Here is a 69,362-nt window from a genome sequence, read left to right on the forward strand (position 1 = left end):
AGTCGAATGCTATTTATCAACCTTAATATAATTATCAAATTGAAACACAAATTAACATATGATTTGCGAATCAATTACCAATCTACTTGGTTAATTTTCATCCCAATTTTCAAGTACATGAAAACTCAATTGATAAATATAACTACCCAATTTTCGAAATCATTTATGCTATGCCATTTATAATTACTATTAAAGTATAAACTGTATTTCTTTTGCAATCTAGTTTTACTTGAATCTTAAGTACAAGTGATCCCTACAAAGGTACAACCATCAAAAGGATAGATTTGGGGCTGCATTAATTTGTACATTTAAAACTTTATTGACTTTTGCAAGTTGGTATATGGCTATTTTAGTTTTAATAATTTAAATTAGGTAATCGGTAGCATCGAAAGACAAGAAATAGACTAATTGCACGAGAAATCGAGTGATCAACATCCTCGAATCATGCAATAGATATCTAAAATACTGTTTTTGGTACTCGACGTGATGGTTTCTTGAGTCTTTTGACATATCTAATTTAAATTTGATAATAATGGAAAAATAAAATAAAAGTAAATTATTGAACTTTCGACAAATTCTTATCTTGCACAACAATTTTAAAATCTGTATTATATTACACAATTATTATTTTTTCCTTCCCAGTTTCCTAGGTGGTGACACGACACTAATATGCTCGCTCGGTACAAATTCGCTCGTATATATGACATAAATAGGATTGCGTGGGAAAAATAGAACTGACGTCGTATTGTATAGTCGAATGAGAACAACACCATTTTAAGCACGAAGTTTGACCGAAAAATGAACGAGTATGCAAAATGAGAAAAAAAAAATTGATAGTTAAATAATTTTAATACAAATTATAAAGTTAGTGTGCAAAATAAGAATTTATTCAATTAACTTTAAAATAAATTTGGATTCTATTTTGATAACATTATCTCCAAAGATATATTATTAGTGACTCGTGCCCAAGATTATGCACACGACAATTTTTTTTTTTGGTTAGAAAATAACTTGTATTAAAAATAAATGGGGACCGACACCAGAGATGCCAAAGATCCCAAAAAAACACATACAGCCCTACAATTCACCAAACATAAGAAACGTCTGAAGCCCACAAAATCAGAAGAGGCCCGACGAGATCAAAAGACAGATAAGCTACATTTTCCAACTAAAACCATCTCCAAAGATCACGCAAGTTCGGCTACTGACAGAAGCCGCCATCCATCCCAACTTCTTAGGAAAATTCCTCCACCTTTCTATCTGTTTACCATCCCTCCTAAAATGAGATGCAGTCTGCCAACGGAAAATTCCTTGACCAATCTAGTATTATTGTAATAACGAGATATTATTATGCACACGATAATAAATAGGCTTAGATTTATAGACTAACGAGATATTATTATTACAAAAATGTGTGGACAATCTAGTATTATTGTAATTTTCCAAATGGGCCGGAAAAGGGCCCAGCCCGATCCAATAAATTTCCTGTCTAAATTAGGCTAATTCGAACTACTTTTGACAGATCTAAGTTTGGAGGTAAATGTTTAAAAATCTGGTCCGGGCCCAAATCAAGCTGATTCGATTTCGAAATTAAATAAAATAAAAGTTCGTGTATTTAAATGCTAGTATCTTTTTAATAGTTAAAAACTAACTACAAATTAAAATATGTGAAAAGAATTATTTATCTTTAAGCGTTAATTGAATTATTTAACTTTCATCCAATTCTGGTTTGATATGCACACTTAAAAAATTGGCACATTAATTTCAACTCTTGATTTAATTTGATTTTGACGTGGTAATTACTGACGTATTGATTTAATTAAATTCTGCTACTAAATAGGATTTTAGTCAAATAGTTAAATAATTGATGTCATTTCATAAAAATTGACGTTGTTTCTGTCAATCGAATACACACGAGAACTTCTCGACTATGCCAAGTCAATTATTCTACCAGTCATTTCATAAATAACTTTTAGCGTAATAATGATCATAATAAGTTATAGAGAGTTCCAGTATAGTAATTGAGACATTACTAATCAGTTTTTAAGCTTTGCATATCACTTGCTCGACGAATTGCTTGAGAGAATTTCTCTTTATCTTCAATCTTGCCACCCCAAATATCCCACCAAAAAATGCCTCAAACAATTGGATTCCATCTGCCATCAGTAAGTTCAATTTCCTTCATCTTCTATTTTTACTCTTTCATTGCGATTAATCTATACCTATATACTCCCTCCGCCCCCATTAATATACATAGTTGATCACCGCACTGACAGATTTTTAATAAAAAGTTATTTGAAGTATTGATGGTAAAGAAATGGTCATTGTTAAGTAGATAGGGTGTGTGAAAATATTTTCCAATATTTTCTTATCTTTTCATCTCTATAAACATAAGATAAGAAAATGAGGAAAAGATACTATTCTCGTATTTTTTTTATCCATCTTTTTCCAATAAAATTTTTACAATCAAAGTAATTTAAGTAAATGGAGCTATGAATAAAATTAGCCTTCATTGAATAGTTTATGAGCATTGGATATGGGCCATACTACGTGCATGTTCAGCAATCTTTATGGGCCCAAATATTAGTCCTAACAAATATCGGCCCAAATTGAACTCCAAGTAATCACATTATATGATCAAATGAGATTCTTTAAAATATTTTTTTTTCAATTTATTGGAAATGATGGGGTCACTCCATCAACAAATCTATCTAGTTCAAGAAAATTCAATGAGCTCTCCCTTTACAAAAAAGAATTCAATAAAAATATACACGTAACCACAAAATATGATTATTGAAACTCGTGTTCATAACCATTCAGTCACGAGGTCATTGGTGCGACCAAAATCAATTGTCATTGCATTTCGAAGGCAAGACCTTATACCTATTCCTATCTTGGCAATAGGAGTAGAACATATGCTTCCTCCTCGCCCACTCCATCGCGCCCGATTGCTGCCTCGATAGCCTCGAAAACGGCTCCCCGACGACCGGGTCCACGCTCGAGACGCCGCTTCTCGAGCACGACATCGCGTTTTTCGAATTAGCAACGCAACCCTCCATCTCGATCCCCCGCATCGTCGCGATGAAAGGTGCGTATTTGTAGTCGACCGCGTACTTCCCGCCGTGCGTGGCCCACTCCGAGCCGTCCCAGATAGTCGCGTAGACCGACATCGCCTTGGACGGGTAGGCCGACCCGATTGCGGCGGTGTGGGCCACTTGCCTCACTGGCACGTTGTCCACTAAAAACCTGCATTTTTTTAATATAAAAAAAATTATATTAGTGGCTGCGAATTTCTCTCGTCATTTTATAATTAAAAATAAAATAAAATAAATTGGGCATGCCTTTTTTTTATTTTATAAATTAACAGTATTTAGATAAAGAAATTTAAAGGTCGCGCCACAGTGGACTCGAACCCTAGACCTTTGGCCTCGAGCGTTAACCCCTTACAGTATGTGGTGATTGTTCCATAGAATGGAGTAGTCGTGGAAGTCTTGTGTTGGATCGAACCAAAGATAGAATTTCTCTTCTCTTCCGCTGCGAACGCTTCCATTGCCGTATATGTTCGTTTGCAAAACCCAATCCCTTCGTTTTTCATGTCCGAGCAGCTCGATGTCGATCTCGTCGTGGTTGTGTGGGAAAACATCTGCATTTGATAGCTGCAAAAATGTAAAGATTCCGTATTAGAATCTTCTAGAAGATTCTCAGTTCAGACCACTGGCGCCTGGCGGAGCCAGAATATTTTTGTATTTGGGGTACGATTAATAATTACATAAACATAAATATAAAGAGTATTTATCACTTCTATGTTCTACAAAAGAGATATAGATTAAAAAAAGAAAAAGAAAAAAAAAAGTAAAAGTAAATTTTTTATTTTTACATATAAAATGCCACCACAACTTAATTAGGTTTAGGTTTGTAATTAACATTATACTTACATAAAATGCCACCACAACTCCAGATGTAAAACCGGCAGGCAATTTCATTGCAGCATTGAAAAATCCGTAGTAGTATTTGTTTCTCGACACCAATCCTGATCCTACAAATAATAATAATATTTATTATTTTTATAATAAAATTGACAAATTTTAATCTTAATTGTTACCTGAGGATTTGTCCAAACTTAAAGCAGCGCTGGTCCCATTATTCGTGACATGAATATTGGAGGCTCCGAAGGCAAAATCGTAGCTTTTATTGACCGTCGATTGGCTGAATCGATCCGTTAGGCGCTCGACACTTGGCGGTTTGTAGACGGGCCCACGCGAGCACACGTCAACAATTACGCAGAAAAGGATGAGAGTTGAGAGGGAGAGCTTATCATGGAAAGTTGCCATGATTGTGAAAAAATGAAGCAGAATGGAATGAATGAAATGTTTTGGGGATTTTTAAGGTGTATTTATATGTGTTGGAGATTGAAAAATACTCACATTATGATTGGTTGTTTGAAGCTGGCTTGTATCTTCCAAGAATCCCATTTGATTGTTGATGTTAGATTTTCAGACACTAGTTAGATCAAACATGTGCAGTTGAGTATGACATGTTTTTGGAAAATTCCTCCTATTTCCAGCCTTTTTTCTTGATGGGACTTTGTTTTTGTACATTTTCTTCATCTTTATTATCTCGAGGATTTTTTTTGCGACGAAGCGTCTTGCAGTGACGGAGTCAAGATTTTGTATTTGGAGATGCGATAATTAATTACATAATCATAAAATATGGATGGTCGCGCCGAACAACGGACAACTCCGAGAAGATTGAAGTTTGAATAGAAGTAGAGGGCGTCTACTATGTAAAGAAGTAGAATGTTACTCTTTCCGTCTATCAAAAATAGTCGTCTATAAAAAATAATCCTAAAAAAGGACGATACAAATTTTAATAAAATGGTTGAGTGATATTGTGAATAGAGAAGGGTCCCACTTAAAAATTAGCGTGAATAGAGTAGAGGCCCCACCATATAATAGAAAGTTTCCAAAAATAAAAATGGACTAACTTTTTTTGGATGTCCCAAAATGACAAAAATGAACTATTTTTTGTGGACGAAGAGAGTATTAAATATTAATTCAATCTTATTTTTAATATTTTGACGTGATAATTATTGATTATTGATTATTGATTTAATCTGATTTTATTACCAATTACAATTCGACCAAACCTACTATTAACATGACTAGCCAAATAATTGATATTAAGTCACTACTAGTCATGCCATCAGTATATTTAACTAGAATTTTGATGGATAACAAAATCAGATTAAATTAATAATAGTATAGTTCATTAGTTACCAAGCCCTAAGAGCACCCATATTCATTGAGTACGGAGCTTACTCAATAGAGCAGGGAACCACCGACCACTTATGAGTAAACACCCCCACATTGGGGAGACTCATCCACTTAGCGCTTCCACTACGCTAGGTAGTAATGGGGTAGTTAAAAGGATAGTACCATAGTGGAGGTCTTCAAAAATGGGGTAGCAAAAAATTGAGGTAGCAATGTTGCTACCCGGTTCAAGTAAGCCTCAAGTAAGGAGGCACCCACATCGGCTTACTCATCGAGCGTGCTCTAAGCGACATTAATTAATTAATCAATCGTAAAACAGAAGGTGCCGTAAGCGACATTAATTAATTAATTTCCATTAATATCCATTCAAATCAACAGCTGTAGTTGGGCAATATTATGGGAGCAACTGTTTCCCAGCTCGAACAATTTGGTCCTAAAATTAGATGCAATTATTAATGTTGTTGTGCAATAATTCACATAAATTCACGCGGTTTCAGGCTAGCATTTCATCGAACACCTTATGTGCTATTTTCAGGTTAAGTTTGGCGTATGCTTCATAGTCATTGCATTATTAAGGCGTTCATTGAATGCAATGTAGAATGGTTGAATGTATTGATTTAGTGTAAGAAAGCCTTACCAAAATTTTATATTTGAGAGTGCGACAAATAATTACGTAAAGATGGACATGTCACTTCTCTAATATGCCAAAGTGATATAGAGAAGAAAAAATAGAGGTAATTCTTTAGTTTTTTTATATACACTAATAATTTTACTTGGTAATTGACCGTAAATATATGAAGTATATTTAAATTTTAAATTTTAATTAACATTAACTTTTTATTAATTAATACATCATTTTTTAATATTTTGAAAAAGGTAAATATTCAATTTTGTCCCATCGTATTAGCAGTTTAACAAAAATGTCTCAACTTAAGGATAAATGCATACAAGTACCCATCGTTTCACATTTTGATTATTTGTGTCCCGAAAACAAATTTTCGGCACCTGAATACTGACGTGGAGTGTCAGAATTCCACATCCGCAACTTACGTGACACATTCACGATGCCAATAAAATATGCCACGTAAGTTGAGAATGTGAAATTCCGGCATTCCACGTCAGTTTTCAGATGTCGGAATTTTTTCTCGGGACATAAATAACTAAACTCTGAAATGATGAGTACTTGTATGTAATTATTCTTAAGTTGAGACATTTTTGTTTAAATGCTAATACGATGAAACAAAATCGAATACTTATACATGTGTCAAATATTCTTGATTGATCCTTTGGGAAAAGGATTTGTGCGCGCCTCATTTTATAATGCATTTGGCAGATATTATTCTGACATATTGATTGAGGAATCATTAGATGATTTTAACATTAGAATTATCCTCTAAAATCTGCATGCAAATTGCAGACTACCTCAAATTATATAATGTTGATTAAAGTAACAATGTTCATGTGGAAATGTGGGGAACATGAGATATCCAAATAGTGATTCTTGTCTTTCATGTCTTGCTTAATTTTTCTCTATTTACCTTATAAAATTTGGTTGGTTGTCATTCAAATTATTCAATCATTATTCCAACTAGTAAACCACCCTATTTTTAATATCATGCCCTAGCTTTTTTTTAGATTAACACACATATATATAAGTGATTCGAACCTCAAACTATTAATTGGAGGAAAAATGTTTATCAACTGAACTGCGCTATCAGTTAGTCAACTACATAAGTACAGAAATAACACGAAACTATAAAATTAGTGATGCATCTAATATGCTATGATAATATATTTATGTGATAGTCGTAACAAAAGATGAGGTATGTTACATAGAGTTGTCAAAAATGGTTCGGCCCAACCCAATAGACCGACATGACTTTGGGCCTTGTTGGGCCACAAATTTTTTGGGCCCGAAGAATATTGTTCGGCCCTAGCCCGGATTTTTTGCGCCCAAAGAATATGGTTCGATTTTCATAAAAGGTAATCCATTTTTAAATTATTTAGAAATATATCTCTATTTAATTATTTGATTAAGTCTAGTATTAATGTATTGTCAAATAATAAATATGAGCATATTAAGAAGTTACTTGTATAATTTTCTTTTTCAATGATAATCTTAATCCTTGTGCAAAATTCAATCAGTCTATATAATTGGAACGAATGAAGTATTTTGAAAAAAGTTTGAGATGTATCAAAAGATAAAAGTTTAAAAAATTCTTTTGCTAATATGCATAAAAGAAGTTTTAGAAAATCTTTATTGCTCAGTAGAAACCTAAAATAAAAAATATATGGATATTTTGATGGACATTTTAACTAGCTAATAATGATTGTTGATAAAAAAATGTTGTTAATTGAGATATTGGTCATTGATTTGACTCACATACAACTATAAAAGGTCATCTTTGAAATAGTTAACTATCCAATTGCATAATCCTGGCAGAACAGAACAGAACAGAGTTCAAACATTCACACACTGACCATCAAAAGGTCACAACAACTAGAGGTTTTTTTTTATTGAAATAATACATAAAGACTTTGATACTATATACCTCATGGCGTGTACTTTTAATGGGATCCATGGGTGTTTGAAGTATTAATATCATGCCTTTTTTTAAATTAACACACACACAAGTGATTCGAACCCCAAACTATGGATGGGAGGGAAAATATTTATCAATTGAATTGCGCTATCAGTTAGTCACCTACATAAATATCGAAATAACACTAAATTATAAAGTTAGTGATGCATCTAATATGTTATATAATAAAAATGAGGTATCTTATGCAGAGTTGTCAAAATGATTCGACCGAACCTAACAGACCGACATGACTTTGGGCCTTGTCGGGCCTCATTTTTTTGGCTCGGAGAATACTATTCGGCCCTGGCCTGATTTTTTGTCCGCGAAAGTGTTTTGGACCGGCTTGGGCTAGCAAATTACAGTCTGAATTTTCAACTCGGCCCAGCCCGATTCGTTTGACAGCCCTGTTAAGATGTATATTAATTTTATACGTAGCCCCCATTTTACTCAGTATAGCCTCTCATTTAAAATAATAATAATAAATTTACATTTTTACCCTATAATTCAAACTTTCAAATAAAATACTAGAGTACTTTATAACCTCCGTAGCCCCAAATCTGTATGTATATGCCTTTTGCTCAACATCCATCCTTCATTAACTAATTCATCCTAAGAAATTGAGATTCATGAACAGATAGAAAAATTCAAGAATCCTTTTCCCACTTTCTCACTATTCTTTTCATTTCGTTTTTCCAGTTACGTTTCATTCAATTTCAATTTGAATTGTCTGAATAAATTTCCTAGCAATCAAATTAACCTTTGGTTTATAAATTTTAAATCCACCACTCACCCATCTTCTCATATAATTTTGCTCTGCAAGAGAAAGGAAAATGGCGATTCAAGCACAGAGAAGTCAAAGATTAGTGTTTGGCGGGTGTGAAGATTTGCTCACAAAGAATGCTTACGGATTAAACAATTTTTGTATCAATCAATCAATCCCAAATCCAAATTCAAAGACACAACATTACAAATTTATGCAGTGAACCGCCCCCAAAACCATGGACGAATGGCTCTGAAAACCTAATACAGATTCTCTGCTCCAGTTGCTAATGCAGTTATGATATCATACGCCCAAAGCCCATAAAGAAGAACATCAAAATTTTATATGACTGATAAAATTATACTTAATTTTTTTTAAAAGTTATTTAGAGTTATAAATTATAGAGTATTTAATTTGGGGCTATAGACTATAGGGTTAAATAGTAAATTTATATTATTATTTATTATTATTATTTTAGATAGGGGTTATATTGAGTAAAATAGGGGCTATGAATATAATTACCCTAACTATTATTGAGTTAAGCTATTGGGCCTCCCATGCAAAACCAACCAACTTGCATCTGGTGATAAAAAAATGGGCCTATAACTCATGAGCCCAAATAAATACTATATTTGGGCCTTCTCCCAACGACCCAATAGGCCCAATATCAATACAATCCAATACCATTGCCTTTCTTTCTCTCCCTAGCCCATAATAATATGTGAAATCAAGGTGGCTTAAATAAATAATTAATCATAAAAAAAGTCGCACTAATAATGAGTACAACTCTTTCTATGTTACTTCATTCTGTTGACTTGGGCCCATAATTGTTGTATTTAATTTAATTTAATTTCATGTTCATGTTATTGTAGAACTTTAAAATGGATCCACCTTATTCCATGCAAGCCAAGGGCTGTTAAAAAATAAAAAATAAATACACGTTGGTAACACGAACACAACACCTCTAATATAAAAACAATATTATGGTTAACACATAATTGGCTCCCTCTTTTTTAATAAAAAAAGCGAAGCAATTTTATTAGAACGTCATGATGGTGTTGATTAGATATTATATCACCTATTTTATTGTTAAACTCAGAATTTGGGTTGTTTGTATTTTACTATTTTACTATACCTGTTGTAAGCTTTGTGAACTATCATTATCATAATATCAATTTAATTAATAATAATTATACTGATAAATATGCGACACGAAACAAAAACACTTCTAATTTATAGTTAAAAATCCGCATAAAATTTCTATTTTACCACCTATTGTCATTGTTATTCAAGTTTTTTATTTTATTGTACCGACTGGTCGCGACTTATTTTTTTTTATACAGTATACGAATTATTAAATAGAAATAGAAAAGTAAATCTCTCATGTGATCTTTTCGCACGAGGAGTGTAACTCACATACTCTAATAAAAGTGTTAGAATGCGAGTAATTCATTATTCATCCCGCGCAGGCAATATACTTTCATTATTCATCCCGCGCAGGCAACTGTATATAAGAATTTGTAAAAATAGAGTATACATGTGAAATTGACGATAAATAGTTAGAAAAATGCAATTTGAAGTCAAATTAACATCTGAGCATAAAATAATTTACTCAAGAATCTTGGATTATTAAAAAAAGCCACACTCCAATAGTTAATAAACTTAACTAATGAAGAAAAATGATGCCTCCAATCAATAAATCGTACTCCCTCCGTCCCACTCCAATAGGCTCACTTCATTTGGGCACGGAGATTAAGAAAATTTACTTTTTAGTAGAAAAGTGGTAGTAAAGTGGTGTGGTCCACACCAATTAAGTACAATTTTTTTACCTAAAAAGAAAACTGGGCCTATTGGAGTGGGACAATCCAAAAAGGAAACTGAGCCTATTGGAGTGGGACGGAGGGAGTACATATTAATGTCAAACAATGCATGTCGACTGCAAACACGAGCACCCCCCATAATACTCGCGCTACGTGTCAACTTTCTATTCGCCAAGATTACTTCCTCGAAGCTTCACCATTTTAAGATGCCATTGCTCCCATACTTCATCTCGCCACGTGTCTTCACAACAGCCCATGGATCATATCAACGCACCAGATGCCACCACGTGTCCCTTTGCCCACACTCAATTATATATACACCCAAGACACAAATATTCACATCAGTTTCGAACTTTTCTTCATCTCTTTCTTTTCTTTTTCATTTCGCAAACACAACACACAAGGCCTTAGAATTCACATAGATTTCATTTATTACCTATTTTTTCGTCAATGGTCCAAAATTCCGACGAATTCCGCCGCCGGATTCTGAGTTTTCCGGCGATTCGTCCCTGCGAATCCGTCTCCTTCCCAACCCTCCTCGCTTCTCTGATCAATCTCAGCCGCTCAATATGCAGCTTCAAATCGAAAACATTCTTCACAAACAAGCAAAACGCCGCGAATTCGATCCGCCTCATCGAAGCCCTCCTCGTCTTCCTCGAAGAGCTCCGAGATGACACGTGGCCGAGCTTCGAAGATTCCTCCACGGTTTCACTATGCCTCTCCGAACTCCACTTCATCTTCCAGAAGCTTCGGTTCCTTCTCCACGACTGCGCCAGAGACGACGCCAGGCTGTGGATGCTGCTCAAATCCGAGGAAGCCTCCTCGCATTTCCGCCTCCTCCTCAACTCCGTCGCGGTGGCTCTCGACGTCCTCCCGCCTCCTGAATCCGACGCCGAGGCGCGCGAGCTGCTGGAGCTCATGCGGAAGCAGGCGGCGGAGTCGAATCCCGAAGTGCGGAGAGAGGACCGGCGCGCGAAGAGGAGGGTCCTCCGCATCACGCGCCGTTTCGGGCGCGGGATCGCGCCCGAACCGGCCGACCTGAGACGGGTGCTCGAGGATTTGAGGATCGGGAGCTGGGGCGAATGCGGCGACGAGATCAAGTGTTTGGAGAGTGAGTTCGGACAAGAATGCGGTACTGCTGAGAAAAGGGCTGTCCCTTTTATCAGCAGTCTGATCGCATTCTTGGTCTATTGTAGATGCACGATTTTCTCGAGCATCGAGAGGCGAAAGAACCGGCCGGTTCTATGCGAAACTGACGATCGGTCGGTTAAGGTTTTGAACCCCGACGATTTTAGGTGCCCGATCACCATGGAGATCATGAGCGAACCGGTGACTTTGTCGACCGGTCACACGTACGACCGATCTTCGATTCTCAAATGGTTCAGTTCGGGCAATCACACTTGTCCTGTGACCGGTGAGAAGCTCATGAGCGTGGATTTAGTCCCGAATCTTGCACTGAAGCATCTCATTATCAAAAAATTTCAAGAAAATAGAATCCAATTCGATGAATCGAGACCGTCGTCAATGTCTGTTGATGCAGGAAGTGTAGCGGCGGAGCAGGCCATGGCTCTGCTCGCTAACTTCCTGGTCAGAAGGCTGGTGGTAGGGACGAATGAGGAACAGAATAAGGCCGCATTCGAGATACGTCTGCTTACCAAAACAAGCCCTTTTAACCGATCTTGTTTCGTCGAAGCAGACGCTATCCCGTCTCTACTAGGCCTGATTCGGTCAACCGATCAGGCATTGCAGCGTAACGCGATAGCCGCATTGGTTAACTTGTCAAAGCATCCCAGGAGCAAGAAGATCATAGTGGAAGATAAGGGATTGGAGTTCGTAGTCGAGATCTTGAACGACGGTCTGACTGGGGAAGCGCGCCAGCATGCAGCTAGTGCGCTATTCTATCTTTCCTCGGTTGAAGATAATCGGAGGAAGATAGGGCGGGCCCCAGGGGCCATCCAGGGCCTCATAGGTGTCCTCAGGGATGGGGAGGACCGTGGGAAGAAGTGTGCGCTGGCCGCAATCCTAGGCCTCCTCATGCACCCTGAGAACCACTGGAGGGTGCTAGCAGCAGGACTAGTCCCACTGCTAGCGAATCTTTTGAGATCTTTTGAAAATGAAGATCTCGTAGCAGATTCTCTGACTGTGTTGGCCGCACTCGCTACCCGAGTTGACGGAGCGGTGGCCATCGTCAGTGCCGAGATTCTGCCGATCACAGTGCAGATTCTCAACTCTTCCAACTCGAGAAGCGCCCGAGAATACAGCGTGTCGTTGCTGCTGTCTTTATGCAACAACGACGCGACAGACGTGGTTCCAATTTTAGTAAAGAACTCGTCGCTGATGGTGTCGCTCTACTCGTTGATCGCCGACGGCTCGCCGCGGTTGAGCAAGAAAGCGGCGTCGCTCATTAGGATTCTTCATGCTTTCAATGAGAAGAGCTCTACGTCGCTAGATCAAGAACAATTTGTTCGTGTGTGGTGATCGAATATTTTAGCATTGCCACACACTTGATTTCATTACAATTAAGCATCAATAATGTGTATATGATGCTTTATTTTATTTTATTTTTTTCTTGGATGGTGGCATGAGCTCGAGTTTTTGAAGAGCTTTTGTTACTAAGTTGCTTCTGGTTTTTTTTATGAAGCAACCGATTCTTTTTACTCTGTGGTTATTAATCTTATATTATCATTTCTCAGTACAAGATTAAAATGTGTCACATTTTATCAATTTCATGGATATACTACTTAATTTCCAAGTACAAAAAATTTGAAATTTTTTAGATGAGTTGAACAATTGTGAATTTAATTAGTAATAAAAAAAAAAATTAAAAACTCTGCTCACAATTATGAACCATTTTGATAATTAAAAAAAAATTACAAGTTTAATTAAACTTTTCTACACCGTACAAACATTGATCTATGAAGACCATGAAATTATTGCCATGTATCTTCACAAACATGTGCTTTTACTATATATGTTCATCTCTGTCTTTGATCAGATTCAAATTTATAATCTCTCTAGATCTAAACAGCAATTTGATCCCATGATTCTTATGTGAAGACCTCTGCATCGAGACAAATTGTTTTGAGTTTTGTAAAAACGGGTTCCGTTTCAGACATGTCAATCCGCTATATTCCAAGTCATGTCATTCTCAAAAATCCAATGGCACACTTCGATCTTCCCGGGTTCGGATCCTAAGGCGACGAAGGCTCCGTGATCCGGATCCCACGACGATGTATCCATGTGACAAATGGCAACGCCATGATTGATTTTGAATTTGGATTTCGGATCCAAAATATCCGCTTCGTAGACCCGGACTTTTGGAACCGAATGACAGTAGTATAGCAAGTAAGGGAAGAGGCTTTGATGACAAGAGACCGATTTGGTTATTTTCCCGCCATTGATCCCTTCAACCTTCCCCAACATGATATTACCATTTGATCCTCGGGTGTTCTCCGTGGTCCGGACCGTCACGTTACGGCCCAACACAGACACCGAGAAGTCAATCATGTCCTCGATCGAGCCCACACACCGCTTGGTCTCCCCAGAGCTCGGGGCCCGCTCACACTCGCTCAATGAATTGACCAGAATGCTCGCCATGCTGGACCCGTTGCCAGCATGGAAAATGTTCTCCAATCTACCGACCGCATGGGTCGAGAAGGGGAGCTTCGAGACGACCGCTCGGGGTAGAAACGATCTCCGGGGAAATTGGTCCCGGATGTCCGGCATCGGCATGACCCCTCCGCTCCTCAGCATTTCCTCCCTAAAAAACTTTCCCGGCTCAATCGCCGCAGGCTTATTTACCCTTTTGCCCTTCGACGCACGTAACGATGCCGCCACATCACCCTTACTTTCATTGGCGTATGTCGCAAATGCGACTCCCTCTTTATTATAAGTTTTGAAAGTCGTGTTTACACCATAGACTTTGAAGTTGGTTTTTTGCGACGACGCGTCTTTGCCGTAGCCGGCGAAGCTGGTGCTTCCGCCGGAGCGTCCGTAGAGCTTGAAATCGGCCTCGGCGGCGTTGGATTTCTTGCCGTAGGATCGGAAATCGTCGACCCCTACATTCGACTCGTTCCGGTAGCTCGTGAAGCTCTCGCCGCCGCCGTTCCCGCCGTTGCCGTAACTATTGAAATTATTTTCCGGCTGATTGCCGTCGTGGCCGTACGAGGCGAACTCGTCCCTCCCGCCGTTGCCGGTCCGGCCGTAATTCTCAAATTCCGACGCCATCACGTTTGCATTCTTGCCGTAATTGCGGAATTCATTAGCGGCGCCGTTGCCGTTTTTCCCGTAGCTGGTGAAACCCTCGCTGCCGGAGTTGGCATTTTTGCTGTATTCGGCGAATGCCTGCGCGCGGCCGTTGCCGCTGTCGGAATACGCCGTGAATCGGAGGCTCGGCATGTTGACGTCCGCCTGATAATTGGTGAATTTCCCTCCGCCGCCGGTGGCGCCGCCGCCGTAGCCGGCGAAGCTGTGATCCGGCCGGTTGACGTCGGTGCCGTAGCTGGCGAACGCCTCCGTGTGGGCGGCGGAGTCGCGGCCGTAACGGCGGAAGTTGTCGGTGGCGAGGTTCGTCTCGTCGGAGTAGCTCACGAAGGAGTCGGCGCTGCCGATTCTGTCGCCGCCGTAGTTGGTAAAGTTCATGCCGACGTAGGAGGTGAAGTTGACGTTGTCGGAGTATTTTTGCACCGACGGCGGCGGGGAATCGGGGAAGCAGAAGAGGTTTGCTCGGAGGCAGAAGTCCCGGAGGCGGGCGGAGAGGGAGATCGGGTCGCCGGCGAGCTTGGAGAAGGCGGCGAACTCCGCCGCGGTGAGCGGCGACGCCTTGTCGAGCAAGAAGGAGGGCTTCGGCAGGTCGTTGGAGATGTGGTTTTTCCAATAACGGATCACGTAGCTCTTCGGAGTGAACGGGTTTTCTCCGGCGGCAGCGGCGGCGGCGGTCGCCACCTGCATTTCGCGTAGTACACACAGTGGTTGAGCTTAATTTTACCACGTAATAATATGCATGAATGAAAATATGTGTGATAAAACTTAATTCTCGGGAATTAAAATTAAATTTTCCTAAGTACAAATAAAAATAAAAATAAATATTTTTTTAATCAATAAAAATAAACATTAAAAGTATTGGACTTCTTCCTTTTAAAATAGAATCAATAATAATTCTCTATTTTTCACTTGATGACTCGAATATCCAACCTATTGATTGGGAGTGCTAGTGTTACGTCTAGTCTAGTACTCCACCGTGCGTGTAAAGTGATTAATATCTCAGGATGAAAGGTCCCACATTCGATTCCTTCAGCGTATAATCTTCATAAATTTATTTATTTTTGACAAAAAAAAATAACGTGAATATGTAATGATAGCAATGAGATGTTTATTAGGGCTTACATTGAGAGGTGGAAGAGATTGAAGGAGGAGGAGGAGGCCGAGGCGGCAGAGAAGGGGAGGTGCGGCGGAGGAGTGCATATTTCTAGAGAGAGAGAGGGAGAGGAGTGAGAAAGTTAGGGGGTCGGTTTTTGGTTGGAAATGGTAGTTTTTTATAGTGGAAGAAGGGAAGTTTGGGCGATTTGGGTTAAGTTGTGTGATATTCCAAAAATAGTGAAAATAAAAGATAAAATCTTAATGATTATATATGGAGAGGGTTTAATACAAAAGTACTTTTCTTTTTTAAGGCGTTAGTTTTGGGTAATTTTAGTGGAAATGATATTAAATTTGTGTGATACCATTTTGATTTATGTCTGTGTGAATTAAGTGGAAAACTACTGATGCAGTCAAAAGGCTACCAGAGCTGGAAAATAGGATCCTTAATTTAAACCACAAATTATTTGTATACAAACTTACACGATTTATTTAATTTTTACAATCACGAGTCACACGGGATCTTCTATTATTTTTTATATTTCATCTATATATATAACATATATACGATTAAGTTCTATTCCAAATTTTATTTTTTTGTGAAAAATGAGAAAATGAACAAATCAATAAATTCTACTAATAAATCAATATAACTAATGAACAGATAGTATTTATTTAATATGTTGAAAATTTTCGTTCTTCAAGATTCGAACCCCATACCATTACCAACATTCTTATTCATAAAATTATTGATATTTTCACAATTATTTACTATTACTATTTCGTTAAACTAGATGGATATTTTGAGTTACATAGTAAAAATAAATAAAGAGAGAAAAACATAAAGATCAAAATATGATTTGCTCGATCCTCAATTCCAAATCTAACATCTAGCTTTCATTGAGGAGTAGTTGTTCAAGATTTAATTTATCTTCATCTTGCACTTACAAATCAATCCTATAATTAACACAAATTTTTGCATGTAAATATAAGAGCTGTAAGTATTTTTTAATTTTATCCGCAAACTTAATGATCTTCTAATTTTTTTCCACGAAATTCATTTTCCTCATATTTTTCAACTAGTTTCTGTCACAATTGGTTATGATTAAAATATCAATTCAAATTTTTATTATGTCGAGAAATTGAAAAACTTTATTGATTTCCATATGATATGTTTTAGAGAGAAATTCCATATTGATATCACATAAAGTCTATGATATGTTCCCATTAAGATCGGACATAAATCGTGGTATGTTTAATGAAGTGAAAATGTTGGCTTGTGAATCATAAAACGACTTGCCATAACTAGCAATAAATTAAATTAATACTGATCAATGTGAATCTGATTTTTGAGTTACGTTGTCGAGGTGTGATTATTGATAATTAATAAGTCGTCTTTTGCTGCTATTGATCAACTTTAAACTTATTCAATTTTTAACATGTTTTTCATTTTTTTCAAATTAAAGCTGACTTTGAATGCTTGAATCTTAATGTGGATAATTCGGCGCTAAGATACGGCGTTGTCATTTTTTGTTAGAGAAAAATAGCTCAAAATTTAAATATAAAATTGAACGATAAAAATTTGTCTATAAATTTCACAAATTTGAGAAAGTATATGTACATTGATTGTAATTTATAATTTTAGAAATAATTTAATTTTCAATTAGCTAGATAAGATTATTGAGTTAGTGTTTCTTAAAATAAACTGTAATATATAATATGATATTATTTTATAATAATTACATAAAATAATATTAATAATTTATTTTTAATATAAATATATAATTTGAAAGTTTAAAATATTAGAATTAAGAAAAAGGAAAATTAAAAAAGTTGAAATATGGGTCCTCATTTTAAGGAAAAGATCACTTCTTAAAATATAAATTTTTAATATGTTACTAAAATTTTAAATTATCACAACTTGCTAATTTTAAATTTATTTTTACATGTAGTATTATATATCAAATTAAAGGTCATTTCATGACCTTTAGTTCAAGATATATATTACATATTTTATTCAAAATATAATTTCATGAAAATGAGAAAGATATGCTTTATCATTTTAATGAGAAAAAAGAGAAGAAATGGAAAATTTAAACTTCATGACAATATTACAATTAAACGTGGCAGTTTTTTCACCAAAAAAAGGTTGGTAGTTTTTTTGGTTCTTTTTTGAATTGACATTTTTCGGTAGTTTTTTTTTTAGAATCATTTTTCGGTAGTTTTAAGTGGCATGTATTATGCAATTTTTTTTTCCAATTTCAATTATATCCTTGTACTTGAATAAAATTACATTTACTTTGTTCTTTATATATAAAGATAAAGATAAAGATGTTAGAGGCCTTTTGGTGATGGCCGTGTTCTTGGCGTCATTGATTTGCCTCAGTGCTTGGCTTGACTCTTTCCGCTTCATAATACTGCAAGAGAATCGTTGGCGCATAGTTGGTCTTGCGTTGTGGCAAATAGTTAGTCTTGCCCTCAACGCATCGGCCACCGACGCCAGCGTCGCTGCGGCGACTTTCCACGGCTGGCGCTTCCGTCGGCCTCCTCTCCAGGAGGCTGCATTCTTTTACATATTCTACGTCCTACATATACATATTTGAATTCATTTTTTTTATTCTTCAATTTTTATTTCATGCGTAATTTTGAAATAGCTATAATAAAAAATAATTTTAACTTATTGAGCTTAATATTGACAAAAAAGATTCACAATAAAAAAAATTGATATTATGAAAGACAAAAGAAAAATAAGAAAAATAAATAAAAAATAGATTTATTCAAAAAAAGCAGAGGGAAGCTAGTTTTTTAAATATATATAACTTATACATTTTAAATAAAATATTTACATCAAACATATCAAATTAAAGTTGTTATCGTGATCTTTAATTTGATATGTATATTAAATAGTTTATAATTAGTCGAATTTCATTATTTTAGAAAAAATAAAACAAAGAAATAAGAAGATATTGAAAAAAGAAAAATAAAGAAAAGTAAAATATGATTTACAAATAAACCTTCAATTTTATTATAACTACAAAATTACCTCAATTTAAAAATTGATTTCAAATTGAAAATTAGCTTTTTAATGTATTATACATTATAGATTATAGGTGTGCGAATACATGTTGAGCTGCTTGTATATGAATACATTCTTATCCATTATATATTATTCTTGACATTTTTTATTATTCGTTAGTTTTTTGTGCCTTTATATAAATACATTCTTATCCATTTTCAGCACGTCGACATGATTTATTGACAATATTTAAAATTCTTTGCTTTTTAGCCCCAAAGGAACATGCTTGATTTATTAAAATGGCTCTTTTTTAGGCCTCGAGTGCGCTCGGGCCTGGAGTCATGGTGGTCATGGTGGTGGCGCTCTATTTGGTTTCTCCGCGATGGTCGTTCTCTGCCATTGGCGTTGAGTTTTTTGATCGCCAACTGATCTGTCACTGTGGTGTTGGCGACGGGTGTTTCTGCCCTTCTTTGTTGCTGTTTTTTAGTTTGGCGTGCGCGTTGGTGTTTGTCGTCTTGGTTTTGTTTGGCACTTCGTCCCACATCTCCTTTGCAGTCCGTCATTTAATGATCTTTGTGACATATTTGTCTGGGAATGTTCCAGAGATGATGCTCTTAGCAAGATTATTCAACTAATCTTGCTTCCTTTCTTCGGTGGTGAAGTCGGCCTTGTCTTTGATCCTTTCTTCGTCGTAAGAATCTCTGATGGGATCAAGAGGAGTTCTCTTGACGGTTTCAGTGATAATGATTGGCCCTTTGGAGATGACTTCCCACATTCGGCAATGTTGAGCAACGAGGTAGCTCTCCAGCCGAAATCTCCATATGTCATATTTCTCAATGGTGAACATCGGGAGAGATGAAATCCTGTTGTGGTTAGTTTCCATGATTCAAAGAGAAGAGTAAAAGGAATTAATGAACGCAAGTAGCACTTAAGAAAAAAGGTAAAGATTTTAGGACTTAAAAACTTTTTGACAAACCTTCCTAAGAGGATCTAGTTCAGTAGAACTGGATCAAAACAAATTGTTCTTGCGAACAACCTACTTTGATACCAATTGTTGGGTCCCGGAAGGCCTAGGATAGGTGTATGGGGGGGAATACACCTATAGGCTATTTTCAAAAACAAAACTTCAATACAATCTTTCGACTGATAACTGATACTGGAACGACTGAAAGATAGATCAGTTATGGAAAGATTGAAGACTGATACTGAGACTAGTCAGTATAGATATTAGTTAAGTCAGAGACTTTAACTGATACACTCAAAGAGCTTCAGTCTTGGATTGATCAGAGAAGTGTTATGAATCTTACTGACTATCCGAAGATTTGTCAGTTAGACTAATAACACACGTAGCGGAAAACTTGTTCTTTTGAAAAAGCCTTTTAGAGCACTTTGTCAGTTAAAGTTTCACTTTGCAATTAATCAGTTTTCAGTTATGATCAGTTGAGCACAAGTAAGAAAGTAAAACTGAAAGCGATAAACGGCAAAGGGATTTTTACGTGGTTCGAAATCAATTCCTACATCCACGGTCAGTTGATCAGACTGACAAACACTCTGGGCTTGTGCTTACGGGTGCACAACAAAACTATGAATTGAAACAGCTCGCTTCAGCACTAACACACTGGCTTGGATTTCTCAAACACACTTAGCGCTCACTGGGCACTAAGATTCCCTTGGAGTCAGAACACTCGTTTGAACTCCACACAACTCAAACACTTTTTTCAGACAATTGAAAATGAGGTTCGAAGTATGAACTTGATTGCGAAGAACAGGCTCTTCAGTAATCTGAACTTAGGCTTAGGATAAAGCATGATATATGCCTAATTATTCTAAGAGAATGTAGGTAATCAGCAGACTGATTTTGGCTTAGTTGATTCTCTTCTTCGATTCAAATTGATGAATAGCTTGGATTGGCTGAGGTGCGATTTTGGCAGCGTTTCAGCTTGAGCTTTTGAATCGGTGAAGATTGAAGTGATCCTCGAGCGGTATTTATTAGAGAGGCCTTGAATAGATCCATTGGCGTAGATGGTCTTCAAGAATTCTTCCGTTGTGAGATTCAAATCTAGGCTGAGGCTTCAATCTTCGAGGTTCCTTGATTTAGTGAGAAAGGTCTTCTCAGATGCAGGAGGTAGAGTCCCTATAAAAAGTAATCACTGAAAAGGAAGGCTCTGCAGAGAAAGGACGATCCTCAAAATCTCTGCATTTAATGCGGCTGTACTTGGAGATGCGAAGCTTCCTTTATAACGTTGGAGGCTCAGTTCGAGAAAGAATGTTAGCTGATACTTGACTTCAGTATCAGCCCGCTAATTCCACGTAGCCAACTTTAGAGAAATCAGTCATAACTAATTCTCAGTTAAGTCAAACTTCGGTATTTGACTTCTGCCTTTAAATGCACATTCAGTGGGGTTCTTCAGTCTTCAATCTTTGATCCCCCGGTCTTCTGTCTTCAGTCTTCATAACACTAGAAAACTAGAAAACTAGAAAGCGAACTCTAACAGTTGAGTTCAAAAGATTCTAGTCTATTACAAAGAAACCTTAAGGATTTTGGTATCATCAAAACTAGGGATATGATATTTCATTAAGTTCCCAACAATTAGTCTAACTGATAAATATTCGGATAGTCAGTAAGATTCATAAGACTTCTCTGATCAATCCAAGACTGAAGCTCTTTGAGTGTATTAGTTAAAGTCTATGACTTAACTGATATCCATACTGACCAGTTTCAGTATCAGTCTTCAATATTTCATTAACTGATCCGTCTTTCAGTCGTTCCAGTATTGAAGTTTATTTTTGAAAAATAGCCTATAGGTGTATTCCCCCTCTCCCCTATACACCTATTCTAGACCTTTCGGGACCCGGCATCAACTTTCAAAGTTTGAATAAATTATTAGATTTTCAAATTGCCTCATAATCTATCGAAATACACCATGTTAATTGTTGTGTCATGCATATGACCACTCTCATGATATGCTAAAATCTTTAGACCTTTTTTCTAGTGACTCTGGAGATTGACACGTATAGTTATCCATGAATAAAAACAGGATTAGGTAAATATAATCCTACATTCAAAAGAGATTGTCTGTGACTCTTATTTATTGTCATAGCAAAACAAACACACACCGAGAATTGCCTTATCTAAAACCGGCCAAATAGAAAATTTAGTGAAACCCAATAGACTCATAATCATTCTAGCTATATGAAACTTCTTGCCCGCATTTTTTTTATGAAATGAATTTGTCTTTAATTACACGTTTCTCAAGTTGAGTTACTATCAACCTAGTGCCATTGTGAAGCTCATTAGATGGATCAATATTTCTGAGAAGCATAATTATGCATCACTCTTTCAATTTAATTTGATAACTCGACAATCTTGAACACTTGATCGTGTTGAGATATTTAACCGAGACTATTCGTTCATCAAGGTCCACTTATCAATCTTCTTTGTAAATATTGTCTGAACTTAGGTAAACCCTTTCTTTGTTAGACATTAGAGACATGACGTAATCATATTTCGTAATGTCTTGATTACTTTGATTTCTGGTTACAAATATGTGGTTGTTGCATCACTTCTATCATCAACTGCCATGGCTGCTATGTGGTTTATTTCAATTCTTGACCTGGCTTATTATTTTGTCTTTGCAGTCAGCCTAACATAAAATTTAATGGATTATTATGTTTTATGACTTTGCGTTGGTAGAGTGTTAATATATGTCAATGCAAGCTAATTGTTATATTTCTAATTCAAGCATTCTTGACTTGTGGGAAGAGGAAGGTAACTCTATGTGTGTGTACACGCATGAAATATACAATATTTTATAGAGTTCAAAATTTTTGTAGGCCACTAACTTAGGGCGCTTTGCAAAATTAGGCCATATTTTTTCGGGCTTGCAAATTTGGGCCATTTATTATTAATTTCGGCGTAAATGAGCCACATTTAGGCCCGGTCGGGCTATAATGTGGCTCACTTACGCCGAAATTAATAATAAATGGCCCAAATTTAAAAGCCCGAAAAAATGTGGTCTAGTTTTGCAAAGTGTCCTAACTTAGTGGCCTACAAAAAAATTTGAACTCAATTAAATTGGTGGCTAACATTTGATTTTCACTATATATTTCGCATAGTTCGCACCATTAACACATTTGAGAATGTGTATAATGAGAATAAGTGTAAATAAAAGAAATTTGAGAAAAAATCAAATAGTGATCACTATTTGTTATGTAGAAGAGAAAATTAATATTTTCCTATTATATAGTATAAGATGTCTTTTTATAAATATATAAATAATTATTGTTATCTTGAGGAACATATATATTTTTTACATGGTGCATTAGGATATCTTCAGGAACATATATATTCCTACAATTTAATTTCGATCCTCCTATGTGTCGTCGAGCAAAGGCAATATTTGTATATTTTAATGTATTTCAAAAATATTTTTTAATTCATTTTTTATTTATGTTTTTTTAATTATGATTATTTTTACATGTGTATAAATACCAAATAAAAGAATGAAATAAAATTCCACATCAACGTTCGGGCTCCAACTGTGAAGTCACGCACGTCTCACGTGCAAAGTAGCTCGATCGGGCCCAAATGTGGCTCATTTACACCAAAATTAATAATAAATGACCCAAATTTGCAAGCCCGAAAAAATATGGCCTAATTTTGCAAAGCGCCCTAAGTTAGTGGCCTACAAAAATTTTGCACTCATATTTTACATGATGATGCAAATGAGAACACTCATATTTCTAACCTCACAATTAAAGGTGTAGATAATCTTTTATTTAGAATCTACAATTAGTGAAGTCTTCCGCAAAAAAATTGAAAATCACATAATCTCTTAAAACAACTCTTAAAACATAAATCGAAATAAATTGAAGCTTCAAACGTTGGTTGCCGGATTGTTTTCTTCATTCTCCACAGCATCGTCAATGAGTGCGTCCTTCTCGGGGTGTTCGTTTCCCAAATCATGCCTATCCTGAGCACAACAACAGCAGAAACATTGCCAAATCCAAAGACCAGTCTTCATAATGCCAGTAACAAAGTCATGACAAGTCTCAGGTTCATGGTAGTGAATAATGCAGATAATTCCATAGAAGCAAAATGCTGCTCCCACCACCAGCATTCTACCATCGACTTCGTATTTCCTTAGCATCAATTGAAGCACGGCGACTCGGCGAGAAATGTGGCAATAGACCACACCGGGACCATAACCACCATCTGTTTTTCCCACCACGTCCAAGCCAGTCCGATGGTTTCCCGGTATCGGACGTTTTCTGCCCTCCAGATGCACACAACATAGATTATAGCACATACCTGAATGGCTATGAACTCGATATTGTTGGTTAGAATACCTTTGCCGGCCAAAAGTTCAAGGAAAATGTTCACCAGCGTGGTCGCTACAAATTGCATGATAAACAGTGTAAGTTTTCGTGTTTCCATGGGTGAGAGGTGAGAGATGAGAGCTGGCTGAGAGGGGTGGAGTAGAGTTGCCATGGGTGAGAGGAGATGAGTGGAAGGGGAGAGCAGTGAGAGGAGTGGAAGGGGAGAACAGAGAGCACGCAGGAGAGTGAGGCGCCCGGATTCTGTTTTATGAGAAGATTGTGTGTGTGTTTTGAGAGAGAGAAAGTGTGCATGCTCTAACCGACTTGTTTTATGTGAATTCCAGCACTCGGTTTTAATCCCTTTAATCCTTGAGGTGGAAAAATAATATTACAATATTATAATGGGCATATATTCATGAAATAAATATATAAATTTTACATATTCTATTATTTTAAAATTTGACCCATTGCATTTTTCAATGTCAAGGTAGAGCTGTCAAAATGGGCCAAAATGGGCCCATTTTGATAGCTCTAGACTGTTTAATTGTTAGATTAGAAATATGAGTGTTCCCATTTGCATCATCATAAATACAATATTGGCCCACGAAGTCGATGGTAAAATGCTGGTGGTGGGAGCATCATTTTGCTTCTATGGAATTATCTGCATTATTCACTACCATGAACCTGAGACTTGTCATGACTTTGTTACTGGCATTATGAAGACTGGTCTTTGGATTTGGCAATGTTTCTGCTGTTGCTGTGCTCAGGATAGGCATGATTTGGTAAACGAACACCCCGAGAAGGACGCACTCATTGACGATGCTGTGGAGAATGAAGAAAACAATCCGGCAACCAGCGTTTGAAGCTTCAATTTATTTCGATTTATGTTTTAAGAGTTGTTTTAAGAGATTATGTGATTTTCAATTTTTTTGCGGAAGACTTCACTAATTGTAGATTCTAAATAAAAGATTATCTACATACTAGTATAAAATAAAAATGCAACTCCTTGCCACTATGAACGTCTTTAATTGTGAGGTTAGAAATATGAGTGTTCCCATTTGCATCATCATAAATACAATATTTTACATGATGATGCAAATGGAAACACTCATATTTCTAACCTCACAATTAAAGACTAGAGCTATCAAAATGGGCCGAAATGGGCCCATTTTGACAACTCTGCATGTAGATAATCTTTTATTTAGAATCTACAATTAGTGAAGTCTTCCGCAAAAAATAAATATGGATTCCTGAATATCTATATTTTTTTTCTTAATATATGTGTCTATGCCTCAAACAACTTACATTATGAATTATCAGTATCTGTGCATTATTGATGCCTCGTCTTATTGAGGAATTCGATTAAATCATTATCTGGGTTGATCTTTTTGCATGTGAAGTTTTCCTGGTAATCTAATGGTACACAGAATCTAGAGCGTACTTCGTCATAGTCTTTCTTGATGATAAGTGTAGATAATCACTATCTTAATCAACTTACGAAAGTTCTCAAAAAAAAAAAAAATCAACTTCAGAAAGATCTTCATTGAGCAAAATTTTGCAAAGTTAGCTAGTTGAATATGGTAACTGATTAATGAAATATAAACCTCTAAATATTGATGATAACATAGCAAATTGTAAAACTATCGTTACTGATTATTTATCTTCACTTGACTTGTTTTTCCATAAATATTTAAGTATTCTTTTATTCAGATTCTCAATTGCAAAATTTAATAAAAATTCAATGTGAAGAATGAGAATTTAAGATAAATATAGTAATAGAGAATGATGAAAATGTCATTGATCCGCAGCAGCAATTAGCGGCGGCGAGGCGGGCGGCGGCATCAGCAGCACTGTTGGCATTGCCACAAAGATACTTAAATAAAATATGTAAATATAGGATGTAGAATACGTAAAAGAGCGAAGCCTCCTCGAGCGGAAAGCTAGGGAAGCGCCAGCCATGGAAAGCTGCCACAACGACGCTGGCGACGGTGGCCGACGCGTTGAGCGCAAGCCTAACTGTTTGCCACAACGCAAAACCAACTATGCGCCAACGATTCTCTTGCAGTATTATGAAGAGGAAAGAGTCGAGCCATAAACCGTGGCAAATCAATGACGCCAAGAACAGGACCACCACCAAAAGGCCTCTAACAACATGAAGAATCTAGCATATAGAAAATAATATCGAAAATAACATAATAAACCAAAAACAAATAGGAGCAAGTATCCGCAACTGCACACATGCATCACAAAATTAACATGCATCATTCATCTCTTCAAAAGGAAAATTTACGTACAGTAGATTGGTGATGACGATCAGGCTCCATACTTGAATACTTGAATGATGAGAGATCTGGTCGAGAATTAATGATGAGAGATCGTTATATATATATATATATATATATATATATATATATATATATATATATATATATATAGGGAATAGTTAAAATAAGAGCATTTCTTAAGATATAAAATAAGAATCATTTTCAGCCCTTAGATCATCAAGATCTACGGTTGATTCGTAATCATGTTGGATGGATTTATGGTCCTGAGTTCGAATCCCAAAGGTAGCAAAATATTATTTTTCATAATTCATACATTTATACAGCGAATTCATACGTTTTCTACATAAAATTCATACATTAAAAATTGTTCTTATTTCTTATTTTAAGATGTGCTCTCACGGTAGCCCACCCCTATATATATATATATATATAGGGGGCCGCTCCAATGAGACCCCCTAATTTTAGTGAGATCTAGGGCACGATCTGATGCGTTTATTTTATCAATCCTATGGCTGATATTGTATCTGGAGGGTGATTTTTTTTCACAGGGTTCGAATCCTGGAGGGAGCAGAATATTTTAAATTTTGTTATTCATCAGCATATAATGCATTGTTCATCAGTATATACGGCCTTGTTCATCAGTATATATGTCTTATTCATTACGAATTTTTTAAATTTTATTTTTCATCAGTATATACATCTTGTTCATTAGATATACGTTTTGTTCATTAGTATTATATGTCTTATTCATTGTCCTAGTGTTTCACGAAAATTATGGGGTCTCACTGGAGCGCGCCCCTATATATATATATATATATATATATATATATATATATATATATATAAGGTATCTTATTACTTCTAGAGTTCTAGTCCTACTCAGTCACAAACATATAATAAGCTTAATTTTATATTATATGCTCTCTACAAATTAAATCGACTCCTAGTACTCCTGCTCAAACATATAAATTAACTTTTATGTATAGGAATATGATATATGTTACATATAATTAATATATTAATTTTTGGCTTCTTAGACTTCCGAACTTCTAAATAATGATCATCATCATAAGTTAGACCAACATCATATCAGGTGAATTTCCGACTGCCAACTAAGCTCTAATTTCGGCGAATGTCAAACTCAGGTGAAAATTGCAACAAAAATATAAATTCATATACTTTTTTGACTTAATTAAGTTCATATGAAAATTACAATTTTTTTCAAAGTTCGAGTATTTTTTGGCCATAAATAAACTAAATATGAATTAATATTTTAATACATAGTATATCAGTAAATATCATTTTGAAACCTTATATACGTGAACGTATCCTTATCCTAGTCCTAAAAGGATAAATATAAGTAAAACATATTTTTAAGAATGAATCAACAATTCAAAATCAATAATTATATATATATATTAGATTTAAATATACATAAAAAAAATACAATAAAATATTGGCGTTTGGGTGTGTGTTGAGTGAAAATGCAAGTGTTTCAACACGTAATATTTTTTTCTAACTGTTATTTAGTATTTGCTCCATTTACAAATACTAATATATATTTATGTAAAAAAATTATATGAACTTGTTACTATCTATGGACGAAGGGAGTAATACGTAACAAGAGTATATGAGGTGCATTTAGTAAGTCATCATTGTAAAATAATACCATAATTATACAAAAAAAGTAACTCTAAATATCATAATAACTATAAAATAGTCATAGGAGTAAGGATTGATTAAGATCGAAATGAGGTTAATGGTGAGAAGTCGAAATGAGTAATGAGTTCAGTTTGAAGCTATGGGATTTGATCGAGAAACGAAAAGTTTGCTGCAAATTACATCTTGGATCATATGCATGCGTTTTTTTATATTTATTTGAATTAATATATAATTGATTATTTGGATTAATCAATTCAAAGTTAGGGTATGTAATATTTTTAAATTTCAATTTTTAGTGATAAATATCAGCTAGGGTTCATAATATAATAATATTCTTTATTTTTACAACAAAGAATTACTCCCTCCGTCCCACAAATCTTGAGTTAATTCATTTCGGCACGGGAATTAAGGAAATACTAGTACTTAGTGTGTTAAGTGTGGTAGAGGAAAGGTAAATAAAGGAGAATTTTTTTGCCAAAAAAGGAAATGACTCAAGATTCGTGGGACGGATGGAATACTATAAAATAGACAAAATTAAAAGTCGTACACAATAAATTGTGGGACAGAGGATCCCATCCGATGTCAAAGCTATGGGTTAAACTTGTATCGCCATTGCCCTTTCAAAAAGATAAGATTTCAAATTACGCGTGTTTTAAATTTCATCGATAAGCAAAATTCGCTCAATTTCTAGCCACCATATATCATATATTGTTGTGACATAATAGGATTATAGAACACAATGAAACCGAAAACGTAAAGAAGACACAGATATACGTGATTCACCAATTATTCACGAATCTATAATTTTTATCGTATACGTTATGGAGTCTTGTGAGATTCTGTGGCCCAAAAGTAATGTTAAACTAGAGAGAGAGAGAGGTTATGTATTCTCTCACTAAACAAATAGTGACCATACAAAGCCACTCTTCAAATCACATAGCTATCCAATTTCATCCACACCTCAGCACTGAGACACAATCCCAATCCTATTATCATTTTTGTCTCTTAATAAAATAATATAATGTACAATCTTCAAAGCACACGACACCACCAAAACATTCTCTTACTTTGTTCACTATAAGGCTGCAAGAAACTATATAGCTTCTACATATTTATGTTAAAACCATTTTTCTCAGCTCATCACACAAAAGAGAAGCAACCAAGAAGATTCTTAGGTACTTATTTCTACTTTTATTTTTCGATTTAGTCACCTACTTCACTTTTCTTTTCTTTCCTTTTTCTTTTATTTTAATTTTATGAATAGCCGCAGTCGCTACTTTCGATGCGCATTGTTGGAAATTTGGCGTTGGGCGAAACCATAACTATATATGATGTTTCATTTGAATTTAACATAAATCAATCATAGATATAGAATCTACCTTTCAAGTAGATAACTCTTGAATATTTACTTGTTCTAATTCAATTTCGAATGAATGAGCAATTAATATACGAAGATTATACATTGCCTTCAGTGTACACTTAATAAACTCACATTCATGTGCAATAACACTCACACGTACTTTACTTTATTAATACACTCGATGCTTATAATATTTTTTTGTGCATGAGGTAGTTTTAATTTTTTTTAAGTATAGCATATTTTTTTAATGTATAGAAAGGTTTACATATCAAAACCAGTAATTGTAGTATATGGGAATTCAATTTTTTCTCAAGTACTACTTAAACTATTGAGTTACTATTTGATGCATTTCCAACCGAAAATAAGATATTTTTATAAAGTTAAAGAGAAATGACGCATTGCTACATTATTTTTTATTGAAATATGAATATTAATTATTTAATTTTGTGCAGAGAGAGATTGAAATGGCTGCAAAATTGAAGAAATGCATGATGCTATGCTGCACCCGCAAACCTGTGGTAATTAATCAGCCCACCTAATATGGGCCTATATGGGCCTCCGGCCCACTTTCTTATTCTCAACTTTTACTACCATTTTAATTTATTTATTTTTAAAATTATATCATTAATTTGGGAAAAAAACAAAAGATAAAAAGAAATGAATCCGAATTATTTATTTAGTTAAGCAACTCAAAAGTCAATGACGGATAGAGTCTACTTCTGACTTTCTTTATTAGTAAAATTCTAGTACACAATATTTATAAAGACAAATAAAAATACTTTCTACAAAAACTTTATCTCTAAATTATTAATACTAATAATGTAATAGAAAAACACTGTCCAGTCACATTCTATGAGCTAGCCAAAGGCTAACTGAATTATTACATGTACACTTCATTTGACTTTATCCAAACGCCCACCAATCAAGAATTGGTTTACACGTGTAAATATAGTTAATTAGTACATTCAACCGACACCACTAAAATTATTTAATGATCTTATTTTTTTAATGAAAAAACACACTAACCGAATTTCAAATTTAATGAGTCCTTTATTTAAAATATATGGTCCATCTTCCCCCCACCGACGATCCATTTTCCATTTATTAAATCATCTACCTCACACATTAAATATTTGGTTGCACACCCAAATAGAATATTTTTTTTTATAAAAAGGATATTTGTAGTAAAATATATGAACTTTCAACTAATTCTAATGTTTTTCGTAACTTTTATTTTTTTTAAAAAATACATTATTTTTCGATTTTTTTTTCCCACGAGTTTGAAATGCTCCTAATTAAATAGAGACTGATTTTAGGACTTTTGACTTAATTTTTTTTTTTTAATATTTAAACATGAAGGATTTTCAATTTACATATATATCCACTTTATTATGTCACCTTTATTATCTCTCACGCTTAGATATCAGAAAAATATATATTAAAAGTCATAAACTCAGCTTCTAATTGTGAGCATTTCATACCCATGGAAAAAAAATTAAAATGTGATGTACCTTTTTCCTGTTTTAAAGATTATGGAAAAAACGAAAATTTATTGATATTCGTGTATTTTATGGTAAATATCTCAAAAATAATTGAAACAAAATAAAATAAACAATAGTCCAAGACCGCGTACCAAGAGTCACGCAGCGAAACAAATAAAAATTGATGTCATTTGTCACGCGGCTTTCCAAATTTATAATAGCTAGTCAACCATATTAATTTGGAGAGTTTATATATATATATATATATATATGCATATGTATATTAGAAATAAATAAATATAACAAGAACAAAACACAAACCTGCAATTCAGACAGATATCTCTCACTACTACAGCTTTAATTTGTTTTAGCAGAGGATTCTTCAAAAGGTCAGCCGTTGCTCTAAAATCACTAAAATTTATTGTTTTATACAACAATTTTTCCCTTTTTTTTTTCTTTATTTGGAAAGTCTACTATTTCCCTTCTTTTTTCGTGTGTTTATAGAAAAAAAAATAAAAAAGAAATCAGTGAAAAAATGATTAATTTTCGTGGTAATTAATCTATGAAAAAATTATGGGAATTTTGCAGAAAGAGGAAATGACGAAGGAGACATGCGACGAAGCCATTGCCGCTCTCCAGAAGCTTCTTAGGCATGATTTTTTTTTTCTTCCATTATTTTGTGATATTAATTTCTGCTCCTTTTGATCTCTGAGGTTTTAACGTAGACTTATTAATTAATATCTATGATTTATTTTGTGCTGTTTTACTTTTTATTTGACAAATTTTTGCTGCGTTTTCTTTTACTGCAGCGAGAAAGGCGAGCTGAAGGCGGCCGCCGCCGCGAAGGTGCGGCAGTTGACGGCGGAATTGGCGGGCGCGCGGCGTCAGAATGCGGCGGTTAAGTCGGTTTCCGACCCGGTGGAGGAGAGGATCCGGGCCGGGTTCGATCACTTCAAAAAAGAGAAATACGAGTAAGTATTATATCTATAAATTATTCGGATATTCTTTGGAATTTTGATTGTTGTTTCCTTATTTTTATTTTATTTATTACTAGAAAATTTCGTGGATTTTTATCGTGTCGATGAAATCATAAAAGTAAAAAGAGAGGCGGTGCATCGATTTTAATTTTATTTTAATTATGATTAATAAATAAATTTTGAAATTAATGAATCATAACTAAATTTACTTTAACCAGGGGAATTGATATTGAGTTATTCAAAATTTTGTAACTATTCAACTTCTATTTTACTATATATATAATTTTTCCTTTTTTAAGTTGTCATATTTTCATCCTTTAATTGTTAAAAATATACAAAATGAAAATCACTATACTCAAATTTCCTTTGCCTAATTTTCTTTAGGTTGCCTAATTTCTCTTCTTTATTTCCTTTTTTGTTTCTAGGCAATAATTGAAATTTATCCTATATATATGAAATTGTTTGAGAAATTAATAATGGCCACTCTACAATGTCTAAAAAGTCTTTAACAATCAAATATTTTGTACCCAATTTCCCTTTCATCCCACGATTGAAAAAAAAAAAAAAAGCCTATCCGAAAAAGCAATGTCACTTGTGCTCCTCTATGAATTAAAATAATGCTAGTGCATAAATATCATTCAATAATAATATGTTGCACTAGGCAATGAATTTCAAGATAATCTTATTTCTAAAGTTGCATTCAATATTTAATTTAAATTGGATAGTTTGAACCGCGCGATTATCATTTATATGCATATTTTTTTGCTTGTAGGAAGGATCCTGCCTTGTACTCGAAGCTAGCCATTGGCCAATCCCCAAAGGTAATAAATATATCACCAAAAATATTAAATTTTATTCGAGCTAGTATTCATTTCCTCTGTAACACAAAAGAAAAAACAATGGAATAATTGAAGTTGAAAATTTCTGGTGATAAGAGGTGCTCAAAATCGAAAATTTCCAACGAAATAATAAAACATAAGATAAAAAAAAAAATGTACAATATTCTTCAAAAATTGAATTTAATTATGAGTTTAATTACATGCAGTTTTTGGTATTTGCATGCTCGGATTCCCGAGTTTGCCCTTCACATATCCTAAATTTCCAACCAGGGGAGGCATTTGTTGTCCGAAATATAGCTAATATGGTTCCACCCTTTGATAAGGTAACACAATTTTTTTTTAAAATTTTAATATTATTTAATATAAATCCTGTTTATATTAATAGAGTTAAATTTATGTAATTAATTATAGGTATTTAAGATTTTTGTCTGTATGTTATCTTGATCTTTAAAATCTGTACAGACAAAATATTCAGGAGTTGGGGCCACCATTGAATATGCAGTACTACACCTCAAGGTGACTAATGATATTAATTAGTATCTCAATTGAGTTTTATTAATTAATTGTTTATTTTTCTGTAAAAAATAATTATAATTATGAACATATAGGTGGAGAATATTTTGGTTATTGGTCACAGCTGCTGTGGAGGCATCAAGGGCCTCATGTCCATTCCTAGTGATGGCACAACAAAAAGGTTTGTGTATTTTCTCTTTTCACTAATATTAAATATTAATGTGGGCTAGATGATTAAAAATAAAAAAATAGCTGCGTCTAAATATACAATTTTTTTACATAATTTTGATTTGTACATAAATTAAAAATATTGTCTTCAAGTACACGAATTTTCAATTGTTCTGATTTTTCATACGATTCTCAATTTTCGACGAACTATATTATTATGACTAATATTGCCTTGAACATCCATGATCCAACTACATTGTCTAGTACATCATTTATTTAAGTCATATATATAGATATTTCAGACGTCCACCCCAAAATTATTTTCTGGTCAATTGACAACCACGTGCAAAATCAGAACAATCGAAAGTTCACGTATTTAGAGACATAATTTTTAATTCATGTGCAAAACCAAAATTAATTTAGTGAATGTTCATGTATTTGGTGCAATTATTCCAAACTAATATAAAAAGCCCACATTCTACATTTATTTTAGTTATATATGGTGAACTTCTTCATATTAAATATTCACATTTTCCCCCCTAAATTATGAGCAGTGATTTCATCGAAGATTGGGTGAAGATTGGCAAGAATGCCAAGGCTCGAGTTGAAACAGAATGCAAGAATTTAAACTTCGAAGAGAAATGCAGCAAACTAGAGAGGGAAGCTGTGAATATATCACTTGGGAATTTGTTGAGCTATCCATTTGTGAAGGAAGCTGTTGTGAAGAAAACCCTAATGGTGAAGGGAGCACATTATGATTTTGTGAAGCCCTCTTTTGAGCTTTGGGACCTAGACTCTAGATTGTCTCCTTCCATTACATTTCGATGATCGTGTTGTGAAATAACTTTTGTTGAGTTTGATATATTTTGATTGTGTAAAAATCTTGAATAATTTCACATGATATATATGAGTTATCTATACTATAATTTATCCACTTTAGCAACACATCAAGGTAAAGAACAATGTTGTTTTTGTGTGCAACCATAAAACGCAAAAATTTGGGTACTACAATCGGGTGTATCGTACAATCGGATTGACCCACATCCATAATAATGTTATTTATAAGGTTCGGGTCAAGATACGGATTCAGATCAGGGTGCGAGTCAAGGTTTAAATGAGGATGCAATCCGATTGTACGGTACACTCAGTTGTACCCAGTACCACCTCATCATAAAATAAGAGTTGGCAATTTAACTTGTGGTAATTAAGGATAAATGAAACTTGAAGTAATTAACTATTTCCTCCGTTCCACCTTCATACTTCCTTATTCATTTTTGAGATGTCTTAGTATATAATTCACTTTCTAAATTACTTTAGCATTAAATTTATTTTTTACTAAAATAACCTTATTTAAATACAGTCAAACATAAAATACAAGGGCAAAAATTGAATAATTACCTCTAGCTTGTATTTTTCAAGTAATACTAATTGTATTTTCTTAATATATGTGAAAAACTAAAGCGGATTATTATGGTGGGGTGGAGGGAGTATTATAAATATATTTCATCCCTCTTTTCATTGTGAGACACTCACATAAAACAAACACCATCAATACAATTCATGAATTACACGATATGACACATAAGAGCTATTCTCTACATATCTCAAAAAACTAACTTTTCTTTCTAAACTTATTTTAAATAATTCAAGTTATACCTTATAAATTACCTACACTTTAATACATGTGTCCAAAAGAAGCGTGACATTTTAAATGTGAAGGAGTGAGTAACATTTTTTGAGATAAAATAATTTCATCTGTCAAATGGGCCGGCCGGCCCAACCCACCGGGCCAATGGGAGAAATCGGATCAATAGGGCCCAGTCGGCCCAATGCAACTCTTTTTCTTTTTTATACAACAATTGAGCAGTTGACAGATTTTTTCTAAAGATATAAGAATATTCTGATTTTCTAAACTAGAAGAAGTGCTTTCTTATTGTAATATTTCATTATGGTTACTACATATGTGTATAATTAAACAGAAATTGAAGCCATAATTTAAAACTGAATTACAATGATCAAACTATAGAATTTAAGTTGTCAAGACATCCAAATCATGCCACAGAGAGCTCGTTATGACAATGCTCTGTTTCTTCAACCGCATTTTGTTTACATCAAATTTCATGAGTTTATACCTTTTTTGTTACTTGATTCATCATGACCTTATCATCCCCTTATATTTTCAGCTTGAGAAAAAGAGCATTTCAAAGAGAAAACTTTACAACAATGAATGCATAAACACAAAGGAAAAATGAACTCAATCAAGTTTCAATTTAATAAAAATGAGAATACAAACCGAAGATATTCAGTTCTTCTAAATACATTGCACAAGAGAGCCCTCTCTCTCTTCCTCTTCTCTCTCAAAATCTTGCTCTTCTTAGTCCAAAGAAAGAAAAAGAAAATTCCTCCTCTCTTCGTCTTCCGCAGAGTCCATCCATGGCCAACTCCACACCTAAATTTTGCAAGTATTTGTTTGAACTACATCGCAAATTTGTAATTCCTTTCCCTTTCTTTTTCTATTCTTCATCTTTTTCTTTTTCTTTTTGGGTTTGATAATGTTGTACGATGCATGTAGGGATTGTCTCAAGCTTTCACGGAAAAGTACGGCGAAATCTTACCGGAAGAAGACGAGCTCAGAATCAGCAGCGGCGCTACATGGAATGTAAGGGTGGAGAAACTCGAAGAAGACGGCGGTTACTTCTTCACGAGAGGATGGACCAAATTCTCTCGAGACACGGGGGCTTCAGATCTCCGACATGTTCACCTTTTCCTACTCGGGAAACTCCGCATTCGACGTCTCGGTGTATTCGTTCGCGCAATTAACTTCCCAAACAAAGACAGGTAATTCACATCCTTCCCCAAGCCCGCGAACGAATACACGGAGATGTCGAACGCGGAGTTTCCCGAGTAGGAAAAGGTGAGCTTGTCGGAGATCTGAAGCCCCGTGTCTCGAGAGAATTTGGTCCATCCTCTCGTGAAGAAGTAACCGCCGTCTTCTTCGAGTTTCTCCACCCTTACATTCCATGTAGCGCCGTTGCCGATTCTGAGCTCGACTTCTTCCGGTAAGATTTCGCCGTACTTTTCCGTGAAAGCTTGAGGCAATCCCTACATGCATCGTACAACATTATCAAACCCAAAAAATAAATAATAAAGTGAAGAAGTGAAAGAGAAAGGAATTACGAATTTGCTATATAGCTCAAACAAATTCTTTCAAACTTTAGGTGTGGAGTTGGCCATTGATAGATTATGCAGAAGACTTAGTAGAAGAAGAGAAGGGGGATTTTCTTTTTCTTTCTTCAGAGTAAGAAGAGAAATTATCACCAGATTTTGAAAGAGAAGAGGAAGATATAGAGAGAGAGGGCTCTGCAAATTAATGTTACACGTTATAAGAAGCAGAAGCAGAAGGAAAACCAAAATAAAGTTTTATGCTATTTTTGTGAAAGTCTGCAGATGATTCCCATAGCTCTTTTTCTGATGCTCCTTGGTTGCTTGCAGCAGCTTCCCTCTTTCACATGAAGTGAAGTCTGATGCCATTTTCAAGTTTTTGAAATTGGTATTTATCCATTTTTAATTTATTTATTTTATGTTGTCATTTTCCAGTTGTTATTATCAGTAGATTAAAGAGACCAGCGGCTCAATACATTTTTTTTATTATTATATATTTCTATTTTGTAATTTACTGTTGTCTTAGTCGATGACTATTTTTTCTCAGTTAAATTTTTAGTTTAAATTGAATTTGTCTTACTTCGAAGTTCGATGCAATTATAATTACCAATTTAAACATCTTTTCTCTCCTTATAAAATGGGTTCCATTTTTTTATTTTTATTTTTATATCTCACTAGTTAGTGACATGTCGAAATTCGACGGGGTCTATTAAAATATAAATGTATGAAATTATTAATGTATTTTTTGTTTCATGAATTTTTTGCACTAAAATAAAAAATTTAATGAAATTGTTTAAAAATAAAAAATCATAATATTTATTTGAAATTGACCGACTTAATTTAAATATCTTATGAAATTTATATGTAAGCAGAGTTTTGATTCAAAAAATATTAAAAGAGAAATTGAAACAATTATTTGAAACGTAACTATATTATATGTCTGTAGTTTGAACCAGTAATTAAAAAAAATAAGAAAAGAATAAATTAGATAATATCACTAATGACTGAACTTTAAAAGTTTGAATAAATTATTAAATTTGCAATTACTTCATAATCTATCGAAAATTTTATCATACACCACGTTAGTTGTTGCGTCTTGCGCAGGACCTCTTTTTTTAGTGACTTTTGAGATTGCCGCGTAGAGTTGTCCATAACTAAAAATAGGTTTCGACAGGTATAATCCTACATTTGAAAGAGTTTATCCATGACTTTTATTTATTGTCGACATAGCAAAACAAACACTCATAGAGAATTGTCTTCTCTGGAACCGAATTGGAAATTTAGTGAGTTGCGATGAAATTATAATCATTCTAGCTATAGAAAACTTCTTGCGTGCATTTTTTCCCCTGAAATGAGTTAGCCTTCACTTACGTGTTCCCCAAGTTGAGTTACTATCAGCCTGGTGCCATTGCAAAGCTCATTAAATTGATCATATGTTTGAGAAGCATGATTATGCATTTCTCTTTCAATTTAATCTCATGACTCGACAATCCTTAACGCTTGATCGTGTCGAGATATTCAACTGAGAATACCTGTTTATCGAGGTCAATTTGTCCATCTTCTTTGCAAATATTGTCTGAACTTAGGTAAACCATTTTTTTGATAGATATTAGAGACATGACGTAATCATTTATCATAAGATAACAGTAAATTAAACAATATCAATTTTGGTGAGTATTTTTTAATTTTCATCTTTAAAAATGAGTAAAAGCAACATTAACCCTCATTAATTGATCAAGTAGTTTTGACTTTTGAGATACTCGAGAAAAGGAAAACTATTATTTCTAGTACCGCAATATTCCAATTAATTTATTACAATCAAAACAACATAAACCTTTTTATTGAACTCGAAAACAAGGCATAATAAGTGAAGTAGACAATCCGATAGGAGCAAAGCAACAATGCTTCTTAAGGAATGGGGTGCACGACCACCTTTCCGGTAGCATGGTTTGTCTCAATATGTGCAAAAGCATCCTCGACCTTCTCGAAGGGGAAAGGTCCTTTGGGATCGAGCACGGCCTTCACCTTCCCGCTTTCCAAATATGGATTCAATTTTGTCAAATATTCTCCACTAGCATTTAGTGAATATGCGAATGCCGGCGGCGCGACGGGAATTCCGACTGCTACGACTACGGCCGAGCCTCCTTCCTTTAGAACCTTCACGGCCTTATCCACTTGCCCTAATTAAATTTAAACAAAATATGTCAAAAATTTATATTTCCACATAGTACAATTAACTGTGTATTTGATGAGCGGAAAAAAAGTCCCGCAAATTAGAAAATTAGTGATAATTAAAATTCAAAAAAGTTTTGTGAACGAAGAGAGTAATTTTCTTACCAATAGTGTCATAAACGACGTCGTATTTGTCGGGCAAATCCTCGAAGTTCTGTTTGGTGTAATCAATAGCCAAATCTGCGCCCAAACTCTTCAAAAGATCCAATTTTGCAGTGCTGGCAGTTGCAGCAACCTTTGAAGCACCAAACACTTGCTTTGCAATCTACACAAATAACCCAACACCTCATATTTAATACTCTGTTTTATCCATCACTTCTAGTATTTCATTTCACCAATACATATCACGTGGATATTTATAAATAAATCCAACTCGAGATTAAAGTTGGCAACGGGTCGAATCTAGACTCGATCTTGCTAGGTCTGAATTTAGATTCATAAATTTTTACTTGGATTCGAATCCAATCAAAATTCATTGACTTCAAGAAAATAAGACCTTGGTCCAGATCCACAATAAGTAATAATACAACCATTTAAGTACCAACCAATATGACATGGGGTATTAAAGTTCAAAGTCAATAAAGAAATATAATGAGAAATGCACACTTATTATTTTACTAGTATAACTGTATAAGCAATGAAAATTAATTACTACTATCATTAGGATTATGTTATCAAAATAAAAATAAATATATTATAGTATATTTCATCAGTCTCAATAATGAAGTCCCAAAAAAATGGGATAGGCAAATCAAAAAAATGTAGATAAAGTAAGAAAATGATAAAGTAAATAAGAAGAGAGATAGAGAGAATAGTGAATTAGTAAAAGAGTGATCAAATAAATGAAGAGAAAGATGAAGAGAGTAAATAAAGTACTCATATTTTATTTTTTGGATTGAAACGTTATAAATGAGACTCCCAGAAAAAAAATTTAGAGTTATTATCGAACTTTGAGATGGCATAGGTTTAAAAAAAATGAGTGATTGAAGTTGAATTAAGTGTGGATCGTGATGATTTTTTGTAAATAAAAGTTATTTGTAAAGTTGAAGTTGAATTTAAGATGATTCATCTAATATTTCACTTCATCGATACATGTCATGTGTATATTCACCTGAATGACGAGGGATCCGACACCACCAGCTCCTCCGATGACGAGAATCGATTTTCCCTCCGAAAATTTGACGCTCTCGAGACCGCCGTAGGCCGTCTCGATGGCGAGAGGGAGAGAAGCAGCCTCCACGAAGCTCAGGTTCTTGGGCTTGAGAGCCAATAACCTCTCCTCAGTAATGGTGAACTCTGCTAGAGTCCCCAACTGCTTCATCCCTGCATATGGATCGTTGATGTCTCCATAAACTTCGTCTCCTTCCTTGAAACTCTTCACTTTGCTCCCAACTTTCACCACAACTCCGGCGGCATCGAATCCAGGAATAATCTGGAAAAAAAAAAGTTAATTAATTCGATTCAGATCTACAAATCGCAATCAATCGAAATTAATTGATTGCGTAGTAATTAAATTAAGATCGCGGAAGAGAAGTTACGGGAAGAGGCGAATCGTAGGGGCCGAAAGCGCCGCCGCGCCTCTTGTAATCGACGGGGTTGAGCGCCGCCGCGACAACCTTAATTAGGACCTGATCGTCGTTGAGCTCCGGCACTGCCACGTCGGACTCGAGCTTCAACACCTCCGGGCCGCCGTACTGTTTGTAAGACCACGCCTTCATTTTCGGAATTTTTTTCTTTCTTTTCAACAAAATTAAACTGCGGAATTTTTGGTGATTGAATTAAACAATATGCTTTGAATTGAGCTGATGAATTTTCTTCTCTGCTTTGGGCTTCATTTATACATTTCTAAATTCTGCTGAAAATGGGGAGTCCCGTTTTCGAATTTTCTATTGCGAAGATTAGTGTACTATTTTTGACGTTGAATGGTTGAATTAATTAATTATTCATTTTTTGTCTTTAAAAAATCTCCAGATGTTCTTCGATGTTTCCGGCGTCTAACATTTTGGTCTTCTTTGGCGGTAAAGTTTTTTCTTTTTTAAATCAATTTTTATTGAGTTTTTTTCTTTTTTTAACGAAATTATATTTAATCACAATGAACAATATCTGAAAGATCCGACTTCCAGATCATAACACGGTTAACACCATCAGATCAAGATGCAAAATTAGCTAAACAATGAGCAGCTCTGTTCGCCTTTCGATATGCCGAAAATATAAGGCTATGTGTTTCTTGGCATGAGGACGAACGTCATATAGAGAATACGTGCCTTTGTAATCTTCATGCACGATCAAGAGAGAATCCGAATAAATTAATAATGGGTCAATATCATTATCACTCTTCAAATAAAATTCAATACCCAAAAGCATCGCGTGCAATTCACCCATTAACGTCGTCTCTGTACGTTCGACCCGGTGAGCTGAGCCGCCATCGTGTCGAATCAAAAACCCCACACCCGCTGCACCATTAACCTCGTGAATGGAAACGTCTACGTCTAGACGAAACACTCCACGTCGAGGGGGAATTCATCGCCGATCTCCTTCTTTAGGTGAATTTTTATTGAGTTAATTGTAAAATCTATCATAATTTTTACATTTACCAATTATGCCCCAACCTTTCAAACAGGAATTCCATGACATGGACATATCTTTTAATATTACTAATTCTTATCTAGTTTCGTTTTATTATTTTATATGTGAATTATTTGTCTAATTTATATGCAAGTTGGAGTTTATTATATTTATGTAAAAAACAAAAAAAAAAAGGTTCCATCATTATGATGAACATGGTCTATCGAGGACAGATGTTTATTTTATCAGTGTTTAGTTTTAATACTATTTGTTTTGTAGCTCCACCTAAATCATTTCATGTTTGGATCTAAGACTATTCAAAAAAAGGATAAATAAATAAATAAATGAATCAATCAACTTTTCCAAATCGCCGGCGCAACGATGTATCTAGACATTACTTTTTGTTTTACTTATTTACATACCTTTTTCTTCTTTTCTTTTCCATTTGAGTAATTCCAGATTAAGTATTGACTGTTGGAAATGTTGCTCGGACTCTATGTGATTGTAGTAAATGATTTAAAATTAGTAAGAATTCCTTTAGAAACAAAAATAACTCATTTAACCTCGTAAAATAACTCATTTATTGCTGAGCTAATTTATTAAGAAGAAATAGCGAAGATATTATGAGAGCAACACATCGGTTGGGTCATCAGCCTGGCTCGAGCCGGCTTCGGCGATGAGCCAACCGATGCTGCAGGGTACCCTAACTCAAGCGCCGACACAATTGAATGAGTCGGGCACGATGAACGAAAAAATCTAGCGGGTTTTTACACACGCCTGTAATAATAATAATAATAATAATAATAATAATAATAATAATAATAATAATAATAATAATAATAATAATAATAATAATAATAAATAGGCTGCTGCAACGAGAAAAAAACAACTAGTGCCAATTTTTTTTTTCTTTTATCATTTATAAATACATATTTCGTCTACACAATTTACACATCAATTCATTTATCTTTTATTCTTCGATTCTCCTATTCTCTTTCAAATCTTTGTTTCAAATGATCCCAACAATCCCGATTTTTTTCTTCAAATTAGTGCGGCGGTCTATTGGGTCCGTATTACCAATCGGACCTCGCAGCGGTCAATTTGCTCAACGGATGGCTGAAATTCTAACTCAAAGGGGAGCCAGAGATAACTAATTTTCACATTTTAAATTTATGTCATTTAATTTGATGTAATCTACATTTATTTAATTTTAGTTGAAGTAATTGTCTTATTAAAATTTGTGTCATTTAAATTAAATCAAAAATAAAGAAAACTCAAAACTAATTTATATATACAATGCACCATGGACGAGTCAAGCATTGACTCAACCAATATGGATGCTCTAGCTAATGCGTCTAATGATTTTCTTTTCAATAATGTGTCTAGTTAATTATAGCTTGAAAATTTTCCTCAAAAAAAAAGTTCAAGCTTGGTACTTTGTTTGAGATTCAGTCGGAAATCCCATATAATTATATATATATTTTTAAAAATAGCCTGAGTATATGTCAAAAAGCATGATATATTCATACGTAGGAGTGTAATCAATTCGAGTCAGAGCCTTATATATTTGATGCCATGAGCTTGATCAAATCCAAATAAGCATTCTAAATTTAGATTTAAATTTAAACTATTAATGTTTTTTTAAACTAGTTTATTTTATTCCCAATAACATATCATATTCATTATTATTATTATAACAAATAATGTTAGTATAACTTTATACTAATTGTATTAGTTAATAATTTTGATTTTTCAAGCTATAATTATATAGGGCTAGATTTAATTTGATCCGATATTAATTTTGAAACAAGTCGGCCCTTTTGTTGAATGCAGGAAATCCCATACAAGTGTACAATAAAGGTGTGTTTACTTTGATAGAAAATGTTAGAAAAAGTATATTTTCCATCATTTTCACATATTTCCTATGATGGATAATTTTCTCCGGTCAGGCTGGAAAATTTATTCGGGCAGCCCCTTTTCACTCATTTTCTCACAAATGTTGGATAATATTATCCTATTGGGATGGTGTGAAAATATTTTCCAACATATATTTCAATTTTTTTATCCATCTATTTCTAACAAAGTAAACACATGATAAAAAAAAAAGAAAAAAAAAATATTATCTCACATTTTCTTATCCATCATTTTCAAATGAAAATTTTACTATCAAAGTAAACACACCCTAAAAGGATACTTAACTCGCAATATTTCTCACAATCAACTTCTTCAAACATTCCCTAATACATTATATGGTAATGTATTCTAAATGTGCTATTCAATTTAGATAAAATTAGTCTCATGATATGTTATAATATGCCATTTGATTGGATGGACTTGGTCCGAGACTTAATCTCATAACAGTGCCACGTACAATTAGTCTTTGCCTCATCCTTTATCTCGAGTAATCTTGGTGGCCTACCCAATCTTTAGTAATTTCGGCCAGTATAATCTCGAGTAACCAAACAGATCCTAAGGAATTGGATATACCACCACCTTTCCAATAGCGCGATTCGTCTCGAGATACGAGAAAGCCTCCTTAACCTTGTTGAAAGGGAAAGGTCCCTTGGGATCGAGCACGGCCTTCACCTTCCCGCTCTCCAAATACGGGGCGATCCTCTTTAAGAAGTCCCCACTCGACGTCAAGACAAACGTCGGGTCCTTTGGATCTATCCCTACCACGCTACCACCTTCCTTCAACACCTTCACCGCTCTATCTCTTTCTCCTGTTTACATCCAAATAAAATTCAACTCTTCATATATTTCTAGGAGAAGGTCGTTCACGAAGACAGCCTCACGCTCCTGACCATTCACATACTTTAATAAGAGATTTGTAAGTATTCTATCTGAGTATGTGAATGGTCCGCACAGTGCGGACTTCCTCACAAAGAATTTGTGTATTTGTAATAAAAAAAATTCTATAATCATTAATTAGAAGGTGATTAGGGTAATTAATTACCAACGGCATCATAAACTAAGTCGAATTTCGTATCCAAATCTTCGAAGTTTTGTTTGGTGTAGTCGATAGCCAAATCTGCGCCAAAGCTTTTCACTAAATCCAGCTTCGAAGTGCTGGCGGTCGCAGCGATCATTGAAGCACCAAACACATGTTTTGCTAGCTGCATAATCAACACTTTTTTTTTTATTAATAATTACACAGTTTAATTATAATTGTTTTGCCATTTGAATTTTTTTTTTTTATTAAAAAGAAAAAAGAAGATAAGAAAGAAAAAGAAAGAAGAGAAGTTGTTATTGTTTACTCCCTCTGTTTTTTATTAAGTGTCCACAGTCGTCAAAATACACATACCAATAAAATAAGATATTTACATTTGTAACCTTAGTAATTATCATAATAAATGCATATGTACAACTAATCATTATATTCATACAAGTATTAAATAAGGATAAAATAGGAAGAATGTCATAATTATACTCTCAAATTTTGAAATGGAACACTTATTAAGAAACAAGGAAAATAGTAAAATAGAACACTTAAAACAAACGGAGAGAGTATTTATTAACAGCGTCACATGAGAATTCAGACCGTATAAAAAAATCATGGTTTGAGGATTCTCATGTCTCTCTATTATTTTAATTATATTTATTATAAAAATAAAACTATTACTATAATAAAATGAATCCTATACTTAATATTATTATCGAAAATTGAAACTTAAAAAATTATATACCCTAAATTAGGAATGACAATCTTTAAATTAATTACTAATAGAAATTGAAATTAAAGGCTAAGAATAATTGTATAATTGGGGTGTAATATAGTCAATCATAAAATAATTATAAAATTATAATTAAACTAAAATAAGAGAAAAAAACTAAAGAAATGGAAAGTGGTGAACAATTAGAACACACACAAAAAAATGCGTGTTCACTTAGTAGTAAAGTGGTTAATATTTAAAGTAAAATGTATCGTATTTAAGTTCACCATCACATAATTTTTAAATTTTATTTATCCAATCAAAAGAAAAAGGAAAAAGAACACCGAAAAGTAGGATAGAGGATAGTTGTTGACTGATACTGAAAACTCTTCAGTAAGGAGTTATCAGTTAAGTCTTGAGACTTTAACTGATACATGAAAGGCTTCAGTCAAGTTTGTATGAATAGAGTGATGTTATCAGTCTAGCTGACTATCCTAAGATTTATCAGTCAGACCAATAACATATGCAGTGGAAAACGAAATATATGGGATATCATAAAACTTTCCAATAAAATATACCTGAATTACAAGTGATCCGACACCGCCTGCTCCTCCGAGGACAAGGATAGATTTGCCCTCGGAGAAACCGGCCCTTTCGAGGCCCTCGTAGGCCGTCTCTAGGGCAAGAGGGAGAGAAGCAGCCTCCACAAAATCAAGATTTTTGGGCTTGAGAGCCAACAACTTCTCCTCAGCAGCTGTGAATTCAGCTAAACTACCCATTTGTTTTGGATCTTCAAATGCTTTCTCAATTATATCTCCATAAACCTCATCTCCTTCCTTCAAATTCCTCACTTCACTCCCAACCCTAACCACCACTCCGGCTACGTCGAAGCCCGGAACTATCTGCAAGAGATAGTTCCATCAATCCGGCATCTGAATAGCACACGAGATTCTCTATTCCAAATAATTTCGTATTTTCACATTTACATAAGAATTTTTCTTAAATTATAGCCCGAACTTTAACCTCATAGGGTGTGTTTACTTTGATAAAAAATGTTAGAAAAAGTATATTTTTTATCATTTTCACATGTTTCTTATGGTGGATAATTTTCTCCGGTCAGGCTGGAAAATTTATTCGGGCAGCCCATTTTCACTTATTTTCTCACAAATGTTGGATAATATTATCCTATTGGGAGGGTGTGAAAATATTTTCCAACATTTCAATTTGTTTATCCATCTATTTCTAACAAAGTAAACACATGATAAAAAAAGAAGAAAAAGATAATATTATCTCACATTTTCTTATCCATCCTTTTCAAATGAAAATTTTACTACCAAAGTAAACACACCCATAGTGATTTTTTTAGCTCGAATTTAAAAAAAAAATTACAAATATAGCTTAGACTTATCTTTATCTTTCAATTAACTTAAGCTGATGTGTTTTCAAGAAACAAGCATCAAAACTAACCTAAACAACCTAATATGTTTTCTAAGTTTGGGTTAACAAATCACCATGGAATCAAAATTTGAGCTATCATTTAAGAATGGCCTTTTTACATATAGGTGTTATATGTTAAACAAATTTAAAATATACCAATCTTACATTATGAGAATTCACGAAAATAGTAAGGTTTCGTAAGCAAAATTTGTGATATGTTTTAATCTCTCTGAAACATGGTGATGTTGCACTATCATGCAGAGAGAGAGAGAGAGAGAGAGAGAGAGAGATACAGGAAGAGGTGAATCGGTGGCCTTGAATAAGCCGAGGCGTCTCTTGTAATCGACGGGATTAAGAGCAGCTGCGACAACCTTGATCAAGACCTGATCATCCTTAATCTCAGGCGCCGCAACATCGGATTCCAGCTGCAACACCTCAACGCCGCCGTATTCTCTGTAAATCCACGCCTTCATCTCCGACTTTCTGCAGGAAAATTCTTGTTGGAGTTGTTGCACGCCAACTGCTTGATCATATGCCTCTGCTAATTATATTCCCTCACAACTTTATTTATGGAGGGTAGTTTAGGTATTCCTATTCTTTATTAATACATAAATAATGTGATTAATAATTAAAAATTATTTTTTCAAAATATATAATTAATCATTAGTTTTCGACGCACTAATATTTATGATTGATTTAATATTTTGTTTGCAAAAAATCAAAATATTTTAAAGATGAAAGGGAGAAGTTTATAGATTATAGCTACCGACATAATTAAAAGAGGTCAAGTTGAAGTTCTTTTGTTCTACTTTAGTAATTCAGTAATTCTTAATTTGGAAAATATTATGTCATTGCATACGATTTTCCATATCCTTTTGGTTAATTTGGAAAACGCTATTCAATCTTATGTGTTTATTCTATCCTATGACAAAGATATCTCTCACCATTAGAATTTTATACAATTGGATATAGCCACCATAAAACTTTAAAGTAAAAACATGATGATATATTGAAGAACTTTTGTAGGATAATTAAGTTGATTTATTTATAAAGGCGTTTGGTTTGAGTGATATAAAATAATTTATCTTAATCAAGTGTTTTGTTTGCATGATATGCTAAAAAAAGTATTTAGTTTGCATGATTGAGCCCGTGATTGATAACTCAGCCCACGTCTAATCACCCAAATAAGTGATTGTTTATCACCCCAAAATTGGATGAATTATTCAATCATCCTTTCAATCCTACCAATCTTATTTATCTCATCCTCCAAATCAAACACCTACTTTATCGCGATTTCAAATTTTTGCCGTTGCAATTCGATGGCATAAATTTTCATAACCAACCATATTGAAGCCAACTCACAATTTATGTCACTGAACTACCACGTCGTCTTTATTTTAGACGAAAATCACAATCATGATAAAATTACAACAAATATTACTTTAAACCCTAAACTATTTTCGCACGATCAATTATACCCTGAACTATTGAAAATAATTTTTTAAACCTTAACTATCAATTTTGTATCAATTATACCATTCGTTCATATTTTTAACTTCAAAAATTTGACGTGGCTCACTGGATACCACAATGTATTTGGAATCATTCTTTTTTTTTTTACCTATATTATATAAAACGACGTGATTATATGCATTACTCATTAAAAATTTAAAAGATGAAAAATGGATAAAGGACAATTGATACAAAATTGATTGTTCAAGCTTTAAAAAATTATTTTCAATAGTTCAAGCTTTAAAAAATTATTTTCAATAGTTCAAGATATAATTGATAGTGAGAAAATAGTTTGGAGTTTAAAGTGATATTTACCCAATATTAAATTTATACTCCATATTTTAGTACAAATTTAAAATTAGTGTACAAAATCAAAATCAACCAAAATTGGCATATAGCAACGCCAATATCTCTTTGAGAAATCATCAAAAGGTAATCACAAATCCCTTTGTGCTCAATCATTCAAAATTTGGAAAATTATTCAAAACAAAATGTTCACCATCACAAAATCAAAGATAATACACAAAATCCAAGCACACATACATTTAAAATTTGTAGACACATGCAAACATATGAGCTGCTCAAGGATACAAATTCTAGCTTCCTAATACAATACTCAAACCAAAATCCACACAACATACTAAAGAAAGGCTTCAACCATTTTTTTTTTTTTTTCTCTCTTTTTTTTTCAATTTTTATTTCAAGATTGTAGGCAAACTTTAGCATTTATGCAGAGCAATACTTACCCCATTTTCCCTCCAATTTCATTCTTTATAACACTTCTCACCATCACAGATCCACCCATCAGAAGTGGCCTTTTCTTCATCCGCCGCCGCGCCTCCTTCGCCTCCGCCTCCCATGCCCTCGTCGACCAAGGCGCACTTCGGGTGGAGATCAAAGTCGCACTCGTCGCAATAGAAGGACCATATGCGCCCCTCCTCGCTGCAACCGTCGCAGTTGAAGAACTGGCGCTTGGTGAGGACGAGCTCGTGGTCGTGAGACGCGTGCTTGACCTTCTCCGGCCACCCTTCCGCCATCTTCTCGTACGAGGCCTCGATCTCCTTGATCCGTTCCGCCGTGAAGGGATATGCTTCCGCGCCGTGGCACATGATCTGCTCCCGAGCATCGGTCGTGACGGTTTTTCCGGTCGGCCCGATCGCGACCACCATCGGGATGCCTCGGACCTTGAACGAGCGACTTAGGGATTGCTTCCGTTTGTCGCCGAACGGGAGAGCGAGCCACGGCATCTTCGAGAAGAATTCGTCGAAGGAGGCTTGATCTCTGTCGCTCGAGATGAATATCACTTCTAAGGCACCGCCCTTCTCCTTGATTTCGTTATACGCTTTAGTGAGTGCCGGAAGGAACGCACGGCACGGCGGACACCAGTGGGCTGAGAAGTAGAGCAGCACGTTTTTCCCGACGAGATCCGACACCGGTACCTAAAACGGGAGAGTCTTTCCGTTAGCCACGACATTATCCCATAGTTCAATCGTATATATCGTCAATCTAATCTGTCACCCAAAATACGTTTCGACGGATATATGAACTTTCAGAACATGCTTTAATTACCTTGACACCGTCTTTCCCGAGTACGAAATCGCAATCCTCAGACACCAAAATGGATTCGAGCGTTTGTGCTTCGCGCCTCGCCTTCTCTATCTCTTCAAGCTCGGCAAATCTCTCGGGCGTGAAAGGGTACGCCTTCACGCCGTGCTCCTCAATGGCTTCAACGACATTCGAGTGAAGTGTCTTCCCGTCTGGCCCAATTGCAACCAAGGTAGGGAGGCTGTTCAGCTCGAAATATCGGACTAGTTTGGAACAGCATTTATCCTTGACCGGCAACGAAAGCCACGGAAGGGAGGCAAACTCTTCTTGAAACGACGGCTCATCATCATCGAGAGGTATCATCACGATCTCAAAATTCTCCCCCTTTTCTCTCAAACTCTTGTATACTTCCATGAGCTTCGGCTTAAAAGCAATGCAGCCATTGTACGTCGCCAAAAGGAAATACAAGCCGATAGTCTTACCTTCAAGTTCAGTGACCGGTACCTTGAATAAGTTAGGCAAACGACGTCGTTTATCAGTATCAAGCTACGTTTAAGCAGAGAAAAGTACGTACAAAAATCCAACCAACCTTTTTCCCGTCAGCTGATATCACGTAGTCCCTCGACTGGGACACGAGCAAGGTTTTCAGCGACTGGTTCGCCTTCGCTGCTGCTTCTTGTTCCTTGAGTTTTCCAATATGTTGGGGAGAAAACGGGTACGCTTCCGCCTCGTATTCTTGGATGACTCCCACTCCTTTGTTCGTGAGCACCTTCCCGTCCTCGCCCAGGATCACGAGGTGGGGTATTCCATTCACAGCGAACAATGCATCCAGTCGCTCGCGAGTCTCAGAGTCAGAGAAGGGAATTGCAAGCCAAGGCATCTTGGAGAAATACGCATCAAATGATTCGCCATCTTCATCACCGGAGACGAACACAACCTCAAATTTGTTGTGTTTCTGGATTTCGTCGTAGACCTCCACCAAGTTCGGGGTGAAACGCTGGCACGGACCGCACCATGACGCGGAGAAATACAGTCCAACAATCTTCCCCTTCAAACTATCGAGTTTGACCTAAGTGATTCAAGAAAATATTCAGCAATTTCCCATTGGATTCGTATCATCCAAGACCATTGTCCCATAAAATCAACTAGATTTCCAAAGAAAACAACAATGAATTAGAAACCATTAGATCCATTAGATTCCCACATCAAATTAAGAGCTAAAAATCAAGATTTTTTCTAGTGATTGAGAAATAATTCTAAGGTAGAAACAGCAAGCAACCTTTTAAATCCCTATTTCAGCCAATACATCCCACAACCCCGCCCTGTTTCAAGTCATCAAGCCATCGACAATCAGCAACACGACATCCAAAAATTCAACCGTTCAAAACTAGAAGGTCTAGCAACGATGAGACTCATTCCGTTTCCATTAAGTCATCGACAATCAGCAACAACACCAACCAAACATCAAATCTGTTTATAAATTCAAAGCTAGAAGGTCTAGCAAGAACGAAACTCATCCCGTTTCATTCAAGTCACGAACAATAAGCAACCAACACCAACCCAAAATCGTAGTCTTCTTACTATTCGTTCAAAACTAGACGGTCTAGCAAGAACGAAACTCATCCCGTTTCCATTAAGTCACAAACAATAAGTAACCAAACCAACCCAAAATCGAAATCTTTTAACAATTCATTCAAAACTAGACGGTTTAGCAAGAACGAAACTCGTCCTGTTTCAACTACAATCGGCAACAACACCAGCCCCAAATCCAACCCCTTTTGCAAAATTAGGTCAAAGCTACAAGCCCTAGCAAGAATGAAACTCATCCCCTTTCCATTAAAGTCATCCAGAATCAGCAACAACCACCAAAAATTCCCATCTATCTACTACAATTAGTTCAAAATAGTCATCAATAATCAGAAACAACACCAACCAAAAATTCAATCTTTGCACACATTAGGTCAAAACAAGAAGGCACAGCAAAGAATTCTCCACTCAAAAACACACATTAAAAAACATCAAAGATACTACACAATCACACAATCCCTCTCATCAATACAAAAGTCTCAAACTAATTTAGTAAAACATCATAACCCCAATTCTTTTCCCAAAAATTTAACAGCAACCCACCTAGTCCAAAACCTAAAATCAAACTAAAAAAAAGCAAATACTTCTCTGAAAATCTAATAAAAAAACTCAAAAATCACCTGATCACCATTGTTTCGGACAAGGTAATCCCTGTCGGGAGAGCTCAGAACCGAACTAAGATCATAACCAGCATCCCCATTTGTAATCTCATCAACACCATTTCTCTCCATTTTGAGCTTCAAGAAAGAAAAAAAGATTAACCCAACCCAACTTTTTTATTATTATTATTATTGAAGTGTGAGAGAACACTCAAAAGCGTGAAGCACGCCGGATTATAATTGGTGAAGAGCTATTTATACTAAACATGCTGCAAGATTACATTAAATTTCTAAGAAATTTTAGTTGGGAATGTGAAGTCAATTCTCCAATTTGAGAGCTGAGTCGTCGCCGCGTCAACGATGCGTTGCTTGATGCTGTCTTAACTCTTAAGCGAGAGCTTAATTGCGTGATTGCGAGGTCTGGGTGAATCTGGGCCGTCGGATCTTGTTCCTATCGGTTTTTAACGGTCATGATGCTTCTTGTTAAAATTCTCTACTTTTTTTTATTACTCCCTCCGTCCCAATAAAAGTGGCCACTTTTATTTGGGCACGGAGATTAAGAAACTTAGTGTTATGAGTTAATTGAGTGTGGTCTACCAAGTTTAATGAGATAATTACTTTCCTCCATTTGACTTCTTCTCCTTCTCACTGCACCTGGACGCCGTCACCGGCGGTGCAGGACGCCGGCGCCGGCGGCGCCGGCGACGGCGACATCGGCGGCCGGGACAACCCCAAAACCAGACACCCACAAGGCGCAATCATCGCCTCTCTCCCTCCAAATCTCTCCCCCAACTACACAGCTAACGGCGGCAGTGAAGGAGCCGCCGCCTGAACCCGAACGGCGACAACGACGACCTCCCAAAATCTGAACACCCAAATCGCGCAGTGAAGCTCAAATCAGAAACACGCACATCGAAAGTTTGAATCAGAACACCCAAATCGCGCAGTGAAGCCCAAAATCTGAACACCCAAATCAGAATCAAGATCCAAAATAGAACAAGATTTGATCTTTCTTCAATTCTCGGCAGCCCTAGACGGAATTTCATAGAAGAATCGCGAGAGAAGAGAAGAGAAGAGAATAGAAGGGCGGTGAGTTTAGATCTAGGGTTTCTGAGAGGACGAGGACGAGGAGAAGAGAGACGAGGGCGGGGGCGGCGGCCGAGGGAGGAAGAGGACGAGGGAGGAAGAGGACGAGGGAGAACGGCGGCCGAGGGCGGGGCGGCGGCCGAGGGAGGAAGAGGACGAGGGAGAACGGCGGCCGAGGGCGGGGCGGCGGCCGAGGGAGGAAGAGGACGAGGGAGAACGGCGGCCGAGGGAGGAAGAGGATGAGGGAGAAGGGAACGGGGGCGGGGCGGCGGCCGGCGACCGGCGCTGCTGTAGTCGCCGGAGAAGAAGAGAGAAGGAGGAGAAGAGGCTGCGTCGTTCTGTATGTGTTTTGTGTGTTTTGAGTGAGAGAGAGATAAATAAATGATGATTTAATTAGAGAGCCCTAATTTTAATTAAGTGGACTTAATTAAATATTAATATTTCCATTTTAGGAAAGTGGCCACTTTTAGTGGGACACCCAAAAAGGAAATGTGGCCACTTTTATTGGGACGGAGGGAGTATTATTAATTTGTGAAACTTCCTACTCCCTCCGTCCCATAATAAGTGGCCACATTTCCTTTTTCGTCTGTCCCACTATAAGTGGCTGCTTTCTAAAAATGACAAAAGTTTACTTTAATTAAATCAACAATTACTCACTAATTTGGTCAACAATTGTAGGCCACTTTCTAAAAATACCAAAATTACTTTAATTAAGTCAACAATTACTCACTAATTTGGTCAACAATTGTAGGCCACACTCTATTAAAACATATAACACTCAATTTCTTAATCTCCGTGCCGAAAAGAATGTGGCCACTTATTATGGGACGGAGGGAGTATCATGTTTCAAAGTTCAAACACGTTAGCTAATAGCTATCAATAAAATTATATAATTTTTTTTTGAGATCCAAAATTATATAAATTCTTATGTGTAGTGTAGGTGTCCGCATCCAATATGACACTTTAAATGTCTTTTTTTTTTTTTTTTACTTTGGGGAGTTGGGGAGGGGGAGCAATGAGATTTAAACTCGAGACCTCATTATTTACACACAGGAGGTTGCACCGCTTGATATCTTCTTGGAGACTTTGACTTTAAATGTCTTATTAAAGCGCACAATTGCCACTAAACCCGACTCGATTGGATTTAGTTATATTATATGAATAACAAATGTCATATTTATTAACAACAAATGATAAATAAAAAAAAATCAATTATTTTTGTAATTGAATGAGACGTAGTGAGACGGGGCCAACAGGTAGAGCCCTGATTTGCATGAACTCCTACACGTATTTAAAAAAAATATGGAGTATAATTTTATATCATGATTTATGTGTATGATTTCATTTGTTATTGATAAAATTGTCAGTTACATAATATAATTGAATAAGACGCATATAGTGAGACGGGTAACACGTAGACCAACTCCTAAAATTAACACAATTTTTTATTATTATTCTTTAATGATAGAGCCTATTCTATAAGAATAAATTTTAAAAACAGAATAAATGTAAAAAGTACATGCAAGTTCCTAAAAGGAAAAGGCATGAGTAATAATTTGGTTTCTAACATGTTCACTAAGGCCACGTTTGATATACTGTAACGGTTATGGTCAGATTATTTTCCTATGGTTACCTTTCGCAGATTAGTGAATATTATTAATCAGGTTTTTAAGTTTGATACGTTAAACAAATTAATTAGTCACACAGTGTTTGTGTTTGATATCCAATTACTAACCCTAGATAATTAATAAGAAAGACACAAAAACCCCTTCGTTAATTGTCTTTGGACCAGCTTATCCCTAGTTCTTAACCCACATCTATATATGCAGATTTTTTACATCATAAGTAATATATCATCAAAATTCAAATAAAATGAGTTTTTATAGCTTCAAAATCTGTAGTATAACTGATATTGTTGTCGCAACAACAATATCAAAAAAATGAGAAGAAAGGGTTCTATCCTTAAAGATTCGCAATTGGGAAGTAGCAAAACAAAAAACAAATCCATGTCTAAAGCACTTAATAGCTCAAATGTAATTTATGAAACCAGAAATTGATAACTAACACCACCCCTTACCAGCAAATTTTAAATACTAATCCATATTTTTTATAATTGCAACGCTATTTATTAAAACTCAGTATTCCAAATTTGAAATTCTTGTGTGTCTTACAAAGTACAACAATAACAATTGATGAAATATCAAAACTCTCATTTCTCTCTTCTCCCTCACAATTCCATCAAAATTTTCATAATCAGTGGTGCACGCATATTTGTTGTCCTGCTTGCTCAAGATCTGTAGCTTCTTCTTCTTCAACATTTTGGAGAGCTTTCTCAAGCTTTCCTCCTCCAATCTACGCATACTCTCACCACAGTCTTTAGCTGCCTTCATTCTCAAATCTTCTTCTTTGGCTAGCAAATCCCACTGCAGCAGGGGTCATCAAGGAATCCTTCTTCTCTTCATCTACGCATTCCTTCGGCTAGGAATCCATTTTCAGACAAGCTGAGGCCATCTGAACCTTCCTTCTACTAACCTGCGCCACCACTGATGGAGTTTCCTTAGCATCGAGCTATGATTCATTAGAGGCTTTGGCAGCAGTTTTTCGAGTAGTACGTCGAGTTGTAGTCATGATTGAGGTCCCAGCTTCTACTTCATCTTTCAACACATATATCCGACGTATACTCCTGCCAGTAGTTGGAGGCACGTACTCCGAGCCATCTGGTAGCTCAAACAAGAATAAGATAAAAATGTAAGAATGACAGGGTCACAAAAACAAGTAAAATATCGAAATGTATCTCATAATTTACATCTCCATCATGGTTTATGTTCACAATTTGAAAGACAATACAAACACAAAAGATAAATATGAGCCAAAAAGAAGAATGGAAAAATCCCAAAACAGTTGACAATTACAAGTCAAATCTCTGGTTTTGAGTCTACAACAACAGCAAATCGGAAGATATCAACAAAGTCCGGGATTCCCAATAAAGGCTGTTGGCCCTCGATTTACAAGATCACCATTTTGAGGAATTTTACCTCTCAAATTATTATAAGTGAGCCTTCTCAGGCAGATTACCAAGACTAACTGGAATCGAGCCATTAAACTTGTTATAAGACAAGTCAACAGTTCCTCGCAAATTAGATAGATACCCTAAATCACCAGGAATAGAGCCACTAAAACTATTGTAGGAAAGATCAAGTTTTTCCAACAAAACCAAATTCTTTCTTAACTCATTAGGTAAAGGGCCGGTGAAATTATTCTGCCTAAGATCAAGATTCCTCAACCTCTTGCACTTAACCAAGGAAGATGGCAATGACCCATTGAAGAAATTCTCAGATAAATCTAAGCTTATAAGGTAATCAAGATTGCCAAGCTCAAATGGCAAAACCCCATAAAAGGAATTTCCATAAAGAACCAAACTTTGCAGCCCCTCAACCTTAAAAAAGTTCAGAAGGCAACCCCCCTCCCCCCAAACAACCAATTACAGGGTCTACTGTAACGGAATTCTTGAATGATAACAGAGATATCCCTTCTTCATTTACAGAACTCACAACAGCAAGATTACAGCAGCTAAGCAATGTTGTCTTAAGAAGTGTATATCAAGCAGCACACCAATAATTTTGCCCACAGACAAAATACAAACAGAAGGATTCAACTCTATAAAGTCTAAAATTTTGAAAACATATATCCCCAAACAATTTGTATAATGTGAAAACCCTAGAGACAATAATTTTCTGTGTGAACAAGACAAAAAAAAATTGCATGGTTTCGAAAAGAAAGGGAACAAGGATTAGCATATTCAAAATTGGATTCTGATAATCGTACCCACCGTGTGTTGATTCTGCGCAGGAGAGTGTTCTTCGTTAGATTAGAACCGAGGGTCGGCGGAAATGAGAGCTTCGAAAATTTGGGGGTGAAAATTCTCGTTTGACGAATTTTGGATACAAAAATCAAGGGCAATGTTGGGAGAGGGATTTCAATCTCAAAAGCCAGAAAACGTATCGGAGGAGGGGCGCCAGTTGTGTAATCCGACATGAACAGTAACTTAAGGCCGGGCTATTGAATTTTTCCGGGCCATCGGGAATATTTGCAAAGGATTTCAAACACACGGGTATTGCCATATACCTTTGCTAATATGCCTTTAAACACCGTATCAAACTAAATGTTCATGATTTTAATCACGCTTCCATTTTTTCGATTTGGGTGAAGATTAGGGTTTTCTATTCGAGTAGGTCGAATATTCTACTCCGATTTAATTAAAAATTTAATACTTGATTATTCGATGAGTATACTCGATATTCGAATTTAATTACACATTTAATATATATTAAAGTGTTCCACATTGATTGCAGATAGTGGCATGAGCTATTTTATATGGTGAGGCAACTCTTCTCCCTTACAAGGCCTTTTAAGAGATGATTGAGCTCAATATCCATTTCTAATATAGTATCAGAGCCAATCCAATCCAATGATGGACCCCCTAATATCGTTGTCAACAGATGACGTTTGGGATAGTCTACGCTGCGCGTGAGGGGGAGTGTGTTAAAGTGTCTCACATTGATTGGAGATAGTGGCATGAACTACTTTATATAATGATGCAACCTTTCTCCCTTACAAGACCTCTTAACAAATGATTGAACACAATATCCATTTCTAATAATATCCAATCTCGACTTTTTTTTTTATAAAAAAATATAGGATATTCGATACCCACTTTGCAAATAATTAATTACTATAAAATACTGAATTATGTTAATTAGCAAAAAAATATTTATTTCTTTATTTGTGGTAAAAGAAATATTTATAATATTTCTAAAGGGCTTCGCAAACATGGCCCAAAAGGCCTAAGGTATTACATTTCAAGAAGGTTTTGCCTTAGCTATTTGGGCCCAAGATTTTGAGATCCAAATTAATGCAAAATAAATTTGGGACACTATTACTTTCTTTATTATTATTTCTTTTATTTTGTGAACAAACGATTTTTTTTATTTTTTATTTATTTTTTCTTAGCTGATTCCTTGAATTTGCTGTCATATATACTTCACACTTTCATTAATTAAAAAAATTCACAGAATCTACTATCTAAGTTAAGAGGAGGCGAAACCTTCCTTGGATTAATTAATCTGCAGAAATCGAATCAAAACCTCCTTTTTTTCTCCTATACTAAAAGGAAGTAAAGAATATCTTTAGCTGTCTCTTTACTTAAAGAAAAATGCCTTCCTTTTTTAATCATAAAAAGAGAAAAAACCCTAATCACCACATAATTATTTCACAAACTATATATACTCCACAACTTTAATTTCTCATCACTCAAAGAACAAAAAACTTATTAATTTTCCACACCCAAAATTTTCTTAGCCAATTTAATTACGAGTGCAAAACAAGAATTTTACAAAAAAAAAAAAAAAAAAAATGTCACAACCTTTTGAAACATACCCTTATAATCCAGTGATCAAATCACAGCCGGAATCTTCCCACTCCGATGGATCATACGCCACCGTTTTCATCGTGTTGGCCGTGATCTGCGCCGTCGGCGTGGCCGCTTGCGTTTACGGGTGGCTGTGCAACCGGCCGAGCCACCGCGACGAGGGGGCGGAGAAGCACCACCACCACCATCCGCCGCCGCCGCCGGCGGCGCTGCCCAAATCCAATGGTCATGAGTTGGGGCCTAAAGAGTGGGAGGCTAAGGAAAAGCCGAGAATCTCCTTGAGGGAGAGGGCCGACGTCGAATTCGGGTTCGATACGAGGTTTCCGCCGGCTAGAGGGGCTGGCTACGGCGGAGGAATGGCGGAGCCGCCGCATTTTGGAGGCGGGAGGAGGCCGGAAGTTCGGTTTGCCGATAATGTCTAGAGCTTTGATTTTGTGCATGCATGGTGAATTTTTATTTTTTATTTTTTTTAGTTTTATTTAAAACAATTGTTTGAGTTTGGTAGAATTTTTATTTATTTAGTTTGGTTTTGATTTTATTTTAATATTTGGTGCTGTTGATGCAATGACATAAATTTATTCTATTTATCTTGATGTAGCTATTTTTATTTTCGTTGGCGGACGATTCTTATTTTTTTAATTAAAGAAGAATAAAAGGAAATTGTATGATATTAACTTTTATATAAATTAAATACACTTAGATAATGAATTTAATTTTACATGAACACATAATTAGATACATTCTTTTTTTTTTCTTTTTTGAGGGAATATGTACATACATTCATGTACTATATAAAATATGAACATCTGTAATTTGTAATCCATCATTTATCGTTTCGTACATATGATGTATATTAAACTATAAGTATTAATTATTATAATTGTGATTTGTATACACATAATCCACACATCTATATAATATTAATATGTATATTATTTTCAAGCTTTTAATTTATAAAATGATAGTACTATTTATTTTGTAAGTGGGCCGTGATCATGTTACTATTGCCTTATGTCCGAAGTTTAAATTTTTTAGGCCCATTACCTATTTAATCAAGGCCCAAATGTAAGATTTTTTTTTTTCATTAAATACGCGTCACAATATTAAAATTTATATAGAATGGCCTAATATCGATTATATTGTATTTGCTGTGTTTAATACCTACTCTAATAATTAGAAGCAACATGAATATTGTAGTGAAAAACATATATGCATAATGCATCGAATGTAAGGTTTGAGAAACCCTCAAACTAGAAATTTAATATATTTTTAAATTGATTTTTAATCTTTAAATATTCTGAATAAATCTGCATATTGAAAAAAAAAAGATTGTCTTGAAAAGCACAATAAAACCAGATATCACAAAAACATGCCACGAAATGTTCGCCCACATGTGCCACGTATGGACTAAATGTTCGAATAAAATTTGAAACTCCCAAAAAGAATAAAAATAAAATAAAATTGTCCCATAACTTCAAAATTCAAATGTTTTAGTTAGGGGTATTGGCCAATAAATACATCAACTTTCCCAATTTTCTAGAATATAACATCACCTTTAGTTTTTGCTCCATAATATACCACCTTTATGATTCTTCTAGTTTCTCCCATGACTATTTTCTGAAAATTCTAAAACTACCCCAAAATAATCAAAATTGCAGAATAACCCCAACATATTACAATATCAAGACAAAATACCCCTATTATGATTTCTAAAACAGTTTAACAAATAAACAGGCCCAACATGCTTCCGTAACACTTCGAAATAAATCTCAAATTTAAACCAACATTATACCTTTGTCAACTGGTCTTCTTCAGGAGTCAGTTTTGTTGCGTTTTACGGCTCGTCTGCCCACCTGGCACGCACCAACCACGCACTCGCAAGAGATGGTTGCAACCCTTCTCCTTCACTAAGTGTTGACTAAATATTTTGTTGGAAAAATAAAAGATAAATTTTTACTCAACCGAAATAGTTGGACAAAACTAAGCGTTTATAGAGGAATTATATAATAATTAATTTATTTCATAAATCTTCCTCAAAGGAGGAGACTAACTTGTTTAGCTACTCATAGTAGCCAATACTTGTGTACATAAAAAAAAGAAACTAAAACTAAAATGAAAAACTTTTAAAACAAGAATTAAAAAAAAATACAAGGTAATTTTTCTAGAGAGAGAAAATGCTTTGTGAAAATGTGTTGTGATTTTCGGATGCCTCTTCTTCTCTCCAGCACTTGGGTTTATATAGAGGTCTGAATCCCTCTATTATTGCTTGTTGGTTGGCCTAGGATTCTCTCTTCGTGGCCAGCTTGCTTGAAATTGACAGCCACCTTCTTTTGTTGGCCATTACTGCCGACACTTGTTGGTGTTATCACATGGTGCTGGGCCCTTGCTTTATCGCTTTGTGATAATGCTGGTAGGGGCCGGCTGCTTTTCCTTCCACTCACGTTTGTCCTGGAGCGTTTGGTGAGTGGTCCTCCTGTCATTCCACCCACTTTTGTCGTTTCTTTTGTGGGTGCGATCCTTGCTGTGAATCACATGATTCACTTTGCTTTGTCGGCCACCTTACTTTTTTGGTGCCCGCGGGGTTCTCCCCTTTGGAGTCTGATGTTTGTCATGCTCATCAGACCGGAACCTCCTTCTGTCAGGTTTCGGGAAGAAACCTTTGCCGAATTCTGGCTCCTTCTGCGACGAACATTGATCGCAGATTTTCTCGATCCACTGGCCCAGATGAGCCATGTTGCAGAATTTGCGACGAGTCTCCTTGCTCCCCGCAATCTTGTTGTCCCATATTGTTTGCCTCTTATTCTCGAAGGATTTTTCGGCAAACTGGGTTGTTGTTCCTGTCATTGTGTTAACCAGGAACGTTCCTAGATCCGAGCTTTGAAAGAACTTGAATCTAGACTTCATTTTGTCCATCTCTGTGAGACAGACCCATAGACCCCATGCTCGTCTCGTGGAGATTTGTTCCTCCGTAAATGTTGAGACGATTGCGGCTTGAAATTCGGGAACTTTGATCCGGTTCAAGGCTCCCGTATCTGGTCTTCGAAGCTTGATGAAATGGAAAGCTTCATGGACTCCTTTTCCCACGGGTTCTGGTGCTGCGCTGAAGAAGTACAGTTCCAGAACATCTCCCCGTTTAAGGGACTCGTTGTTCTCCCAGGCTTCAAACACCGTTCTTTGGATCCATTTGGGTAGACCCTTGATTTCGTTGAAGGCTGGAGAGGTGGTATAAACTGAGGCTAATGCCCCAAACTCATACCATTCCTTGACGTCATTTGGATTGGCTCCCGGAGTCATCCAAACTCTTGGATATTTTCCTGCAACATCAACCCGGCAATTTCCCGGATTAATGCCCCTTCTTGTGAGAAGTTTCTCCCACCTGTCTTGATACATCTGCCAAGAAGGAGAAATATCAATAAAATTAGTATCAACCTTAAATTGGCCTATCATGGGCCTAAGATTGATCTCTTCCTCTTTTGCCCAGAGGTGGAGGGTTGACATGTTGATTCAGGGTGTGACCCCTTAACAACATCTTTTCCTTTGGGCTGCGGCTGTAAAACCGGCGCCTTAGGACTCGTGCTAGGGGTACTTGAATCCCCTGCTACAGGTAATCCGCCCTGTACGGAAAGCATTGCTTTATTCCGATTATCTCGGAAAACGCGCAAGAGCGGCTTGTTGAGGGCTTCCTGAAGATTGAACATCTTCATGAAGCAAGCATCGATTTGGTTGGATACTTGGGCTTCGTCAGCCGCTTGTATCTTTCCCGCTTGTTTAGTGTGTAGAACACACTTCTGCCATTCTTGTTGTAGCAGCTCTAGACTTTCGAAGAGCTGCCCCTGTATTGCCCCGATGGCCTCCGCTTCAGGGAGCTCCATCCCTTGTGAGGAAATCTGCAAGAACATTCTGATCAGATTTCAAAACGACAATATCATAATCATAATATTGGCATTCTGCTTGCCATCTAATCAATCTAGCCTTTTCAGGTTTAGATTCAGTCTTTTTAGTTAAGAAAGCTTTAACGTTGGTGTTATCTACTTTCAAAACAAATTTCTTAGCAAGTAAGAATAGCGGCCATTTTTTGAACGTCTTTCTGACTGCAAAAAACTCTTTCTCGTTTATGTGCCATCGCACAGCCTCGTCATTGGAAAAAAGACCGCTACAGTATCTGCAAGGTTCTTCTCCATATGGGGTGATCTTTGTAAGCACAGCTGCCCACCAGAAATCACTTGCGTCGGTGTAGAGGACCAAATCATCCTCGTCTTGTGGTATTGAAAGTTTTGGGAGATTTTTGCAAATCTCTTTCAACTTCTTCATACCTTCTCGATGTTCCTCATTCCATATGAATGGAACATCTTTCTTCAGTAGTGGACTGAAGACCTTTCTGTGTTCTGCAAGGTTTTTGATAAACATCCCTGCAAAATTGACAACCCCGAGAAAACTTTGGAGCTGCTTCTTCTCTTTGAGGTCCTCCGGGAATCCCTGGACTTTTTCCACAATATGATCTTGTAGAATAATCCCGGATTCATCGATCTCGATCCCCAGAAACTCCATCTTCTGGGTGGCTATGACTGCCTTCTTTTCAGACAGCACTAATCCTTCTTGTTGACAAACATCCGCAAAAATCTCCAGATGCCTGACATGTTCATGAATGTTTTTTGATGCAATAAGGATGTCATCAATATAAACAAACATAAACGAAGAATAATCTTTGAAGAGATTATCCATCTTCCTTTGGAATATCTGAGGCGTGTTGGCTAACCCCATCGGCATGACATTCCAGACATAATGTCCTTGTGGAGTTGAGAAGGCCGTGAACTTCTTGCTCCCTTCCTCCATGCGAATCTGGTAAAAACCTGACTTGCAATCAAACTTTGAGAATACCCTTGCACTTCGGATGCAGTTAATGAGGTGTTCTCTGCTTGGGATGAAATATCCGTCAAACTCAAGAATGTCTTTAATCCCTTTATAATTAATGACCAGTCTTGGTTTTCCTCGCTTGATCTCCCCATGATTTCTCACCAGAAATCCAGGACTGCTGTAGGGTGATCTTCCTTCTTCGATTAGTTTTAAATCAAGATGTTCCTTGATTATACTCATCATATCCTGTTGATCTCTAGGGTTCATCAGGATAGGTCTGAACCTTACGAACTCATGCTCCTTTCCAGTTTTAACTTTCAAGGTTGCTCTGAGCTGGTTCTTGTCCCACCATGCCAAAGGATCCTCGTGATAACACTTCTGGATTCTTCTTTTGACGTCGGCAATGGACACCTGTTCTTCTTCCTTGATATCTTTGTGTGATATCAGGGATACTTTGAGGATTTGAGTTTCTTCCTCGGAGAGATCTGGGAATCCCTCAGTTCTGCATTTGAGCAGAATTTCTCCGAATCTCCTTTGATCCTTCATTTGGGGTCTCCGGAGTCTGCCATCATCACCACGCTTGCTGCGGAATTTGATTGGCATCGATCGATGAAAAGCTCCATGATTTTGTGGTCACAATTGGTTGTGAACACTAACCTCCTAGCTTCATTGTCTTGTATATACCGCTTGAAGCTTTGCAGAAAATTATTTCCGAATAATATATCTGCTCCGGTATCATGGAAATAAATTGGTGGAGTCTTGACCTTGTACCAAGGTGTCTGACCTGCTCCGCCGATCAATATTTCCGTTTGTTTTACTCCTTTTGATAGAAGTAAAATCTTTTTGGAGAAATCTCTTCCTGCAATTCGAGGTAGTTCTTCTTCAACTTCTGCTGGAAAGACTCCTCGTTTTGCTGTACAGATTCCTGCTCCTGAATCCACATAAGCAGCAAAATATTCTGCTTTGTATTTCTCGTATAACATCCCTACAGAGATGTATATCGAGAATGGACTGGTCATTGGATCATCACTCTTTGGCGTCCAATCGTGATCTCCATTCCTCCTGATTTCCATGACCATGGTTTATATTTGTCGAGGAAATCTCATCCTAAGATTAGGACGTCCGTTTCTTGTCCGGCTTGGCCTTCGGCCTGGATTTCAAAGCCTCCAACCTCAAGAGTTCCGATGTATCGGTTGTCTCCTGGATTCGCCAAATAATACAACGAGCTACAAGGAAACTTGTTTTCCCTGCTTGTTGTATCAAATCTTGTGGAAATTTGTCTCCATCCTTCAGGACATTTGAGCTTGATTCTCATGTCCGGAGCTGGTGTTTCCTGGATCGCCCTTCTCTCATATGATTGAGAGAAACTCCTTGTTATAGGCCCTGAAGTTAGCCTATTTCCTTGGAATGATAGCCTTGGTGCTCCTAGTCTGAGACTCTGAGTATGGCTAAGCACCGGCCTGTCTCCAATATCGATGTCGATTTCTCTGATCTGAGGAATCTCCACTCGGTTTGGATTAACTGCCTTGGCAACCTCCTTGAATATTTCTGGAATTTCAATATATTCTCTTCCCAGAAATAATTCCGTGTGATGGGAATTTGATAGAGCATACGAGACTTGGTAAGTCAGTGAGTATGGCCTATTTCCATCCGTCATGTATTCCTTCTTCTTGTAGTCCTGATAGAGAGTCAGAGCTTGGCTGAAGGATGAATCTTGCAGATTATAAGCGATTTGTGATAGAACTCGGTTATAATCTTCTTGGCATAGAGATTGCCTGAAAAAGCTCCAAGAATTGAACCTCTAGCATCTCTGATTCTTTTGTCGCAGAGTGCGACATCAATTGGTTGATCTGTCCCTGGGAAAAGGGAAGATTTGATTACCAACTGAATTGCTCCAATATGAATCCATTTCATCGTATTTGCGACTTCTGGCTTCATTTTCTTGAGATCCTGCCTTATTTCTTCGGCTGGAACCAGCTGGATTTCCACCTGATTACTTGTGATCTCAATTGGAAGCGCCATTTCTTGGCTTGTGACGCCAAAATAGACATGATGCTTCCTTTTAGTTGGAATCAAGCTATATAAAACTCGATTCAATCTTCCATTGGAAAACCCTTGATAGGTTTGAACCTCCTCGGTTTCCTTCTTGAGTTTTCTCACTAGCTTCTTCACCACTTCTTCTTGTGGAATCAAGAAATGGCTAGTAAATCCATTCTGATCCTCCTTTTGAGTGTGGTGAACCTCTTGCTCCTCTTTAGTCTGACTCGTCTCCGGTTGATCCATCGGTCATCTCCGAATCCTCAGAACTAAAGACCTCTTCTTGCTCATATATACTCTCATCAGAAGATATATCTTCGAATTGATATACAGGTATCAATTTCTGGTGGTAGATAGCGTCTTCGATATCCGGTGTGAATTCGAATCTTCTTATCTTCCTTTTCTCGTTGTCTGGGCAATTGGTTGAAATATGCCCCTTTGCACCACACGACCAGCAGTTGCAATCCTTGAAACTTTCATTTGCTTTGGCCTGAGTGCGCCTGAAAGTTTTCTTCGCCGGGATTCTCTTTTGATTTGAGAATCGGTTTCTTGATGGTCCGCTCCGTTGGCCTGACTTGTAGGAGCGTGCCTTCTGTCTGGTCCACATAGTTCTTGGCTTCCAAGAACTCCTTCTGGACTTTGTTACATAGGGTTGATACCTATGTTTCTTTCGGCTTTTTCTTTGATACAGCAACTCAGCACCAATCTCTGTTGGAAGATCAATGTTGTCGCACATCAATGGAGATTTCTTGTTGAGTCTCCTCAATCTCTTGAGATTCCTCTGGTCTGCTGCCTTCTGGCACCATTCGAACAGCTTCTTGTGAACATAAGACATCCTCCTTGAAGCGCTATCAAGCGGATATCCTCCTGGTGATACATACTCGTTGATGAGCATTTCCCTCCATGGACTTGGGAACTTTGGGAAAAAGAGATCCATGGCTTTCTGATCATCAACTTCCCCCATATGGACATATAGGGTGTATAGGCGCAGAAATTCATCGAGAGCTTTTGGCTCTAGCACCATCAACCTTAAATTGTAAAGTGCCTGTTGATATTTCTTGTGCTTTTCCTCCGCGGATCCTTCGAAAAAACCCATTCCCAAGAAATGGATTTTTACTTGTTTAGTAGTTTCCTTAATGATATCATACATTGAGGTGCTACTAAACATTTCTTCCCTTGTTGGAATCTCAATTTTGTCCCAGTATTGTTTTGCCATGCCTGCCAAACTGGCTTCGAAGACCCTGGCAAATTCCTTTTTGTCGTAATCGATTGTGGCAATCACGACTTTTAATGATGAAGCCCATTCGTCGATGAGACCCTCCCATTCTTTGAAACTGGCTTCGTCGAGGTTGAGAATCAATCCATATGGATGGACTGGTTCCAGTGTGGCCTTTCCTACAGGAGTATCCTGCATCTGAGGCCTCCGTCGCCTGGTTCGTTGGAACTGGCTTGCATCGTCTTGAGCTGACCCCTTCTTTGACGATTCTTCTCCTTGAGGTTCTGTTTTGGGAACCTCATCTCCTTGGTTCATCTTTAGATCCACCATATTGAGGTTAGCAAAAGATTCTGCTAACTCTTGTAGATCTTCTAATCCGATTCTGTCAAGGCTATCCATGATATTTGCCTTTCATAATTCGGATTATGTCCTCCGGCTGCAACTCTTTGGGTGTTGCATCGAATAGAGATGTAGACGTCGGGTCTTTGGACCATTGATTCCGAATTTTTCCGGAACATGGTTTTCGCCTTTCGATCTCCTCCATTCTTCTCTGGATATCACGCAAGAGGGTTAATATTTCCTCTTGTTTGAGTGATATTCTGCTTAGCTCCATCGGTAGATCGTACAGCTTGACGCCATAATATTCCACCGTCTTCTGGATCTCCCGCAAGTTGACGTTGTCGGAAGAGCTTGGCTCGATCTTGTGGTAGCTTGGAAAAGCTACTCCCGCCTTGTCTTTTGGTTCCATCATTCGTGTGACTGATGTGCCTCGTCTCTCCTTTGTTCTATCGCCGCTCTGGTTACGGCGAATCTCATGAGGTGCTCGTGGTAGAATTGGATACTCGCGATAATCTCGCGAATAAGCTCGATATCTCCTCCTTGTCGTAAGTTGGTAACAAGGGCTCGATTGTTCCATTGAAGATCACCTATTAGGCGACTAGTTTCTTCCTCCAAATCTTGGAGAGGAATCCTGTATCGTACACATCTCGGACACTCGTCCGGATTCATGTTTTTCAGTGGAGTCTCCTCCCACATAGGTTAATTATAAAATAAATTAAAAATAATATAATTCCTCTATAAAAACCCGCTCTGATACCATTTTCAACAAGGATCATTTAACTGTTTTTTGCTTAAAAGTACGTGGCATTGTCTCACAGTCCAGACCCAGATTACAAAGTAATCTATCGGGCACGAGGAAAGTTTCCAGCCGATATACCATTTAAGCCCAATCTTATACATGTTTTTGGTATAAATTGTCTTTTAGTCAAAACCAAAATTTTTAGGGGTCAAAGTACAAAGAATTTTATAATGGGGTTATTTTTGAATATTCCAAACTTTGGCCATGGGAGATTCCAGAAAAAATTGAAAGGTGATGTATTATGGGGCAAAATCTAAAGGTGGTGTTATAAACTAGAATTTGGTCATAGTTCATGTATTTAGGGGCAATGGAATTGGTTCAATTGAGATTTATATATATTTTGAGATTTTGAGATAAATGAACATATAAGTACATTTTGATGAACTTGTCAATTAATTTTTATGAACGCGCGTTGGTCTAGGGTTCAATCCCTACAAGTGGCGTGTTTTTTAAATAAATTAAATAGATTCATATGTTCATCAGTTATATTGGTTATGTTCAAAGAATTTATTGATATGTTCATTTATCTCAAAATCTCAAAATATTTAAAATCTCAATATAAGCTAACCCTAGGGGCAATAACCCCTTTTAGTTAATATATTGATGCCCACAACAGCTCATACAAATATGGTGTGTCTATTATTTAAGAAGAAGAATTGGCACGAAAGCAACGTTCCACACGTGCAAACATATTTCTAGAAACTCTATTATAATTTGAATTTTATGTGATCACATTCAAAATTATATTTCACTTGTTTCTGGAACTGGTACTAACCAAAATCATTAGTTGTGCAGCTTTTTATTTTTAATTTTCTTTTGTAAAAAAAAAAGTCAATATTTAGGATATATTCAAATAAATTAAGCATCTAGTTCCCATTTAACATAGTAAGCAATGAATAAAAACTACACTTGTACATTGCATATAATTAGATTTTTTTTTTCTATACTCAAAATGGAATTTACAAGAGCTTGGAAATGTATAACAATGTGAAAATTCTTCCACTTGATAAGAAAATGACAAAAATGATTATATATATATATATGTATATTCATTTGCTGAATAATATCTATTTATGATTAGAACATTTTTGTCCACCAATTTAATACTCCCTCCGTCCCACTGTATCTGAGACTCTTTCTATTTTGGGCGTCCCACTGTAAGTGAGACATTTCCTTTTTGAGTAAAAACTTTTCCCTTTAAACACCTTTTCACTTTTTCGCCTACACACAAAATACACATTTCTTAATTTCCGTGTCAAAAAAAAAGGTCTCACTTACAGTGGGACGGAGGGAGTAAGTTCTTAACATAATCATATTTAGGTTGGATCTTGTAGACCACTCAATTATCTTGGAGGAGGGGTTGTGAATGTCATTTTCATTTAACTATTAAATGAAAAATTGGATTTAGACAGTTTTAGTTATATAGTCAAGTTATAGCAGCTAAGTGTCTTGACCCCCAAGAAGTAGTTTATATAGGACTATATTTCCAAAATATAAAATTCAAGAATTAATATTTTATCATCCTTACTTAGGAGTGCACCACGGCCGAATTAATTACGGATTTAAATGGTGAATAATTTATATAGTTTCTAGAAGAATATGATGGTTCTTGACCAATAATTGATTAGCATATGTGCTTCCACATTAAACCGGTTTGGTGGTGTTACCATATGGGATTTTAATCATTAGTAGCCAATATTCATTGAGAGATAGAGATGTTCAAATTAATCGAAATTGGATCGACGGTTAACGGTTCGAACCTGAATCGGGCTAATTTAAAATCGAAATCGTTAACAAAACGATTATGGGTTTGGATTTTTTGAACCTCGAACCGACAATTAATTGTCGAATCGTCAGTTTAACTGACGATTAACTCTTAACTTATACTCATATTTAAATTTATA

General features: G+C 36.0%; 8 protein-coding genes and 1 long non-coding RNA gene across 11 annotated transcripts; 3 read left to right on the forward strand and 6 right to left on the reverse strand.

The window, feature by feature from the left end:
- Positions 1–2,712: 2,712 nt before the first annotated feature.
- LOC131025284 (probable xyloglucan endotransglucosylase/hydrolase protein 33) lies at positions 2,713–4,367 on the reverse strand. The gene is made up of 4 exons (XM_057954990.1): positions 4,103–4,367; positions 3,936–4,036; positions 3,448–3,656; positions 2,713–3,246 (listed from the first exon to the last, which is right to left on the reverse strand). Exons 1-4 carry the CDS (start codon positions 4,329–4,331, stop codon positions 2,847–2,849), a joined length of 939 nt encoding a protein of 312 aa, XP_057810973.1. The 5' UTR covers positions 4,332–4,367; the 3' UTR covers positions 2,713–2,846.
- A 6,403-nt stretch (positions 4,368–10,770) lies between these two features.
- Positions 10,771–15,975, reverse strand: LOC131025286 (polygalacturonase-1 non-catalytic subunit beta-like). Its single transcript, XM_057954993.1, has 2 exons — positions 15,818–15,975; positions 10,771–15,376 (listed from the first exon to the last, which is right to left on the reverse strand). Exons 1-2 carry the CDS (start codon positions 15,893–15,895, stop codon positions 13,550–13,552), a joined length of 1,905 nt encoding a protein of 634 aa, XP_057810976.1. The 5' UTR covers positions 15,896–15,975; the 3' UTR covers positions 10,771–13,549.
- Positions 10,883–13,165, forward strand: LOC131025285 (U-box domain-containing protein 19-like). The gene has a single exon (XM_057954992.1). The coding sequence runs from the start codon at positions 10,883–10,885 to the stop codon at positions 12,908–12,910; it is 2,028 nt and encodes a 675-aa protein (XP_057810975.1). The 3' UTR covers positions 12,911–13,165.
- A 13,011-nt stretch (positions 15,976–28,986) lies between the features above and the next one.
- On the forward strand, positions 28,987–34,337 carry LOC131025287 (carbonic anhydrase 2-like). Of its 2 annotated transcripts, XM_057954994.1 has the most exons (9): positions 28,987–29,244; positions 29,882–29,947; positions 31,499–31,560; positions 31,720–31,881; positions 32,660–32,708; positions 32,933–33,049; positions 33,189–33,242; positions 33,335–33,420; positions 33,962–34,337. In XM_057954994.1, the coding sequence occupies exons 2-9, from the start codon at positions 29,894–29,896 to the stop codon at positions 34,233–34,235; spliced, it is 858 nt and encodes a 285-aa protein (XP_057810977.1). In that variant the 5' UTR covers positions 28,987–29,244; positions 29,882–29,893; the 3' UTR covers positions 34,236–34,337. The 2 variants fall into 2 exon arrangements, with proteins under 2 accessions (XP_057810977.1, XP_057810978.1); XM_057954995.1 differs by lacking the exons at positions 28,987–29,244; positions 29,882–29,947 and adding an exon at positions 31,156–31,299.
- A 3,989-nt stretch (positions 34,338–38,326) lies between these two features.
- Positions 38,327–40,810, reverse strand: LOC131025288 (2-methylene-furan-3-one reductase-like). Its single transcript, XM_057954996.1, has 4 exons — positions 40,340–40,810; positions 39,913–40,233; positions 38,907–39,066; positions 38,327–38,749 (listed from the first exon to the last, which is right to left on the reverse strand). Exons 1-4 carry the CDS (start codon positions 40,517–40,519, stop codon positions 38,478–38,480), a joined length of 933 nt encoding a protein of 310 aa, XP_057810979.1. The 5' UTR covers positions 40,520–40,810; the 3' UTR covers positions 38,327–38,477.
- A 2,835-nt stretch (positions 40,811–43,645) lies between these two features.
- Positions 43,646–47,258, reverse strand: LOC131025291 (2-methylene-furan-3-one reductase-like). Its single transcript, XM_057954999.1, has 4 exons — positions 46,750–47,258; positions 45,598–45,921; positions 44,323–44,482; positions 43,646–44,089 (listed from the first exon to the last, which is right to left on the reverse strand). The coding sequence occupies exons 1-4, from the start codon at positions 46,927–46,929 to the stop codon at positions 43,836–43,838; spliced, it is 918 nt and encodes a 305-aa protein (XP_057810982.1). The 5' UTR covers positions 46,930–47,258; the 3' UTR covers positions 43,646–43,835.
- A 1,157-nt stretch (positions 47,259–48,415) lies between these two features.
- Positions 48,416–52,208, reverse strand: LOC131025289 (probable nucleoredoxin 1). Of its 2 annotated transcripts, XM_057954997.1 has the most exons (5): positions 51,981–52,208; positions 51,721–51,837; positions 50,103–50,582; positions 49,538–50,017; positions 48,416–49,407 (listed from the first exon to the last, which is right to left on the reverse strand). In XM_057954997.1, exons 2-5 carry the CDS (start codon positions 51,829–51,831, stop codon positions 48,733–48,735), a joined length of 1,746 nt encoding a protein of 581 aa, XP_057810980.1. In that variant the 5' UTR covers positions 51,832–51,837; positions 51,981–52,208; the 3' UTR covers positions 48,416–48,732. The 2 variants fall into 2 exon arrangements, with proteins under 2 accessions (XP_057810980.1, XP_057810981.1); XM_057954998.1 differs by lacking the exon at positions 51,981–52,208 and having other exon boundaries at positions 50,103–50,658; positions 51,721–51,834.
- Positions 52,209–54,888: 2,680 nt separating this feature from the next.
- On the reverse strand, positions 54,889–56,944 carry LOC131025293 (uncharacterized). The gene is made up of 2 exons (XR_009102124.1): positions 56,615–56,944; positions 54,889–55,502 (listed from the first exon to the last, which is right to left on the reverse strand). It is a non-coding gene; the product is annotated as an uncharacterized LOC131025293 (long non-coding RNA).
- A 1,108-nt stretch (positions 56,945–58,052) lies between these two features.
- LOC131025292 (uncharacterized) lies at positions 58,053–58,800 on the forward strand. The gene has a single exon (XM_057955000.1). The coding sequence runs from the start codon at positions 58,198–58,200 to the stop codon at positions 58,633–58,635; it is 438 nt and encodes a 145-aa protein (XP_057810983.1). The 5' UTR covers positions 58,053–58,197; the 3' UTR covers positions 58,636–58,800.
- Positions 58,801–69,362: the final 10,562 nt, after the last annotated feature.

The sequence above is a fragment of the Salvia miltiorrhiza genome, chromosome 5 (genome assembly GCF_028751815.1).
Source record: "Salvia miltiorrhiza cultivar Shanhuang (shh) chromosome 5, IMPLAD_Smil_shh, whole genome shotgun sequence".
In the NCBI taxonomy this organism is placed as follows: domain Eukaryota; kingdom Viridiplantae; phylum Streptophyta; class Magnoliopsida; order Lamiales; family Lamiaceae; genus Salvia; species Salvia miltiorrhiza.

Bases quoted from the DNA above. Each gene is read 5' to 3' on its own strand.
- LOC131025284 (XM_057954990.1), bottom strand. From the start codon at position 4,331: ATGGCAACTTTCCATGATAAGCTCTCCCTCTCAACTCTCATCCTTTTC. The intron at 3,657-3,935 runs GTAAGTATAATG...ACATTTTTGCAG, and splicing joins GAGTTGTGGTGGCATTTTAT to CTATCAAATGCAGATGTTTT. The intron at 3,247-3,447 runs GTAAGGGGTTAA...AAAAAAATGCAG, and splicing joins TGGAACAATCACCACATACT to GTTTTTAGTGGACAACGTGC.
- LOC131025285 (XM_057954992.1), top strand. From the start codon at position 10,883: ATGGTCCAAAATTCCGACGAATTCCGCCGCCGGATTCTGAGTTTTCCG.
- LOC131025286 (XM_057954993.1), bottom strand. From the start codon at position 15,895: ATGCACTCCTCCGCCGCACCTCCCCTTCTCTGCCGCCTCGGCCTCCTC. The intron at 15,377-15,817 runs GTAAGCCCTAAT...CGCGAAATGCAG, and splicing joins AATCTCTTCCACCTCTCAAT to GTGGCGACCGCCGCCGCCGC.
- LOC131025287 (XM_057954994.1), top strand. From the start codon at position 29,894: ATGGCTGCAAAATTGAAGAAATGCATGATGCTATGCTGCACCCGCAAA. The intron at 31,882-32,659 runs GTAAGTATTATA...TTTTGCTTGTAG, and splicing joins TTCAAAAAAGAGAAATACGA to GAAGGATCCTGCCTTGTACT. The intron at 33,243-33,334 runs GTGACTAATGAT...ATGAACATATAG, and splicing joins ATGCAGTACTACACCTCAAG to GTGGAGAATATTTTGGTTAT.
- LOC131025288 (XM_057954996.1), bottom strand. From the start codon at position 40,519: ATGAAGGCGTGGTCTTACAAACAGTACGGCGGCCCGGAGGTGTTGAAG. The intron at 40,234-40,339 runs GTAACTTCTCTT...TTTTTTTTCCAG, and splicing joins CCTACGATTCGCCTCTTCCC to ATTATTCCTGGATTCGATGC. The intron at 38,750-38,906 runs GTAAGAAAATTA...AAATTTAATTAG, and splicing joins CGTCGTTTATGACACTATTG to GGCAAGTGGATAAGGCCGTG.
- LOC131025291 (XM_057954999.1), bottom strand. From the start codon at position 46,929: ATGAAGGCGTGGATTTACAGAGAATACGGCGGCGTTGAGGTGTTGCAG. The intron at 44,483-45,597 runs GTATATTTTATT...TTGATTATGCAG, and splicing joins TCGGATCACTTGTAATTCAG to CTAGCAAAACATGTGTTTGG. The intron at 44,090-44,322 runs GTAATTAATTAC...GGATGTAAACAG, and splicing joins CTTAGTTTATGATGCCGTTG to GAGAAAGAGATAGAGCGGTG.
- LOC131025289 (XM_057954997.1), bottom strand. From the start codon at position 51,831: ATGGAGAGAAATGGTGTTGATGAGATTACAAATGGGGATGCTGGTTAT. The intron at 50,583-51,720 runs GTGATTTTTGAG...TGAATCACTTAG, and splicing joins TCCGAAACAATGGTGATCAG to GTCAAACTCGATAGTTTGAA. The intron at 50,018-50,102 runs GTTGGTTGGATT...AACTTATTCAAG, and splicing joins TATCAGCTGACGGGAAAAAG to GTACCGGTCACTGAACTTGA.
- LOC131025292 (XM_057955000.1), top strand. From the start codon at position 58,198: ATGTCACAACCTTTTGAAACATACCCTTATAATCCAGTGATCAAATCA.